The sequence below is a fragment of the Oreochromis niloticus genome, linkage group LG11 (genome assembly GCF_001858045.2).
Source record: "Oreochromis niloticus isolate F11D_XX linkage group LG11, O_niloticus_UMD_NMBU, whole genome shotgun sequence".
Lineage (NCBI taxonomy): Eukaryota > Metazoa > Chordata > Actinopteri > Cichliformes > Cichlidae > Oreochromis > Oreochromis niloticus.
In genome coordinates this window covers 16,948,803-17,020,891 of record NC_031976.2, presented here as the reverse complement: position 1 = coordinate 17,020,891, position 72,089 = coordinate 16,948,803, and the positions used below count along the sequence as shown (strand labels likewise).

At 40.6% G+C, this 72,089-nt stretch overlaps 3 protein-coding genes and 2 long non-coding RNA genes across 7 annotated transcripts; 4 read left to right on the top strand and 1 right to left on the bottom strand.

Moving 5' to 3' along the window:
• The first annotated feature begins 5,293 nt into the window (after positions 1-5,293).
• Positions 5,294-6,907, top strand: LOC109204401 (chemokine-like receptor 1). The gene has a single exon (XM_019365231.2). It carries the CDS (start codon positions 5,294-5,296, stop codon positions 6,398-6,400), a length of 1,107 nt encoding a protein of 368 aa, XP_019220776.1. The 3' UTR covers positions 6,401-6,907.
• A 22,873-nt stretch (positions 6,908-29,780) lies between these two features.
• Positions 29,781-30,830, top strand: LOC100708124 (chemokine-like receptor 1). The gene is given in 2 exon segments (XM_019365232.2): positions 29,781-30,299; positions 30,301-30,830. Coding segments are annotated over 2 exon segments (1,044 nt in total). The 3' UTR covers positions 30,826-30,830.
• A 14,309-nt stretch (positions 30,831-45,139) lies between these two features.
• On the bottom strand, positions 45,140-51,293 carry LOC112848153 (uncharacterized). The gene is made up of 3 exons (XR_003222103.1): positions 51,164-51,293; positions 51,010-51,057; positions 45,140-48,301 (listed from the first exon to the last, which is right to left on the bottom strand). It is a non-coding gene; the product is annotated as an uncharacterized LOC112848153 (long non-coding RNA).
• Positions 49,113-62,049, top strand: LOC100708394 (chemokine-like receptor 1). Of its 3 annotated transcripts, XM_025911303.1 has the most exons (4): positions 49,113-54,300; positions 54,830-55,018; positions 59,512-59,749; positions 61,718-62,049. In XM_025911303.1, exon 1 carries the CDS (start codon positions 51,078-51,080, stop codon positions 52,125-52,127), a length of 1,050 nt encoding a protein of 349 aa, XP_025767088.1. In that variant the 5' UTR covers positions 49,113-51,077; the 3' UTR covers positions 52,128-54,300; positions 54,830-55,018; positions 59,512-59,749; positions 61,718-62,049. The 3 variants fall into 3 exon arrangements, with proteins under 3 accessions (XP_025767088.1, XP_025767087.1, XP_025767086.1); XM_025911302.1 differs by lacking the exon at positions 59,512-59,749; XM_025911301.1 differs by lacking the exons at positions 49,113-54,300; positions 54,830-55,018 and having other exon boundaries at positions 57,818-59,749.
• A 5,368-nt stretch (positions 62,050-67,417) lies between these two features.
• On the top strand, positions 67,418-68,275 carry LOC112848151 (uncharacterized). The gene is made up of 2 exons (XR_003222100.1): positions 67,418-67,582; positions 68,244-68,275. It is a non-coding gene; the product is annotated as an uncharacterized LOC112848151 (long non-coding RNA).
• The last annotated feature ends 3,814 nt before the right edge of the window (positions 68,276-72,089 follow it).

Below are 72,089 nucleotides of genomic sequence, written 5' to 3'. Positions count from 1 at the left end.
TCTCAAGGCTGGAGCTGAACATAACAAATTCTCACCCTGATAACAGACTGTGTTTACACTGTTCCTTCCCATGCTACGCACCCCCCATCCTGGATTCCAAACGCCTTCGAACGCTTACATCGGCTCACCTCTCACCCCCTTACCCACCCCAGTTGCTTGTCATGTGGTTTATGGTGTTGTGATGTGGATATGTTTGTGCTCTCTGTGCAGAGGAGTATTTTTGTTTTCTGTTCTGCCCAGCACGAGTAGAGGTCTCTTTTTTCCCTCCTCCACTTGCCCATTGTATTGTACATTTCACTGTTTTTTCCAAATTACTACCTGTCTCCGACCTGTCTTCCCACGTCATCTCTTTGCTATGTATGTATGGTCAGGGGGGTCCGATTTCACTGCAGGTGTAAACATTGCATGTGACAAATAAAAGGCTTGATTGATAAGGGTGGTACTTTAAGAGCCATATATTTTATGAGGTGGTACTCATTGTGAAAAGTTTGAGAACCACTGCCTTACAGAGTTAAGAAAAAAACTGGAGCAAAATGGCAAAATAAGGTAGTGATACTAAGGCCATACTGAAGACAATGCAACAATGCTGTCTCTCATTTTTTCTGTCTCTTTCATTTGTCTGCCAACTTTTGCAAACTTCCTGTGGATGTGCCTTGTTATGACTGTTGAAATACTGCCCGCAAATTAGTCTCAGTTATAATAACCTGTCAGAGTTTGATGAGGCATTCATCTGCAGAAGATTCTTCAACAACCAACAAGAGAGCTTTACTAAAGGTATGCAGTCTTTGTTTGCTGTTGTACAATTGTAGAAGGTTCTTTGCATAGTTATAACTTCTTTGACCTCTTTAGCCATCAATATGTGTTGACTAATACATCTAAACCAAACTGCAAGCAGACATAAATGTAAGCAGCCAAATGTAGCATGGTGCAAGCACTTAAGTAAATGCAGATGATTGTAATCCTCTGTCAGACCTACAGGTTAAGTAAAGGTTTTTTTCAATGAAGAAAAACAAGCTGTAATTTAATTTTTTTCACTTCCACTGACATAGTGTTGCTTAACCACTGCACAATGAGTATTAAAGTCCACCTTCTCACCCAACCCCAAACAGCCATCATGACCATTATGATTGATGAAATTGCCCAACTTTTAGTATATAAAATGGAAGATTACAGTAAACCTGTAATTGGATTGTCAACAACCCTTTAACAGTTGTTTTATTTAGTAAACTGAGAAATTACTAATCATGGTTCAATCAACAAGAGTGTCACAGCCCAGCGGCACGAGGAAAATGGGATGAACACAAGTGCAGGATCCAAACTGGAAGTGAGACAGTGAGTGAACAAAAGTTTATTTTTCCCCACAAGGTAAACACAAAAGCCAAATTTAAACGATGCCACCACACTAGTTGGCGTGCTGTCAAAACTAAGGCAACTAACTGAAAACTAGACAGCTCTAGAATACACCGGTACAGCTGTGGCTGTGGGGAGGTGGAAGCTGGGCCGGGAAAATAATATGAAGAAACTGGGGCAATGGTTTCAGGTGGAGGGGCCAGGTGGAGCGCAAGGCCCAGGTGAGCTCGGGGTCGAGGCGCGGGGAGGCAGGCAGGTGAGTGGCAAGCTAATGCTTTACCAGTAGCAGGTGACCCAGGTCCAGAAAAGCGGGGGATGACTGAGGCGAGAACCCCACTCCAGGAGCCACCTATGGGATAGTAGATACTCAGGCGATGATTAATTGAGTGTGCAGGTCTTATATGCTGCTGGAACAATTGCCCACAGGTGGTTGGCCAGGGAGGAGCAACTGATCTCCACCCAAAGGAGGAGGGCTGCTGTTGGAGAACTGCAGGGACCCACCCAGACCATGACAAAGAGGCTAACAAAACTGAAAAATATCACCTATAATTAAAATTATCTTTTTTAATTGAGCATATTAAGTTTAATTTTGAAAAGCAAATACACATAGTTTCGTCTAGGTTGTATTAATGTATGACAGTTTGTTCTGATATTCTTCTACTGCACATCGACCCACAGAAGAGCTATACATATTTTCTTCTTCTTTTTAAGCGTCTTATTGGATGACATTGGCGATTTTGGTCCTGCTAGATGCCCTCTCTCTCACATAGTCCAGCAAGTCATTTGGTGTTTTCTTCATTCAGTCTTGTATTCTTCCAGTGATGGTTTCTCGCCTTGTGCCTTGTTTTTGTTCCCTTCAATCTTTTCCAGATTTAATTCCAATTGACCTCTTCTCAGTACTTGTCCAGAGAGTCTTGCTTGTCTCTCTCTGATGTTTTATTTAATGATCTTTTGGTGTTTGTGCTTTTTAAAACCTCTTCATTTGTCAGTCTTTCTTTGCTTCCATACATGAAGATTGGTGTAATGTAGACATCTAGGACTCTCTTTCTTGTCTTGAAGGAAATTTGTCAATCGACTATAATCTTTGCAGAGGTAACTTTCTTTCGTTTTGCAATCCAAATCTTGATTTTATGTAACAATCTTCACTGCTCACAGTAATACCCAAATATTTAGACTTATTGACTTGTTGTAGTGTGGAATTCTTTATTATGATGTTGCGCTACATTGTCTTTCTTTTTGGAAATGATCATTGTCTGAGTTTAGTTGAGATTCAAGAAAATGAATGTGGGAATAAATGTCCGTCCCACTTCTTCACTCTTCTTATATACAATAACTATTTGTTTTCTGTAAATGTTGAATTGATTACAGTGTCGTCTGCATATCTCAGGTTATTAATGAGGTGTCCATCAACCACAATGCCTGGCATTCCTTTAATCCCGCAAGATATAATCACTGTATAGAGGAAACAGATCAGCTGACAACACACACCTTTGCCGTGCACCACTTCTGAGTTTGACAAATTTCGAAACCAGAAGTGAAAATTTCTTTGTCACTTCTGATTGCAGCAGTTTGTTCCAAGTAAATGTCTTTCATAATTCTGAGGTCTTTTCTGCCATTGTTCAGAAATAATAATAACTATTAGATTTTTATGACTGATAGTGCTGAAGGCTTTCATGTTATCAATAAAACATGACTACAGATATTTTTGAAGTTTAATTGCTCTTTCTGACGCTTCTCAATATAGCATTTGTTGTTGCATTCCACAAGTCTGCATCATTTTCCTTCTAATTCAGTTGCAATCAGTTCCAACAACAAAAATTTATACTTTTTTTTAGGATTTCAATTCAATTCAATTCAATTTTATTTATATAACGCCAAATCACAACAAAAGTCGCCTCAAGGCGCTTTATATTGTACAGTAGATCGCACAATAATAAATACAGAGAAAAACCCAACAACCATATGACCCCCTATGAGCAAGCACTTTGGCGACAGTGGGAAGGAAAAACTCCCTTTTAACAGGAAGAAACCTCCGGCAGAACCAGGCTCAGGGAGGGGCGGCCATCTGCTGCGACCGGTTGGGGTGAGAGAAGGAAAACAGGATAAACATGCTGTGGAAGAGAGACAGAGATTAATAACAGATATGATTCGATGCAGAGAGGGCTATTAACACAGTGAGTGAGTGAGAAAGGTGACTGGAAAGGAAAAACTCAATGCATCATGGGAATCCCCGGCAGCCTACGTCTATTGCAGCATAACTGAGGGAGGATTCAGGGTCACCTGGTCCAGCCCTAACTATATGCTTTAGCAAAAAGGAAAGTTTTAAGCCTAATCTTGAAAGTAGAGATAGTGTCTGTCTCCCGAATCCAAACTGGAAGCTGGTTCCACAGAAGAGGGGCCTGAAAACTGAAGGCTCTGCCTCCCATTCTACTTTTAAATACTCTAGGAACAACAAGTAAGCCTGCAGTGCGAGAGCAAAGTGCTCTAATAGGGTGATATGGTACTACAAGGTCATTGAGATAAGATGGGGCCTGATTATTTAAGACGTTGTATGTGAGGAGCAGGATTTTGAATTCAATTCTGGATTTAACAGGAAGCCAATGAAGGGAAGCCAAAACAGGAGAAATATGCTCTCTCTTTCTAGTCCCTGTCAGTACTCTTGCTGCAGCATTTTGGATCAGCTGAAGGCTTTTCAGCGAGTTTTTAGGACATCCTGATAATAAAGAATTACAGTAGTCCAGCCTGGAAGTAATAAATGCATGAACTAGTTTTTCAGCGTCACTCTGAGACAGGATATTTCTAATTTTAGAGATGTTGCGCAAATGGAAGAAAGCAGTCTTACATATTTGTTTAATATGTGCATTGAAGGACATGTCCTGGTCAAAAATGACTCCAAGGTTCCTCACAGCATTACTGGAGGCCAAGGTAATGCCATCCAGAGTAAGAATCTGCTTAGATACCATATTTCTAAGATTTTCAGGGCCGAGTACAATAACCTCAGTTTTATCTGAATTAAGAAGCAGAAAGTTAGCAGCCATCCAGGTCTTTATGTCTTTAAGACATTCCTGCAGTTTAACTAATTGGTCTGTGATACCTGTGTGTGAAGAGGACTCTCCATTTACTTGAACAAATTGGAGTCTATTAGATAGATATGATACAAACCACTGCAGTGCAGTACCTGTAATACCTACAGCATGTTCTAATCGCTCTAATAGGATATTATGGTCAACAGTATCGAACGCAGCACTGAGGTCTAGCAGGACAAGCACAGAGATGAGTCCACTGTCAGAGGCCATAAGAAGATCATTTGTAACCTTCACTAAAGCTGTTTCTGTGCTGTGATGAGCTCTGAAACCTGACTGAAACTCTTCAAATAAGCCATTCCTCTGCAGATGATCTGTTAGCTGTTTGACAACTAACAAATTTTAAGAATAATAAGTTTTCTGAAGTTCTTGGTCATTTTCCTTTTTCATGTTTGCGTTCAATTGTTGGGAAATTACAGTGACATACTCTTTTAGTGTTGTAACTTCATTGCTGATTTGGACACTCTTCAGTTTCCTAATAACTGTGACTAGTACATGAACACATTATGCTCAGCAGCCAGTTAAGAATTTTCATATCACATTGTGAATGTTGCTGGCACAGTAGTGCAATCATGAACTGAAGTAGCCATTAACACTGAATGGATGGATTATAATCTAATTTGAGCTGAAAACAGTGCTCTCAGCTACAAGTGATGACCTTCACTGCTAAATGCATTATATTTGCTGTTCATTTTGAGCATTTATTGTATAAGATTCATAACTAACTATAAATTAAATATTTATTTAAGAGTAATTAATTTATATTTCTGTGCAATATGTGAAGACAGAATTATTATCAATATCAAAAATGACTTTGACATAAATTCATGTTTTTTTTCTATGCAGACCTGAACACAGTGATGGAGATGACCAACAACTCTTTCAATCAAATCAATACAACGGCTGCACCTGATAAAAATGACTCTGTGTATGGTGACAAGTATGATGGGCTGAAACAGTCTCTCAACACAGTGTCTCTAATCCTTTATTCCGTAGCCTTTGTCCTCGGTGTGCTCGGGAATGGAGTGGTTATCTGGGTGACCGGGTTCAAAATGAAGAAAACTGTTAACACAGTTTGGTACCTCAATCTTGCTGTGGCTGACTTCCTCTTCACTGTATTTCTGCCCCTCAGTGTGACTTACCTAGCTTCAGGTTTCCACTGGCCTTTTGGCAAGTTCATGTGCAAGCTGAACAGCACCATCAGCTTTCTGAACATGTTTGCCAGTGTCTACATTCTGGTGGTGATCAGTGTGGACAGATGTGTGTCTGTGGTGTGGCCCATCTGGGCTCAGAACCACCGAAATGTACGCAGAGCATCCTATGTGAGTCTGTGTGTTTGGGTGGTGGCTTTGATTCTCAGTGCTCCATACTTCATCTTCAGGGACACTGCGAAAAGGTCTGAAAACCAAATCCTCTGTTTCAACAACTATGCTCTTTCTGATAACTATACAGCACCATCTGTGATTCAGTTAAACAAATTTCGTCATCTAGCCATGACTATCACTCGTCTCTTCCTGGGATTTGCAGTTCCCTTCACTGTCATTGTCTCCTGTTATGCTGTCATCATCCATCATCTGAGGAGAAACCGCACCATGGCCAGCCAATCAACACGCACGTTTAAAATTGTCACTGCTGTTATTGTCACTTTTTTCCTGTGTTGGGCTCCCTTTTACATAATTGGCGTAATTGAACTAGTGAAATTCACGTCTGCTACTCACAACAAAACATTAGACCTTGTCACACATGTCGGGATGCCTCTGGCCACCAGTCTGGCCTTTCTCAACAGCTGCTTCAATCCACTGCTGTATGTGTTCATGGGCCATGATTTTAAGGACAAAGTCCGCAAATCTATCCGAAATGCTTTGGAGACTGTCTTCCAGGAAGAGGAGACACGCACTCGCACTTACACAGGGTCAGTGGTCACCAGCCAAAGCAAAAATAGCTCAGATTTGAATACTGAGGTATAAGAAACCAAATAATTAAACTGTAAATGGCAGACAATTGTGACATCTTAAAATGATTCTAAATGTTTAAAAAAATATCTCAAAATGCTTTGGGGCTTTTTTACTAGCCATAGCATTAATCTGATACATGACTGGTGTATGTGTTTGAATCAGAGCAGTGCATTCAGCTTGCTTTTTTTTTATAGAACTAAAAGCAGTTATACAATGCCACTTTCTTGAGAAAAGAATCAATCATTGTTTTCAAAATCAGGATTACATTTCTGTCTGATTGAGGCTGTGTTACACAACCAGTAACATGTGGTTTACATTTGGATACATGACAGTTTCCACAGCTTAAGATATGATTTAAGTTAGCAAGTTAAATGTTCCAAGTATAACTAATTTTCATTTTCATTAAATAAATCAGCCTGTAATGTTCATGAAATGTATTTATTTCTTTAACATTCATTTATTTGTTTAACAATGAAGTCTGTGATATTTCTTGTTAATATATATGACAACAGTGATATACTGGAGGTGGCCAAAGTACAGACATTCTGTACTTAAACAGAAGTACATATACTTCTGCTAAATAATAAAAGTTAAAGTTAATAAAAGTTGAAATACTGAATCAACTTCTATAATCAAGTAAAAGAGAAAAGGTACCGGCTTCTTACTAAGTGTAAGAAAATGATAACAAGTGGTTTACATTTGGATACATGACAGTTAAACTTTGAAGGAAAATTTAACCGTGAAAAGGTAACTGAACCTTTTGCTATATTAATATGGCAATAAAGTAATATTAGTACATGAAAATGCAAATTTTTCAAATCTAAATTCTAACTCTAACAAATGTACTCACCTTGAATCTGTTATTTAGGACACAGGCAGTGAAAGGGAACACAATATTTGTATACTTATTTTGTTTTGCAGGACATTTTGCTTTAAATCAAACTTCTCTTCTTCCTCTCTTGTCTTTCTTACATAAGCCATTCCTGTAAATTCCACTGTAAACAAACAGTTTGTGTTTGGTAATGTTTGTTAAGCCGATAAAAGTGTTGCATTTGAAATTGTGCGATAGTTTAAAAACGTTACTTCCTCTATGCGTGCTTCTGTTCTGTAGCTCTTTAGCACTAGTTAAATGCTATAAAGTATGGAGGCCACAACTTAAGGACACTTGTTTTGTTTTTTTTCTTTTTTTTCTTTTTTTTTTGTCTGTCCCATTTGGTTCTTTAGCCGTCAGAATTGTTGTCTGAAGACCAACAAGGATACCAAATGGATTTATTTTGCCAAATGGATCATCATGGCATTGCCGTACTGGTCCATTTGATCAAACTTTGTTGTTATTATTTATTTTATTTTCAGTTGTTACAGATGGGACAGACATGACTGGGGGATAGGAAAGGGAGAAAGAAAGAGAGGAAGGAAAAGAAAAACAGAAGGGAAAAGGGACAGTGAGAAAGGGCACTTACAAAGACAAAGAGAAAGAAAAAAAAAAAAATCTCCTGGATCACCTGTTGAGAGAAAAAGAAGAGAAGACAAGCAAAAAAAACCAAACAAAAACAAAGCAACATACTAAACACAACACCAGCACGTTAATCTAGCTGAGTGTGAACAGCAGTAAATACTAAATATTGAAAGTTGTTGTGCAGCACGCAGGACAGACAGCGCACAATGTGCTTTGAAGTAGCAGCTAAGAAAGGTGTAGTTTATGTCTACGAACAGTGAACACCCGTGTGCACACCTGTGTGGATCAACGCGCTTGTATACAAAAGGTTTTCCCATGTAACGGTCTGCTAGAGGGTGTGGAGGCCCATAGCCCCGTCCCCCAGGGTATGAAGCAGGCATGGAGGAGATCCAGGCTCCAGACATCCAGAGGACCCAGAGTGCGAGAGCCCAAGGAGCACCACCGGAGGGGCATCCGTGCCACCTTCCTGGGAAGGGCTGAGGAGATCCCCAGACGAGGGGGTCACCCAGTAGCCACGGAGCAGAAGCCAGAGGGGGCTGCACCGGTGTGCCCGCCGGCTCTGCCGGCAGCCAGCTGTGCCAGAGTGAACCGAGTTGCAGGCCCCGAGGCCGGAGGCCCGAGGGCCCCCTTTGCCCCGGAAGAGGCCTGACCGAGCGACAGGCACCGGGCCCCGCCAAGTAGCCACCGGGAGTGAGCTGGTGCATACCTGAGCGCCCAGCCCCGGACACCAAGAACCACCAATGCACCAACCCCTGAGGGCATCAGTTACCAGCAGGGAGTGTGGTGAGGGGAGATAGGCCTCCACACTTGGAGGGCCTGGGAGTACCCAGGGAGGTGGAGTCTAAGACCCGACCTGACATATAGACACAGACAAACAGGCACACACAGACATAAACATGCTTTCCCACCCTCATGCACACATATACAAACACTCAGCACTCACCCAACGTAGGGATAGACATACATAGACATGTACACACAATCATACTCCCCAAACATACTCTATGCCCTGAGTCCAGGTACCCTCGCCCCCAGAGGGGGAAACGGCACCCAGACCCAAGAGATGTAACCCTTTCCCCCGGGGTGGAGGCAAGCAGACCGCCCCAGGCTCCGCAGCAGCAGGGAGGCCAATCGGACAGCCAACACCTCCTCCCAGCCCCCGCCCCGATGGCTAGTAGAGAACGGGGGTGTGTGAAGACCCCATACCTCCCTCCTCCCGCTCATGTGTAGTGTTGCTGCGTGTTGTTCTAAAGTGCATTTAAAACAAGGGAGGGCATGGTGCTGCTGCCAGAGAGCAGCAGGTGTTAGCACGGCCCCTCCCGAGAACCCTCAATGTCTACATGGATTTAAAATTGAGAGGTGGGCACCGGCGCCAGAGGTAGGGTTGAATACACAGACTGTCCTCTGGACGCCGTTAACGTGGTCACCCTCAAGGCCCTATATATATATATGTGTGTGTGTGTGTGTTATGAGAGTGTGAATAATGTGGATGTCTAAGTTGTGAAATAAAATTGAGGCGGAGGTGGCCAGAAGGGGACAGAGGGGGGGGGAATGCCTCCCCTGCACCCTGGTGACACACCCGCACCCCAAGGCCCTACCTGTCTGGGTGGGTGTGGTGGAGCGGGAAGAGGGAGGCAGCCGGGGATGGGGAGGAAAAGAAGGGAGGGGGGCAAGATGCAAGATGGACCTGGGGAAGCCCACCCCACCCCACCGCAGAGGAAACTATACCCACCCCAACATTCAATCATCTCCAGACTACACAAGACAACAGACACCCAGGTTAGGTTTATTCTCCACCTCTCCTGTGTCTCTCCCCCACCTGCAGAGTGGACTTCTGCAAGGATGGAACAACCTCCCTGCCAGTTGAAGAGTCCCCCAGTTAGGTCGATGCACCAGAGGCCCCCTGCGCCAGGGCTGAGCCCCCGTGCACCCACCCGCCCACAACCTCGGCGACACACCGACGAGGACCGAAGCCCCCAAGGCCCAGCCAGAGCCCCATCACGGAGACGAAGCACCCCGAACCCCAAGCCCCCCCGCCTGCCCCGGATCCACTCAGGGGCAGCCAGGCTACCAGGCCAGTAACCTACGTCCGCCAGTACAGACCATCCCCCAGCCCCGCTGCACGCAGCCATGAGGAGAACACCCTCTAAGAGCGACCAGAGCCACTCACCAGGTTATGACCACAACCCCCGGGTTGTGCCCTCCAGGGATAACGTCTCTAGGGGTTCTCCTGGCGCCCTAAGCCCATCCCAACCTCCACATCAACCACAATAGCGAAGGCAGGACCAAACCATGACCCCCCACCCCCACTAGGTGATGAAGCCGATCAAAGGAGCCCAAAGGGATTGATCAAATGTGGTGGCAGAGGCTGTATCAAGACTAATGTGATCTATTAGATGGTTTTTATATTGATTAGAATTAAGATTATTTTTATTTTTCCAGTTAAGGAGGACCGTTTTCTTGGCAATGCATAGGGCTGTAAAAACAATGTGGGCTGTGTTTATTTCTGCAGTGACCTCATCCAAGTTGCCCAACAAACACACTAAAGGGGAGGCTGGAATGTTACATTTCAGACACTTTGATAAGTCTTCACATATCTCACGCCAAAACTTCTGCACTGGTGGACAGAACCAAAGGGCGTGGATGTAATTGTCTGGTGTATTGCCTTGACAGTGTGAGCAGTTGTTGGAAGATGTAAAGCCCATCTTGAACATCCGATGACCTGTATAGTGCACTCTATGTAGTATTTTGTATTGTATTAATTGCAGACTGGGATTTTTAATCAATTTAAAGGTTTTTAAGCATACCTGAGACCAGAAGTTTTGGTCTAAGCTTACTGATAAATCTGCTTCCCACTTTGCAATAGGAAGGGATATTGATTCATCTATTTTAGAAAGTGTTCTGTATATTTTAGATAATAATTTGGGGGATTTAAGAGTAAGAAAGTGTACCGCACTTGGTGGTGTTTGTAATTCAGCTTGACTGAGGTTAAATCTCTTTTTTACTATGGATTTAATTTGTTGATATTCTAAAAATCTTTTCTTGTTGATCCCATATTGTGTAACTAGTCTGTCAAATGGAATAAATTCTGTTCCCTCTAATATATGTTCTAAGTATTTAATTCCTTTACAACTCCATTCTGGAAAATTAATCATATTATTGTTTTGTAATATGTCAGGGTTATTCCAGATAGGTGTACGTTTGCATGGGATTAATGAGGACGCTGTCATTTTTAGAAACTCCCACCATGCTGTCAGAGAAGAGCTGATGTTGATGCTTTTAAAGCATTCATGTCTTTTGATGTTTGAGCTGATAAATAGTAGGTCTGAAATTTCTAGATTATTACATAGTGCCTGTTCTACATCTAGCCAGGGCTCATCTAAGAAGCTGTGTTTAAACCATCTAGAGATGAACTGAAGCCTGTTGGCTAAAAAATAGTGATTAAAGTTAGGCAGATCTAATCCTCCTTTATCCTTGGTCCTTTGTAATGTTTTTAAGCTGATACGTGGGGGTTTGTCTTTCCAAAGGAATTTAGAAATACATGAGTCTAGAGATCTGAACCAATCTTGTGATGGCTTATTTGGGATCATTGAAAACAAATAGTTTATTTTTGGCAAGACCATCATTTTTATAGCGGCAACCCTTCCCATGAGTGATATGGGTAAAGATTTCCATCTAGCCAGATCGCTTTCTACTGTCTTTAAAAGCGGGATGTGGTTTAATTTAGTTAATTCTGAAAGCTTAGGAGAGACATTAATACCTAAATATTTTATATTTCCAGATTGCAGTGGTGTAGGAGAAGAATTATGGAAGGAGCAATTAATCGGAAGAACTGTAGATTTTGACCAGTTGATTGAATAATCTGAGACTCTTGAAAAAGAATTTATCAATTCAATCACCCCAGAGATATTGGTTTGTGAGTTTTGGAGAAAAAGTAACACATCATCTGCATAAAGGCTGATTTTATGTTCTACATTCTTGCATTTTATGCCCTTGATTACTGAATTCTGTCTAATTGCTGCTGCTAGTGGCTCAATAAAAATTGCAAATAGTGAAGGGGAGAGTGGGCATCCCTGTCTGGTGCCCCTCAGGAGACAGAAGCTGGAGGATGTTTGATCATTTGTTCTGACACAAGCTGTTGGGGAATTATATAATATTTTTAACCAGTTTATGAAAGAGGTTCCAAAACCAAATTTGTGTAAAGTTGCAAATAGAAATTTCCAGTTAACTCTGTCAAATGCTTTTTCTGCATCAAGAGACAATATTATGGTTTCAATGTTTTTACTGCATGAGTAGTCTGTTAAATTAAGTAATCTACGTGTATTTGTTGATGAGTGCCTACCTTTTATGAAACCAGTTTGGTCAGGATGAATTAAGAGGGGGGTTATTTTCTCTAATCTCTTTGAGAGAGCTTTGCAGATTATTTTAAGGTCTACATTAATAAGGGATATTGGACGATAGCTTGAGGGATATACAGGGTCTTTGCCTGGTTTTAGTAAGAGACTGATATTTGCAGAGTTCATATTTGGTGGTAGTCTGCCATTTTCTTTGATTTCCTGCAACATTCTGTGAAAAACTGGTGCTAGAATCGTCCAGAATTCTTTGTAGAATTCTGCAGGAAAGCCGTCTGGACCTGGAGCCTTATTATTGGGCATGCTTATCAGGGCTTCCTGGAGTTCACCTGGCATCAGTGGTGAATCCAGTGCCATTGCTTGGGTGTCTAATAATTTTGGAAGAGTTATGTTGTCCAGAAACTGATCAATTTCGTTTTTAGATGGGTTTATTTGTGGTGTATATAAAGTTTCATAGAAATCCCTAAAAATTTTGTTTATTTTTTTAAGATCATATATTGTATTCCCAGATAAATCTTTAACAGCACATATAGTTGTTTTTTCTTTATTGATTTTTAACTGGTTAGCAAGAAATTGTCCGGATTTGTTAGCGTGTTCATAATTTTGCAGGCGAAGTCTTTGTACTAAGAATTTAGTCTTTTTATTAATAATTTCATTTAATTCTAGTTTTGTTTTGTGTAAATTGTTTAATATTTCTTGATCTTGGTGTGATACATAGGCTTTTTCTAAGGATTTGATGTTTTTTTCCAGTTCTTGAATATTTTTGTTTTCTTCTTTCTTCTTATGTGATGAGAAAGAGATTATTTTACCTCTCATCACGGCTTTCCCTGCTTCCCAGAGGACAGATGCTGATGTTCCAGGAATGTCATTAAAGTCTAAATATGAAGTCCATTCTTTTTTAAAGTATTTGATAAACTCTTCATCTTTGAGCAGCGATGTATTAAATCTCCAGTTTTTACTTGGTGTGGTATTATTCTTCTGCATTAGTGTTAAAGATACAGGAGCATGATCGCTGACAGCTATAGGATGAATCTCAGTGTCTGAAATGTCACTCAGCAGTGAGCTGCTGATCAAAAAATAATCCAGACGAGAGTAGGAGTGATGAACATGTGAGAAGAAAGAATATTCCTCACCTATTCAGGTTGTAAATTGTGTTTTTAAAAAGTAACTAAGTAACTAAGTAATTAATTACTTTTGAAAATAAGTAATCAGTAAAGTAACGGGATTACTTTTGGGGGGAAGTAATCAGTAATTAGTTACTGATTACTTTTTTCAAGTAACTTGACCAACACTGTTGGGGAGACAGGTCAGGCTAGGTAGCGAGGAAAAAAACATCGAAAAACACAAAAGGATAATACAGGAATGCACAGATATCAACACACCATAGCACAATAAACACAGACAAGCAACATGGGAAAGAGTTCCAGTGTGTACATCTGATCTGGGACCGCTGCAATATTCGACTGCGCCTCCAACTGACCCGATGTCCACATCAGAGGGGAGGTAAGTGTTGGAGGTGGCGTTGGATCCGGGGTAGGGAGGGTGATGCGTCGGTGAGTGCTTATCAGTATCAGTATATGTATGTGTGTGCGTGTCCAGAGTTCAGCTGAGACAGTGTCCTTCGCCCTGCCAGGCTAAGTAAACAGTCTTCCAGCCAACCCAGGTGGCCTTGCATGGAATGGGAAGGAACAGACTAAACACAGTCGTTATCAGGGTCAGGGTCATATTGTCAATTACTTACTTTAAGAGGTACAGGGATATCTAAACAATCCATTTTATAAGTGAGCTCTCAGTGGCAGGGAAATGTTTTGGTTGGTTAAACTCTGATGTGGATTCTTGTCTTGAAAGAAACAATATGAAAAAAACATTAGCAGAGGGTCAATAAGCTGTATGGTGTGTATTTTACTTTAATTACTTTATCATTTTATGTGTCACTGGTTCTTAAAAAACATAGAATTTTCTCAGGCTTGTTTCAAAATTTAACACTGATCAAACACAAGAACAAAATAGCTTACTGTAAGAGTTAACAAGAACAAGATTGCAAAATAGAATTCTGCATACTCATACCATGCAAAAATAATGTGCTAATTTAAGATATCTGTTGCGTCCATAGAAATTCTGAAGTAGTTTTGCTGTAATAAGATGCATGGTACATCGATGACAACAGAACAACTCTTTTCATGGCCTTTCCTTAGAGCAGCTGTTCTACAAATTCTTGCATGCTTTTAGCAGATCTGTGTTGGGAGCGGGAGTTGTACGTTCGATTCCCACCTGGAGGTGATATCCAGTAAGGGTCCTGGCTAGACCCCCCATGGTAAAACCAAGCAAGGCCACGTCTGCAGCCTGCCGCTTGGACACAAGCATGAATATGAAAAGAAATCATTCACCTGTTGTTTCAATATAAATTATGTTTAAACTAATTATAAGTAGTAACGGGACAGCACATTTAAACATGTTATTGGGAAAATGACAATTCATTTCAGTGAATTTTCAGTGAATTTTCATGTGCACAGCTGCTTAATATTGAATTTGTTGTATTTGTGTTGGAATTGGATTCATGTGGCTAGTATAATTGCAAATGACCACTAGATGTCACTGTTAGGGTCTGCTACTTTGAAGCTTCTCTTCAACTGAGTTGGGGAACGGTAAATGGCCTGCAGTGCTTGAGCATCTGAGCAGTCAAAGCATTTTATACAACTTAGATTATTCACCCATTCACACAAGACCTGTTCAACCCAGATGAGGACGCGAGCCAGGGTGGAATGATGACATATCTTTAATGACTTAAAAGAACAAGAACTAGGTGCACAAGATTGAATTTATTTTAGATCTTGTCTAATCTACACGGCGTCAAACTTCTACAGGTTCAAATATCTATATAGACTCAGTTAATGTTTTTTCTTTATTTTCATGACTATTTACATTGTAGATTCTCAATGAAGGCATCAAACCTATGAATGAGCATAGATGGAATTATTTAGCTAAGAAATAAAATGATAAATGAGTCTACATATGTCTTATATTTTAGATTCCTCAAAGTAGCCACCCTTTGCTTTGTTGACATCACTGCAAACCCTTGGCTTTCTCTCAATGACTTTCATGGTGTAGTCACCTGAAATGAGAATGCCAAGAGTGTGCAAAAACAGTCATCAAAGCAAAGGGTGGCTGTTTTAAAGAATCTAAAATATAAAACACCTTTTGAGTTATTTCACACTTGAACTACAATGTAAATAGTCATGAGAATAAAGAAAAAACAATCAAATGAGAACGTGTGTCCAAACTTTTACTGGTAGTGTATATTATATAGAAACGTACCTGTCAACTAGTTTCACATAGCATGTGGAGGCATAACCTCACAAAATTATTTATTAATCAAACAGAAAAAACAAACATTATTTTGTCACCCCAAAACATACATATCTAAAACACAACATAAGTATCCTGATACGAGACATAATTGTGGCATACTAGTAGACAGAATCTGTCACCTCAGCTCTGTAGAATGGGCAATCATATTGAAGCAGTTCATTTCAAGTTGAAGATTCAAGCTGCTCTTCATTTTTTTGGCCACCAGATGACACCAAAAGGGGACTGTGTTGAAAAGCTTTGTTTTGGCCATCACCATCAAAAAAACCAACTTTATTTGTAGAACTCAATTAAATGCAAAGCCAAGCTGGGCTGGAGCCAGAAGTGCAAAAATTAGAAGGAAAAATTCCTAAAGAGAGCAACAGCAGTTATTTCGTCTTGATGCATGCTCAATCGTCCAGGTAAGTAAATCCCCAAAAGTTGATTCTGTTCATCTGGATGTAGAGTTTTCAGCGGGAGAAACGTTTCATTACTCATCCAAGTGACTTCTTCAGTCTCAGCTGACTGCAGGTTTCCCCATTCATATAAACAGTACATTTATATGACTGAAAATAGCACCACTGAAGGAACAATGGGCTGGAAGGTCAGTTCCTTCTCCATTAAATGCAAATTCTCATGACCATTGATCAACAGTCACTGATCAAAGCTCATTGATAAAAGCCCACTGATCAATGGCCATGAGTACCATTCACAGAGAGTTGGGGAATGGCTGCAATCACAGCACTGTAAGATGGCAAAAGATGTACCTTTAGGCCCCCTCCTCGATTCAGAGATGGTCTTTCCCTTTCTCTTAAATGGCCTCCTTGACTCCGCGCTCAAACCAGCGTTCCTCCCTGTCCAGGATGTGTACATCCTCATCACTGAAAGAGTGTCCACTAGGTGTGTAAATACACTTCAAAGTCCTTGCCTGATGAGGTGGTTCTTCTGTTTTGTGTCATCCACTTCGCCAGAGGTTGTTTGGTTTCTCCGATGTATAAATCCTGGCAATCCTCCTGGCACTTAACAGCGTACACTATATTACTCTGTTTGTGTCGGGGGACCCGATCCTTGGGGTGGACCAATTTTTGCGCAGCATGTTTTGGAGTTTAAAAGCCACAGAGACATGATGTTTAGAAAAAATGCATCTCAACTGTTCCGATACGCCTCTGGGGCCCAGGGTATAATAGACCATTTTTGAATACTTTTGATTTGACCTCTATATTTCACCTTTTAACAACTCTTTATCTTGTGTGGTATCATTCTTTTCAGCACAACCTCAAATATCTGAAATTGGAGTTATTTTTTCATTTTGACATACTGTATTAGGGTAATTGATCTAAATTCAGACAAATAGCAAAAAATGCAAATAGAAATGCAAATAGAAATTGTACATTTCTAAAAATTATGCACAAGTTTTGCAAACAACAAAGTTTTATGGTACTACTTACTTAAAAATGCAGCCATGGCCTCAGGCGGTTTTTATATAACCATTTAAATCTATTTACAAAACAAACAGGTGTTCTGCATCAAATAAAATGAGACACAAAGTATTTGTGCCACTCCAAAAAATTGTTTCTGTTGACTATAAGACAGAGGAGAACACCACAGGGATAAACCCTGCAGGTATGACAACATGAGGTGTATCACTCCTGTTTTCCACGTGGAGACACCGTTTACACTGCGATCTGCCTTTGGTGACTTTTTTTTTTTTGGAACATCTGTGACATTCACTTGTAGAATTGACACAGAAAACAAAACAACGACTACACTACACACTAACTATAGCCTCCAAACATGTATCAAAACGCACTCTCTCTCCTTCTCTCTCTCTCTCTTTCTCTCGGTCGCTTGCTCCCCCTCTTCCCAAACAACTAAATGCCACATGTTGCCATAGCAGAAACTGGGGAACCCATGGCACACCCATGTTTCTGCCTGTAGTACTGACCCTTGTATGTGGGAATTAAGACACTGTTCCAAAAGCAAGCACACTTGGTAGATGCCGATGTGTTTCCCCCACTGAAAACGCGACACTACGTCCAGTTGAACAGAATCAACTTTTGGGAACAGCAGTTATTGCTAACTTTGTATATAAGTCATTTGGTAACACTCAGGCTATTAGAAGTGCTTTGGGGATTTTTCTGTCTGTTTGCATCGCTGCAATGCTTCTTTGAGAGCCTGTGGAAGCTGGTAAGACCGAAGCATAGGTCACCCATAAAACGTTGCATATTTTGAATATGATTTGGTTAACCTGAATGACTGAGTGCCTTGTGGATAAGTCACTAACCAAATTTAATGATCTAAAAAAATAGTTTCCTATTACTACTAGTATGACAAGAATTGCATACAGATTTTTTCATGTGTCTCTATTTTACTCATTTAACGCAAAGTCACTGATAATGTGACCTCTGTGCTCAGTGTAGCAATGTAGTTTTTCATCAGTTGTTTGCAAAAATAAACAACCAACTGGGCAAAGATCTAAGGCTTCATAGGGCCAATAATTCAGTGCTTTCTGTGTCTAGATAAAAAAAAATACATATTAATTAGAAATCATTAGAAATGTCCATCATTAAAGTAGAATTACAACTATGCTGCATAATTCTTTTAATCCTGATGCTGCTGAGGGACTCTGTTATAACTACTTTGAAGACCTTAATTGTTGTAGTTTTAATTGAGTTCATTTGATTGTTATTTCAGTTTTATTAAAATGATTATGCTGATGATGATGATGATGAAGCCTTTATTTGACACTTGCAGTTCCCTGCAGCGAAATTGGACCCCTTCCAACCATGCATACATTACACAAACATCACATTAGGGAGACAGGTCAGATGAGGTAGCGTAAAGGATAACAATGTAATGTACATCACAATAGGGTATGAAGGAGAGAAAAGGGGAACTCAACTCAGACTGAGCTCCTGATAGGGGATCAGTATGAGAACAGAAAACAAAAACTCCTCAGCACATAAAGCACATGAATCTTCACACCATGACACCATGAAAACACATGACAAGCAGCAGGGGTTGGGGCAAGCATCAGAGACATTTGGAGGGGGGTGAGTATATATCTGTGTCTGTATATGTGTGTGTGCATGTGTATGTGTATCCTGTGTTCAACTGAGAGAGAATGTCCTTTCACCTGGTTAAGCAAAAGTCAACAGTCCGGCCGACGCAGGTGTCCTTGAAGGATAGGAGCAGAGAGTCTAAACACAGTCCCGTTATCAAGGAGAAGAATTTGTTGTTTTCAGCCATCCTCAGCCTTGGTGGCCTTCCAGCATTAACGTGGGTAGCCAGATGAGAGAATTGATGTTTGTTTGGTTTAGTGCAAAGAAACTGTATCCAATTTTAAAGCTCTTCTAAATGTTCTTCACTGGTCACCAGGTCTGTCAATTTCCCATTGAAGAGCCGTGAGCTTCTCCAAGATCTTTTCCACGTTGTGTTCAATAAGCACAGTCTGAGTACTCACAGCTCTTCCCATCTCTTCGATCATAGCAGCAAACCTTGTGGGGTTTTGAACAGCCGTAACTGCTTTCTTTAATCTTCAATAAGCCAGGGCCATGCTAGCATCGATCAGCAAGAACCCTGTTATCATGGTTCTGAATAGGTATAAATCTTTTATGTCCTCAATCGACAGTCCCGCCAGGCACACAATGCGCCACTTCTGCCACCCATCCATTGGGCATCCGGCAGGAAACGTCCCTCCAGGACAATTGGGCTCTCAATTGTCCTGGAGGCTTCTCATTGAGAAAAGGGTGTCAATTGCGTTGAGGGACCAGTTGATCAAATCCATATTCTTTAGGTTTTAGAGAACAAGACTGAGAGATTCTATTAGGGTTAAAGTTAGACGAGACTAGACAAGGATGTGAGAAGCCAAGCAGGAAAGATGAGGGAGAAAACATGCGACCGCCTCTGTCAAAGCCAAACTGCCAACTGATCAGTGCATTTACAGAATCCTCTTTAAGGCTGTTTTATTTCATTGGTGAAGTATTATTAGGCTGCAAATAATTATTTTCATAAGACAGACTTGTACATTATTTATTTATGTGTTTATTTTTATGATCAGTAACTTTTTAAAAGTTTCAGCAGAGTATGCTTTAACTATACAGTAAATTTGTGCAGTAGTTCTAAAAAAAACTTCAGTAAAGTTTAAGCAAACATTAACTGTTATATATCTTAGATATGCATCTTATCACACTGATAAGTCAAAATATCATTACGCACACATATTAACAGTGTTGTGCAACTGAAACCAGATGATTTTTCGAGCCTTTTAATTATCTTGCTGATCAGATCTTTTTCCTGGATGAAATAATTGTACAGCATATATCTTTAATGACTTAAAAGAACAAGAACTGGGTGCACAAGTATAATGTTATTTGAGATTTTCTCTAATCCACATAGGAACAACATTATACAGGCTCAAACATCTAGATAGACTCACTTACTGTATTTTGCAGACCATTAGGCGCACTGGATTCTAAAACATTCACCAAAATAAACAGATTCAAACAAAGGGGGCTAACAGTTCAATGAATAGTACAATCATTTGTAGAAAGTAGACAAACTTTTGCTTGGTTGTAATAACGCATGTCCTAAAAGCATTCAAAAACAAAATGTTTGAATATTACAGTAGCACTATTCCAAGGATCAGCACAAGGATATGCATTGTGTGATGGTCAGACAGACGTGAATTTTAGTAGTAATTTAAGTAATTCTCATTAGGGGGAGTGGTCTTCTCTCGCTGACCACTCCTCAATTCTGCCTTTGACAGTGAAAGGACCTGACTGCAAAAAATGTATTTGCACAGCAAATAAAAGCTGCGCTCTTTTTAGACATGCTTCTGAGATCCTGTGAAAGCTGGTAAAACTGAAGCATAGTTACAATCACTCTTTATTTTAAAGAGAAGGCAAAACTTTGCATGCTTTGAATATGATTTGGTTAACTTCACGTTTGACTAGCTTTTGGATAAGCCACTGACAAAATTTGAATGCGTTAAAAACCAAGTACAAAACACATAAAACATAAATATTTTACTTTTTTAAAACAAGATCATAATGTGACCTCTGTGCTCTTTTCCGCACATTTCTGTGCTTTCTGGGTTTAGATAATTTAATACATATTAGAACTGCCAACCATTAAAACAGAATAACATGTATGCTGTGTTATTCTTTTAGTCCCTTTTTTGCTGAGGGACTCTGTTAAAACTAGCTTGAACACTTGAATTGTTTAAGTTTTTATTCTGTTCATTTGATTGAAATTTAAAATTTTATTAAAATGCTTAATTAATTTATCATTCAGATATTTGACAGACTGCTCTGTAAGGTTGTTTTATTCCATTGCTGAAAATATTGTTGTTATCTTTTTTCATGAGCATACTTGTAAATTATATATTTTTTCCATGATCAGTGACTGTTTAAAATTTCAACAGAGCGTGCTTTAACCATGCAATCAGTTTGTGAGGTGGTTGTTGAAGAAAGCTTCATTTATTGTACAGTTAAAGCTCAGAGTGAAAAACAAAATGACTGTTTCAGGAGAAATGACAGTTACAACCACACAAATTTGACTTGGATGTCATTGCTGCACGCATTCTCTCATTAGGTACATTATATATCAATGAAAACCAGACACACCAATTTCCTCTGGTATACTGTTCACTTGCATGTTTACCCCACTCTTTTTACAATGGTATTAAAAACACAGCAGTCTATCTTTTCATATTATAAAGCAGGTTAGCTATCAGTACATCAAAATTAAAACACAGTCAAGAATGGCTTGGAAGTTAAAAGTGCTTTCACATTTTTCCTACAGATATGCTGAGAGAAGATTCTCTCTTGCTTTTCATGCTCACCACCTCTGCACAGGTACAAAGTCAATCTGTAAATATCAAAATTCCCGAGGACAGGGACAGAAAACTAAATAACAAGGAGAACTCAAAGTTTGAATGATTATAGATTATATTTTTAGGAGTGTGAAATGTTGACTCCTATTTCAAAAATCCCATCAGCATGTAGGCTGCACTTTTTTTGTCCTTGTGTGATCTGATCCTCAGATATAAAAAAAAGGTAGCATTTATTGTTATACATTGTACACAACAGCAGTTCAGTATTCAGACAGGGCCAAGGACTCTTTCGTGCTTTCCCAGATACAAGTTGCATAGTGAAACCTGTAAGAAGAAAGAAAGCTAAGCCAGGAAAACTTCAAACTAAAACTTTAAATTTAAAATTGAACTTTAAAAGTTCCAAGATTTTAAAATAACGGTGATTGGGTTTTTTTATGGAACTTGAGGAAATGTAAAAAAAAAAAAAAAGAAGTCTAAATATTGTTTGTTTTGCACTTCTAATATCATCTTTAGTTTATTTTATATGGTCGGTAGATATATTAGCTTCATTTCACTTTTATTTTGCAGCTGATATTCTATTAACCTGTGCTTTCTGGTAACTGAACCATGACTTTACATGGTTCTTGCACAAGAACAGCTGGCGCCTTAAGGCAACTGTTGTGATTTGGAGCTATATAATTAGTTGACTTGAACTGAATTGAATAGAAATGTCCTCCAAAAAGCTACTTTTTAATTTCTTACTTTGAGTACATTATAGTGCCTGTACTTTTTCACTTTTATTTGAGTAAAGAGGTTTAATCAGTACCTCAACCTTTAATGGAATATGTTTTAACACTAGTATCTGTACTCCTACTTACTGTCTTATCTCAAGCCCTCAGCATCAGGATCGACTGTGTGCACCTGGACCAGACCAAATCATGAAATAAGGAGGGGAGAGGAGGGCTCAGAGGCCGACTGGATTTTATTCTTTGTTGCCAAATTATTCATGTTTATTGCCCTCTGATGTGAGTATTCTCTTATCATTTTAAATGCTGTGGTGCATCAATACAGCACCAGCCATATAATATGATTCATAACATATAGCAAAGTCTTACAGGGAGGGTAGTTGTTGTTTATCTGACCATAGAACATCCATTTCACCCATTAGAGACTTGAGACTTGACTTGGACTTGCAAAAATTGACTTGTGAACATCTCTGCTTACAACAAATCTCTGCGACTATGTAAACTATGACATTTGAGGCTTCATACGCCAAAATGAAAAACCGAAATTGAAGTGACTAATTTGAATCTTTGGTGCTGTCTCATTCGTTTTAGGGAAATGTAAAATGCTCAGTGTTGTGTGCATCAAGACCTTTTTGTTGTTGTTGTTTTTCAAATTAAGTGGACATTTCTTTTTCTAAACAAACAGAACAGCTCATAACCCTTTTATTAGAAAACAGATTTACCAGTTACAGACACTACACAGTAGCCCGCTACAAAAATATTGTGATTCTTCAGTTGAAGTGTGTTCCTCCCAGTGCAAGGCAATGTGTCTGTGTAGGTTCTCAGTCATCCAGCTCACGGTAGTCTACTATGACCTGAATGACTGAGAACCTACACTGGGATCCCATTCGGGATTATTCATTTCAGTAACATTAATGTTAGCCTGCTGGTATTAGAGAATGGTAAGATTAACAGTGTTATTCCACCTTACTTACTTTATATCAATATTCAAAATATAGAGATTACTTAGCAAAAACTCACTCCAGATGATCACCAACAGTGATCCACAACCACTGTGTTTTCTCTATCTGTAGCTGAGCATTGACTGAGTTTACCCAGCAGCAGAATATCCACCATGTAGCAGCAGATTTTTAACCATATAATAACCTTTATAGTCTACCGTGTAGTGTCTCTAATGGCTGAATCCCTTTTTAAAATGTATTTAGAAAATGAATATACTTGGAAAAAATCACAAGTATACACTACACATTTGTAAAATAGCTTTACTTGTGGTCAAATTGCAAAAATCATACAAATTTGTAAATCTTAGTTTACACTTGTGGATCATGTCATATGCATTTGGCACCGTTTTGAGACATATTTCTCTCCATAGGAAATCGTCAGCCAGAGAAGAAGGCATTTTTGAAGCCGAGCACAACTGAGCAATTTTAGTCTTGAAGAAAATCTTCTAAATAAAATTAAATGTTGCACAGCCACATACATGTCCCACAAGCCCAATCTCTTCATGCACATACACAAGCAAGGGAAAAGCAAGTGATTCAGAATCATTCCCACAAGTACTTAACACAACATTTTTGTGCTTGTGTTGGAATTGGATTTGTGTGTCTGCTATAACTGCAAATGACCACTAGATGTCGCTATTAGGGTCCGCTTACATTCAACTGAATTGGTAAAAAGTAAATGGCCTGGATATACAGTGGTTGAGCACCTGAGCATTCAAAGCACTTTATATGAATTACATTGTTTACCCATTCACAAAAACTGTTTCATCCCAGCACAAAACAAGGACGAGGGCCAGAGTGGAATGATTGTAAAACATATATCTTTAATGACTTAAAAGAAAAAGAATTAAGTGTACAAGTTTGAATTGATTTTTAATGTATGTGAGTTATTCTGATGTGTCACCACTTTGCCAAGATCTGAAAGAAGACTGAAGCTGTCACACTCAAAAGAATACAGACTGAACATCTGTGTGTCACTCATGGAAGGCAGCTAGCTGCTGGGAGATTCTAAGTAACAATAATGAGTATACACACTTTGTACTTTCTCCTTGTTTTCACAATATTTTCATGCATTTATTTATTTTACAGCTTCTTTTTCATTTTTAGCTTTCAAGTATCAGTTCAAAATGTTCTAGAAAACAGAAATCCAAACAGGACATTAAGAAATGTTTTGTTACTAAAATCAAATTATTTTTTAACCTCTACGTATAAAAAGGTGCCTGGCTACCACACAAAACAATAAATAAACACAAATCAACTACAAGCAAATTTATGGATTACCTATAACCAAAAACATTTTTAAAGGGCCAAAATTTAAAATAGGAAGGATTAATAGGGAAGATTATTAATTTTCATGAAACTCTGTATTTTTACTGTGCTCTGAAGAAACAGTTGAAGGTATAGTGAAGGTGAGAAGAAAAACTGGGCTGTGATGTTTTTTTGTTTTTTGTTTTTTCCATCACCTAAGAGAACAAGACCAAAGAGATCGGCGGCGTCACAAAAAGAAGCAGCCCATCAGCTGTTGTCCCAGCAGTTGTACTACTGAGGTGTGATGTTGTTGTGTCACTGTTGCAGAGGTCACCCTGGCAGCAGCTGATTTCTCCATTGATAAATTCTTTCATCTGTGCAGGTTGCATGTTTGAGCAAATAAGCTTGGAGGCACAGCCCTTTGCAGTTATGTTTTGCCCTGCTACATTCACTGAAGAAATGAAAGGAGCGAATCTTTGAATGTTTCTCTGAGCAGAAAAGACCAAACATGCAGACACTGAATGCTGTAGGCCTATTACCTGATGTGGAGATGCAGTACTCCTCATTTCCATTGCAGGTTAGAGTTCTGGTACAATCGATTTCATCACATAGGAAGCACTTTTTTCCATTTGGAGAGGAGATGCTTCCATCTTAGCCAAATGCCAAGAAGCATCATATATTCAAAACACAAAACAAAACATAGATTTATGTTATTAATACTAACTGAATTTAATGTCATTATTTTGAAATACTGAAACACGTTACTGTTTTTACTCTGATAATGAGAAGCTAAATCACAAACTTTTCACAGATTACTACGATTATTTTGCCCTCAGCTCCTCAAGTCAACATGGTGATTGAGAAAAAAGATATTTTGTCTCATGCTGAGCTACTTTGTCCACATAATCAATAAAAACTGATTTATTCATCAACAACAGTAACCACTATTTTAAAATAACAAGCATGATAGAAATTAACAGGGGCATCTTGAGAGTTGCAGAGGTGCAACACAGCCCGCAACACACCCAGTGAGCGTTTTGAAGTGGTTTAATAAACACATTGCAATGTGGAGAGAAAAATCCCAGACAAACACTAAAATCATCTCTGGCCCTCACATCTTTTATACACACACAGACAAAGACATTCCACAACTCTTACATGTTAGCCCATCTCAGGCTGGGGGGGGGTCATGTCTCCCATTAATTTCAAATGGCCCCACTGTGTGTGTAGAACACATGTGATAGAGCATAAGGCCCATTTGTAGTGCACATGCATCAAGTTGTTCATTCATAGGAACCTGTTATTAAGATAAGGAAGTCCTTCGGTGTGTGACATATTTCTTCACTTTATCATTAATCCATCAACCCATGTTTCCCAATATAGTAACTGTTTCTGTAAAAGAACTCTCATCCCCAGTGTTATTAGGGATTAAGGCACACACGCCTCACCAAGCATCACACACACTCCCCTTTGTGCCATTTTACTTTTGCCCCTCCAGATGTTTACCATCAAGGACAGTGAACACAACTGAACCTGTAGGTAAATTAATACCACAGCCATAAGCTAACCTTGATGTTAGTGCATCTCAAAGTCTGGGGTAAAACTCAGAAGCAGCCATGTGCTTCCACACAGCCAACACACGTCAAACACTTCTGAGCTAAATAAAGGGCTGTATGTCGGTCAGGGTCGTCTGCAGTACGGGGGTCCCACAGGGAACGGTTCTGGCTCCGTTCCTCTTCACCATCTACACTGCAGACTTCTCCCACAACTCCACCCAGTGCTTCCTGCAGAAGTTCTCTGATGACTCTGCAATAGTCGGCCTCATCACTGATGGGGACGACAAGGAGTACAGAGGACTGACTCAAGACTTTGTGGACTGGTGCCAGCTGAACTACCTCCAGATCAATGCCAGTAAAACCAAGGAGCTGGTGGTAGACTTCCGCAGGCACAAGCATCCTCCACTGCAACCACTGAACATCCAAGGTATGGACATCGAGGCTGTGGACAGGTACAGGTACCTTGGTGTTCATCTGAACAACAAACTGGACTGGACTCATAACTCAGACGCCCTCTACAGGAAAGGGCAGAGCAGGCTGTACCTGCTGCGGAGACTCAGGTCGTTTGGAGTGGAGGGCCCACTCCTGAAGACCTTCTATGACTCTGTGGTGGCCTCAGCCATCTTCTATGGTGTGGTCTGCTGGGGTGGCAACATCTCTGCTGGGGACAGGAAGAGACTGAACAGGCTGATCCGAAGGGCCAGCTCTGTTCTGGGATGCCCTCTGGACCCAGTGGAGGTGGTGAGTGACAGGAGAATGGCGGCTAAGCTGTCATCCCTGTTGGACAACATCTCCCACCCCATGCAGGAGACTGTGACAGCACTGAGCAGCTCCTTCAGTGGGAGACTGCGGCACCCACGGTGTGGGACGGAGAGATTTCGCAGGTCTTTCCTCCCCACTGCTGTCAGACTCCACAATAAAGACTTTTGCAGCTGATCAAACACACAAACCCACACATGTGCAATAAGACTGCTATATGTGCAATTCTTCTTCTGACGAAGTTGTATTTTTGTATTTTCCTACTCAGTTGTATATAGCATTTGTATTTCTATTTTATTCATTATTCTATTCTATTTTATTCTATTGTATATGGTATTTTATTTTATTTTATTGTATTTTATTGCTTTCCAGTGTTTTCTAATTTCTGCTACATAACTTTACACTTTGCTGTAACAAAACAAATTTCCCACCTGGGACAAATAAAGGTCATCTTATCTTATCCTATCTTAAATGCAGCAGGCATACACACGTTTCAAATAAACGTAGTCTGTAACTTTCTTATTGACTTTAGCCCAAATAATTAAACATATCAGTTACATAGAAAAGGGTGAATTTTCATTTGTTTTGTTTTTGATGTAAATTATGATTGTGTGCACTTTATAGCCTATAAGTGTGTGGGCCAAGAAAGCTACACAACATGACGTACATTTGTTATAAATACAAGTCTAACCTAAGTTTCACATTGTATTTTGTTTTGCTTTGTTTTTTGTAGAAATAATCAAATTGTTACATGCTTAAATTTACACAGAATGTCAGAAATCTGTCCTTTTTTCAACAAAAATGTGAACTTAATTTTTCATGATTTATTGGATTAATAACATTCAACTTCATAGCATTTCCAAAGTCCAACAATCAACCACCTTTGTTGAAATATTAATTGCCTGTGGTATCGATTCAGATTGTGCTCTGGCACAGATATAGGTATTAGTTGCTACTGAAAACAAGAAGTAAAGCAGTCAGACGCTATGGGCTGAACCATTTTTTAAATTGGGCGGGGGGGCATTATGCAATATATTTAGCTTTAGAATTTATATTCAATGTTTATTGTAGCTAGGCTCAAAGTGTTAAGGCTGCCTATTTAAATAAACAACATTATCATATGCAAAAGTAGGGTGGCACCATGGGTGGCAAAAGACTATTTTAGGATGACACATGCCACCACAGTAGATCCTCCCCTGATTAGTCTGAGTTAACCAGTCAGTTTGATCAGTCAGTTTTCTGCATTCATCAACAGCCAACAAGAGCACTTCACCAAAGGTATGTAATCTTGTTATTTTGCACAACTGTATAATCACTTGTTATTTTCTATTCAGTAAAAGACTAATCTTGTAAATTAATTAATAAAATAAGCTAATTTACTAATATTAAGTAATTTAGCTAAACTGTTTTATTTAAGAGAGAGCACTAATCTGAGGACTTAACTGTTTTTTTTTCTGTCATAATTACAACTTGTCTAAAAAGTCTCAGACAGTGCCAGTGCCCTTGTGTACTTGCTGCAAATCTCCAGACATTATCTGTTATGGTGCATTTAAACCAAAACAACAACAAAAAATAATTTAGTTACATACTACATACCTAATGAGGAGAATTTATTAAAAATCGTGGAGGGCGAAATGAATATAGGCGGATGTTTGTGTTAAAATAGGGTAAGTAATCAGTCAGACTTCGTTCTAACACAAGTGTGTTAAACATACTATAAATGGGCCGGATACAATTACATGCAGCCCATGACATAATTTTAACATCAGTTATTAATGGCCGGTCGGTGTGTAGGACTTTAGGCATGCTGAATCCATGCAGGCAGGGACAAGGACTTTATTTTGATCAGCACACCATGCAACCAATCTCATGCTACAGAAACAGGAGTTTTTCTGGTCTGGCCCACTTAAGATCAAAGTGGGCTGTATTTGGCCCAGGATGTAAAATGAGTTGGATACCCCTGTTCTAACATATTTCTATGCATCAGTGCATAATATGATTTTTCCACTTAATGACATACAATTGAGTACTAATAAAGTACTGGATTTCTGTCATTATTATTATAATTATTATTATTATTATGACTTGTCTACAAACTCTGAGACAGTAACAGTGTGAATGGTTTTCTGCCTGTGTCTAATAGTTGTAAAAATGCAGCTTTACTGTTTTAAGGTGTATTCAAACCAAACGTGGTCATTACAGTGCTCCTTACAGATGCATGGGTGGATGCGCACGCAGCGACCGTAAGTTTTTATCGTTGGCATCAATAGGTGTGTGTGTTTTGTGAAAGGATGCCAAATGCTATCATTTTTCTGTAAAGCAAATTTACCTACAGGCAAAAATAACGTAACCTTGAACCTTACACAGACACAAAAATTCTTTGTAATGAGGAGAACTGATGTTGTGTCATGCTGCTTTTTGAAAATCCATCATCTATGGATTTTTTTGTTTTTTGCACCACTGATTTGAATAGATTAAAATACCGTGGTTTGAATAAACTTAAATATTGTATTTCACAATAAGATTACATCATATACATCATTTAAATGTAGGTCTTTTAAAGGTTTTATAAACTCTTTGGTCGACAAATTATGTTCTTTTTTTTCATCCTTGTGTCTAATTGTTACATAAATCAAAGGCCAGACAAAAACACCTCTTCGTTTTCCTGCACCTTTTATGGATAGCTTCAGTAACTTCATGAGTTACTATGTTAACCACAAGCATGTCCCTGTCATACCCATGACTTTGTTGTAAGCCCTGTATCGCAATTATTACTCTGTTTCAGATATAATATTTTATAACAGTTTTGCTGATTATAATTAGTTAGTTCACCTCTTAAACTTGTCATCAGTGCTCTTAAATTTCTTCACTTCCTTCTTGGCTTGTCACTTGTGAAATCTAGACCTTAACGTTTAAATCTGTAAGTGAATTAATTACTGTTCATGTTGTTTTAACTCTAAGGTCTGATATGGACAGTCTTCAGTTGTGTCATAGCGTCAGCTGTACTAGACTCAAGCAGAAATTTAAAAGACTGAAAAATTAAAGATGGCATCTACTTACACTTGTTTTTGTTTTTTTTGTTCTGTTGCTGCAGATCTCAAAACAATGACTGCGATGACCCCAGAAAATTTCAGTCCAAGCAATACAACTGCTGCACCTGATGTAGATGATTCTTTGGATAACTTGCATCAGTCTTTCAACATCATATCTATCGCGGTTTTCTCCCTGGTCTCTGTCCTCGGTGTGCTCGGGAATGGAGTGGTTATCTGGGTGACCGGGTGCAAGATGAAGAAAACTGTTAACACAGTTTGGTACCTCCACCTTGCTGTGGCCGACTTCATCTTTGCAGCATTTCTGCCCCTTAGTGTGACATCCTTGACTTTAGGGCCCGACTGGCATTTTGGCAATTTCATGTGCATGCTGAAAACCACTCTAATCTCACTGAACATGTTTGCCAGTGTCTACATTCTAGTGGTGACCAGTGTGGACAGATGTGTGTCTGTGGTGTGGCCTGTCTGGGCTCAGAACCACCGAAATGTATGCAACGCATTCTATGTTGGTCTGTGTGTTTGGGTGGTGGCTTTGATTCTCAATAGTCATTTTTTTTTTTTTCATGCACATAAAGACAGGAACTGAAAACACAAATTACTGCTTCAGCAAATTTTTTTTTGAAAAAGCAACACCATCTGTCTTTCAGCCGGTTGTCATAACCCCTTTCCTACTAAGATTTGCAGTCCCCTTCACTGTCATTGTCTCTTGTTATGCTGCCATCATCCATCGTCTCAGGAGAAACCACAGCCTGGCCAGCCAATCAAGTCGCCCCTTTAAAGTTATCACTTCCATTATCGTTGCCTTTTTTCTGTGCTGGACTCCTTATCACATCATTCAGCTGATGGTATTTATTCCACCAAATGAAAAATTTAACTATGCCATTCTAATTGGGATCTTTGTTGCCAAAAATTTGGTCGTTCTTCACTGCTGCTTGAATCCACTGCTGTATGTCTTCTTGAGACAAGATTTTAAGGATGAAATCCGAAAATCCATCCTGCATGTGCTGGAGAGTGCCTTCCAGGAAGAGGAGACACGCTCTCCCAGTGACATGAAGTCAGTGAACACCAGGCAGAGCAGAGAGAAGTCAGATTTGATTACTGAGGTATAAGGCTGTATATGAGGTAAATAAACATGTTAAAACCGTTAATAGAAAAAATTTTTTTAGACTTTTTACTAGCTGTAAACATGACTCCAGAGTAAATCTTTATAAATCTTTATAAACCTTTAATAAATGAAATTTTGTTTAATTTTGTTCAAATAAACCCCGCTCATAAAATTATGGAAACAGCTAATGGCCTCTTCGGCTCACAGCTCTGCATCAACTTTGTGCTATTATTTTATTGTAATTATTGCTTTAACTAACTCATGAAGTCTGCCATTCATTTCCATATATTAATAATCAGTGTTATGTTTTATATTAATATCTTATTATGAGCTGACCACCACTGAGTTCTCATGTAAACATTTACATTTTATATTAAATATTTGACATTCCTACAGTTCCATTACTAACATATATGACTATTATATAATTATCATTATGTTACTATCTCAGACAATCTCACTGATAGTTTCTCTCTTTAAAAGTTTTTTTGACCCCAGGGACGTCAATAAATAATGACAATAGTGATCATTCTTGCTCATTTATTCACTGTTCCTGTGTGGTTTTATAAATAAACTTTGATATGTATATCAGTAGTAACACATCAAATATTGGATAATAATATTTTTTAAAATAAATAATAGTGTTATCTGGCTGAACAAAAAGTATTATATTTACTTACATACATTTTATTTTATTTATTTATCAGCCAAGGTGTTTAAAACACTATGGGCCATTATCACAAGAGGTTTTTGTCAGTTTGTTAAAGTTTTCTATTCCCATTCTGGTCAAATTTGGCTTCATCCTTTATTGACAGTACAGTTACAGAGCCAAGTGACAACAAATCAAAAGACTGCTGCCTGTCAGTGGCCAAGAGCAACCTGTATTCAGTTTGAATACTGTTATAAATTGAAACAGAACTTATAACTTTATTAGTGTGTAAATAGTTTTTCACTATTTAACTTTTGGTGACAGTAGAAAGACTGAAGCAGGGGATCGAGTGGGACAGAAAGGGAGAAAGCTGGATGAAGATGTCAAAAAGAGAGAGAGAGAGCGCAACAGAAATAAGTAAGAGCAGACGTGTAGTCAAAGTCAACAAAAAATTTAAAAGCCAACATCGCTTCCATCTAGTTCATATTCATTGATGATGATGTCACATAACTGTATTCTAGGCAGTGTGTTACACTGATATCAAATGCTCAGCTGCAGGGGAAGGGTGGGGCAGTGGGTTCAGGGGCAGTGTCAGAGGAAGCTGGTAGACACAGCATATAACAATTGTCTAATCATGCCCCACCCCCAGCCTTGGCACAAGAGAAATAATGGTGCAGCTGAGTGACAGAGCAAGCTGAGCAGAAAAGTAAACGTGAATATTGCAGTCTGACAGCACACTGTAAATAAAGCAATTGAACTAATCACAAATCTGTGAGTGTGTGTATTGTACTAGGTCCCCTGCTAAGAAGTGTTAAAGTATGCTTTAATACTTCTTAGTGTTTTTTTTAAGGTAAAAATGAAAAAAAAAATTATAATTTTAATACTGAGAAAACTGTGGTGGAATATGACTTGAAAATATACTGAATTAAATGGGGTTTTATACTTTAACATTGTCCCACTGTCGCACTCGATCCCCTGCTTCAGTCTTTCTACTGTCACCAAAAGTTAAATAGAACAGTGAAACAATATTTACAGACTAATAAAGTTATAAGTTCAAACTGAATACAGGTTGCTCTTGGCCACTGACAGGCAGCAGTCTTTTGATTTGTTGTCACTTGGCTCTGTAACTGTACTGTCAATAAAGGATGAAGCCAAGCAAGAAAGAACAAAGTTTTGCTTTTCATCAGATCTCCTGTGGATTATTATAAATTTTCCTAATATTAATATGTGTAGAGATGCATACACATAACAGCATTCAGTTGAAATATGAGGACTTTATATTTAAAGTAGCATGCATACCTTGAAAAACTAAATTTTAGTTTTTAAACTCATCTTGATTTTGTAGAGAAGGTGATCAGGCTTTTTCTTCATCTCCTGAGACCAGCTACGCTGGATCATCACCAGCTTGTATCTTTATCCTTTTTCACTCAGTGAAGTCTTTCTTTTTGTTGACCATTCATGTGCATTCGTAACCAAAGCGTGTGATCACAGGTGAACACACAATTTCATATTTGAAATAACCTGCTCAGCATTATATGAATTAAATTTTCAACATATGTTAAAGCAAAGACACAGTTAGACACACCATCACGCCTCCTGCATGCTTCACAGTGGCAACCAAGCATGTAGAGACCATCCGTTCACCTTTTCTGTGTTGCACAAAGACACGGCGGGTGGAAACAAAGATCTCAAATTTGGACTCATCAGACCAAAGCACAGATTTCTACTGGTGTAATGTCCATTCCTTGTGTTTCTTGGCCCAAACAAATCTCTTCTGCTTCTTGGTTTTCCTTATCAGTTGTTTCTTACCAGCTATTTGACCATAAAGGCCTGACTTTCGTCGTAGCACTTGATGGATTTTGGGACTGCACTTTGAGATACAGTAAACACAATACAGTACATTGAACTGTATTTTTACAGGGGTTCCAAGGTTCATCGAAAGGATCAGGGGAACAGGGTCTCCACTCTTGCACACAAGTATTCGCACTCATTCCACTCGCTCCTCACAGGAGATCTTTCTCCTCGCACACGCCACACTAGTCAGGCAAACTCATGTACAGGCTCAGGGGGATGGGATGAATCTATATACAAAGACAAGATATTAACACTAAGAACACAAGAATACTCTGAATAATACACACCAGGATTTCACTAACGAGGGTTAAACAATAGTCCAGAGATGAGATGCTCACAGCCACTACCTTAAGTAGTGATAAGCAGACGGGGTGATGAACCACAGGTCAGTGATTGCTTGCAGGTGTGAAGGCCATGGGCGGGAGCCCACAATGAACTCTGCCCAGGCAGCGCAGAGCGAGTGAGAAGGAGAGAAGAAGACAAATCAAAAAACACATGTAGCCTCACTGAGCCGACCGGGCAGACACAGAGACCATTGAGTACATACTCAAGTCAAAGGGCAGGCAGTTACATTAGGTCTGTATCCATTTATATAAAAAAAAAAAAAAAAAAAAACAACAACACACTAGGCTATATTAAGTAATGTAATCTAGGCACCATGCAGATACACAGAAAGGCCCCGGTCACACGGTGGATTTAAACAGCATTTTCTTGCTGTGAGGCAACAGTGTTGACCACCATGCTGCCCCATATTTCAAAATGGCTTTGCTGAAACCTTTAGTGTTCTCTTTTCATGTTTGTGTCTAAATCTAAAGTCAGAGTGACACACTGTTAGGATCGACACACAAATGTTTATGTTTACATCTTCTCGTGCCTCTCATACATCGTAAACTTCAATAACTGTATCAACAAATCTTTACTTGCTGGCAAGTGAAGTAAATAGTTATTATGTAAATAGTTATCGCATAAGTTTGTCATCATCACAGCTCTTTTCTTCTTCATCACTTTCTTAACTGGAATCTAGACTTGCAACCTCAATTCCAAATAAAGAAGAAAAATTGAGTTGCCGTGTACAAATAAAACATGTGACCTGTAAATCTCATTAGAACCATATGTTATTCAGAGTGCAAGACAGAAAGCATGTCAAAGGTTTATATTGCGACATTTTACTATTTCATGACAAAAATTTGTTTGTTTTTATTTATTGACAGCAACAGAAAAGTTGGGACAGGGGCAACAAAACGCTGGAAAAGTAAGTCGTTCTAAAAAGAAACAACTTGAGGAAACATTTTACAACTAATTGGGTTAACTGGCAACAAGTCAGTAACAAGACTGAGACAGGATTACCTTAAAGAGGCAAAGGTTTAAAAAATTAAAGGCTACATCTATAAATTGCGGCACAATCTCAGAATATTGTTCTTCACCATAAAATTACGCAGCATCAGAAATTGCAAGTTAGCAGCACCTCAGATTAGAGCCCAGATAAATGCCACACAGAGTTCCAGTAGCAGACAGACCTCTACATCAACTGTTCAGAAGAGACTGCGCAAATCAGGCCTTTATGGTTGAATAGCTGCTAAGAAACCACTACTAAGGAAAAGCAACAAGCAGAAGAGATTTGTTTGGGCTAAGAAACACAAGGAATGGACATTATGCCAGTAGAAATCTGTGCTTTAGTCTGATAAGTCCAAATTTGAGATCTTTGGTTCCACCCGCCGTGTTTTTGTGGGATGCAGAAAACATGGATAGTTCACACTATGAAGCATGCAGGAGGTGTGATGGTGCTTTGCTGGTGACACTGTTGGGGATTTATTCCAAATTGAAGGCACACTGAACCAGCATGGCTACCACAGCATTCTGCAGCAACATGCCATTCCATCTGGTTTGCTTTGACCATCATTTATTTTTCAACAGGACATTGACCCCAAACACACCTCCAGGCTGTGTAAGAGCTATTTGACCAAGAAGAAGAGTGATGGAGTGCTACGCCAGATGGCCTGACCTCCATGGTCACCTGACCTAAAACCAATCCAACAGACCTAAAAAAAAAGTAAAGTAAAACACAAAAGTTATTACACAGAACACTTTTCTTGCAAGGAATGCAGTATGTTACTTAACTGCACCCACAAGCAAGACATTGGTTGTACTACTCGTTACATTACTTTCATGTTACTCAGTAAAATGATCTGAAACACTGTCTCATAATTACCAATTAATAAATCTACAGGCTACAGCCCCACACACGAACACAAATCTCTATCCTAATGAGGACACATGCGATCTTTGTCTTTGTATTTAGGTATGACCACAAAGCCGAGAACACAAAACAAAGATAAAAACCAGAACAAAGAGACTTATTTAAAGCGTTCGTCACAGTGATTCTACTGTAGAAACTTGAGCAGATAGAAACAGAGGCTGCAGCCTGACTGCTCATCAGTTTGTAACCTGCTGAAGTTCAGCAGCGGCTGGCTTCACCCCATATGACAGCTCACTTTATCACGGTGCTGGGCTGGGGTCAGCATTTACTCAGCTTTAAGTCTGTGAAGGTTTTCGGTCATCCATGTCAGCTTCTTCAATTCTAAGAGCAACTGGTGGAGAGTCCCAGATTTTAAACGCTATGGGAGTGTCCCCAACAGGGTCATAGACCCCCTATTGATCCTAATCACGAGCCAAGGTGTGAAAACGGGTGGGGGTCACAATCAGCCAAGGTTTTGGGTGAACCCACTGTGAAATCTAGCCCACCCAATCAAGTTATTTACCGACGTCAAATGGCCCAGGATGTGAGTAGGCGTTAAGGCGTCGTTCACAGTGGACATAGGAGGCTTCTTTCACTCCTCTTTCAAACCATCTGTCTAACCATCTGAAAGAGAACTAAAGTAATAAACCAGAACCAGTGCACATGAATTGTGGTACAATTTCTTACTCTTAAAACCCCCAAATTACTTTCCAAAATATACAGAATGCTTTCTAAAACAGATGAATCAATATCACTTCCTATTGCAAAATGGGAAGCGGATTTATCAGTTAACTTACACCAAAACTTCTGGTCTCAGATATGCTTCAAAACCTTTCATTTAATTAGAAATCCCAGTCTTCAATTAATTCAATACAAAATACTACATAGAGTGCACTATACAGGTCATCGGATGTTCAAGATGGGCTTTATGTCTACCAACAACTGCTCACACTGCCAAACCAATTCGCCGGACAATTATATCCACGCTCTTTGGTTCTGTCCAACAGTTCAGAAGTTTTGGCGTGAGATATGTGAAGACTTATCGAAGTGTCTGAAATGTAACATTCCAACTTCCCCTTTAGTGTGTTTGTTGGGCAGCTTAGATAATGTCACTACAGAAAAGAATATAGCCCATATGGTTTTCACTGCCCTTTGCATAGCCAAGAAAACAGTCCTCATGAACTGGAAAAATAAAAATAATCTTAATTCTAACCAATATAGAAATTATCTATTAGATTACATTAGTCTTGATACAGCCTCTGCCACCACATCAGATCAATTGCTCTGGGCTCCTTTGATCAGCTCCATCACCTAGTGGGGTGGGGGGGGGGGGTGTGTCATAGTTAGGTCCCACCATCGCTGTTATGATTGGTGTGGGGATAGGGACAGGCTTGGGGCGTCGGGGGATTCCCCAGGAGCATCTTCCTTGGAGGGGCCTCCCTGCTGCTGCCGAGTCGGGGCAGTCTGCTTCTCTCCACCCCAGGGAAAAGGGTAACACTACCTGGGTCTGGGTGCAGTTTCCCCCTCCAGGGGCAAGGGTACCTAGACCTGGGGTATAGAGTACGCTTGGGGAGTGTGATTGTGTGTACAGTGTCTATTTATGTCTGTCTCCACGTTGAGGGTGGGAATGGATGTTTGTATGTGTGTGCCTGTATGTCTGTGTCTATATGTCAGGTCGGGTATCAGACGCCACCTCTCTGGGGACATCTCAGGCCCTCCAAGGTATGGAGGCCTATCTCCCCCTCACCACTTCCCCTGCCAGTGGCAGACGCCCTCAGACATCGGTGCGTTGGTGGTTCTTTGTGTCCAGGGATGGGCATCCAGGTACACACCGGCTCACTCCTTGGCGGCTGCTGGTCGGGGCCTGGAGCCTGGGGCTCGCTCGGGCCACTTCGGGGGTGGGGTGTCCTCGGCCTCTCGGCCTGGGGCTCGGACACTCTGGCACAGCTGGCTGCCGGTGGAGCTCACGGGCACGTCACTGCAACCCCCCCTGGCTTCTGCTCCGCGGCTGCTGAGTGACCCCTCATCTGGGGCTCTCCTCAGCTCTTTCTGGGATAGTGGTGTGGCTGCCCCTCTGTTGGTCTTCCTTGGTCTCTTGTGTTCTGAGGGCCTCTGGATGTCTGGAGTCTTGATCTCCTCCATACCTGCTTGATGCCCTGGAGGACGGGGCTGTGGCCCCCCACACCCTCTAGCAGATCGTTACATGAAGGAACCTTTTAAATACAAGCGCGTCCATGCTCACAGGTGTACACACGGGTGCTCTCTCACTCACACACACACACACACACACACACACACTCTACACCCTTTTTGGCTCCTACCTCAAAGCACACTGTTCGCTGTCGATCTTACGTGCTGCACAATAATGTTTAATATTTAGTACTTACTGTTATATTCCCATAGATCATCGTGATGTTTATTATGTTGCTTTTTCTTCTGCTTGTTTTCTCTTTCTTTCTCAACAGGTGATCGATATATGTATTTTTTGGTCTGCTTATTTTGTTGTGTTTTGTTTTTTGCCCTTTATCCCCATCCCTCTTCCCCGCTGTTTTTCTTTCCCTCTCCCCTTTCTTTTCCCCAGTCAAGTCTGTCCCATATTTAGCAAGTGAAAATAAAATAAACAATAAAAGGTGAATCAAATAGACCATTACGGCAAGGCTGGGATGGTCCATTTGGTAAAGTAAATCCGTTGGGCATCTTTCTTCGCCTTTAGACAATAATTCTGATGGCAAAAGAGCCAAACGGGACAGGCCAAAAAAAAAAAAAAACACACACACACACACACGTACTTGAACAGTTCGCAGACAATGCTTTGGAAATATTTTTAACTCTTACAGAATATTTTAAAAAGTGTTATTTTCAATATGCAGTGTAAGAATTACAAATTACTTTATGTTATATCAACTACTAATATTTCAAACCTTGAAGTGGATTGAGAAGAAAAATAGTGAAAAATGGTAGGATACATAAGACCGTAATATGTGTAAGAAAAGTTCTACAACATTGTAGGTGCGGCTGTGGGTGCGGCTAGCTTGACCACGGTCACCTCTGGGTGGAGTCGCCGAACTCTGGCGTGTCTCCACACCTGCGGGCAATTGAGCTGCCAGCATTTAAGATCAGCACTCACCACTACTCTTCGCCAAGTGTTCTGCTAACCACAGTTAGTGCTGGCCGTAACAGCTTTTGCTTAAAGAGAGATGGCCCTTATGCTTGGCAGCTCCGTTCTCCTTAGCTCTGGTCTGCTCAACTCACCTGCCCTCCAGCCACCCTCATTGCATTCAATTCTCTCTGCTCTCGGAACCCAGCCACCTCACCCGGACCTCCTACCTCCCCTGTCGCCAGTTCTCCACCTGCAAATTGTAAGGCAAACCTGCTTTGATAATAACTCCTCTGGATCGTATGGACTCAGCCACTAAATCCACTCTACTCTCTTTGCAGTGTATTGAGAATCCCAGTTGGACTCCCTGAAGCCTGTGGCTTTCCTTCATGCCCCTGAGCTTAAGCCTCTGTAGTGAATTTAAGTTCTCTCATGTTCAATCCAATTATGTTTGCTTCTAATCATACCTTCACGTTAAAGTCACAGACTTAAGAAATCTTTGTTCATAGTTGATGGTCTAGTTGTCCTGGCAAAATAATTGTGTGGTTTCTAGTTATTGCTTTACAGATGTAGTAATTCTCAGTTCATAGTCCAATTGTCCTTGCCGTTTAGTGATTTGTACAATAAAGTTGTGTTAATCATGCTAACCTATGCCTCCATGTGAGTTCTACTGAGTCTGTCTATTCCGCCCTCGGCCTTGACAGTTTTGAAGGTCACAGGCAAGAGGTCAGAAACCAATAGTTATTTACAAGCAATCTCACATGACACGTTGTAATAGAACACATACAACCAGTAGAGGGAGCTATATTACATAACATTAAGAGATCAGGGTAACAATTTTTTTTTTTTTTTTTTTTTTTTTTTTTTAAATTACTCTGTAGGACTGCGTGATCTCTCTCTCTCTCTCACACTCTGTCTTGTGGATCAACAATCAGTTTCATTGCCAGCTCATCATCTCCTGAGTCAATAACAAAATGAAAAGAATTAAGAAAAAGCTTTTTGCTTCACTGCTGTCCCACTTTTACTATAAGTCTAATTCTCATCTTATAATAACATCATGTGCACACAGAACAGCTTATCTTATTGTATTGAACAATTTGTGCGGTATTTGCAGCTGCTGGCCACATGCAGAACTCATTTCATGAAAAACAATTTCTGACTATTAATCGGCAGATGAAACTGGATTTCACATTGGCTTGTGTGTGGTTAGTTTATTCCCCATTTGCCTGTTTCGGGTTTTTTTTTTTTTTTTTTTTAATAATTGTCTTCAGATCATTTTAAGTTTAACTTCAAGAAATTTGGTATTTTTAGGCTCTAGGTGCGTTACTGTCATTAAGCAATGCAAGTATGGCTATGAGTATATCAGCCTTCCTAACATCCCACTTGGGAAACCAAAATTCAGATAATAATAATAATAATAATAATAATAATAATAATAATAATCTTAAAAATAAGGAACTCATGAAGTAGATTGCCATTCAGCATTGCACCACTGAAGACTTTGCGTGTGGAAATGTTTTTCAGTTGAAGAAATGACTAAACATAAGATTCAAACTAACTGACCAAATGTGAAAGTTGATCACCTACTCTTTACCTTAACATAGACAGGCAAATTTTGATTCATAATTATTTTTGACTGTTTTAGTGAAAGCTAAACTGTAAACTGACGTGAGTTCAGTTAGTTTGGAGGTTCAGAGATATCTAAACAATACACCTTATTACGAAACCTCACAGTGCCAGGGAATTTTATCAGTTGGTTAAAATTGGATGTGGATGCTCTTCTTGAAGGAATCACTGTGAGAGAAACATTAACACAAGGAGAATAAGCCACACTGTGTATATCTTATGGTCCTGAGTTTTTGACCCAGGACCATAAGATATATTAGGTCCTTAAATTAGTCCAGTTCTTGTTCTGGACTTTTTTTTTTTTTTAAATTACCAGCAATATGTAAAGCTATGACTTTGAGTTATGTCTCAGTCAGCTGAGTCCTGTATCTCGGTTCACACTCTGCTCGCCACACACGACAGTACCTTTTACTTCAATTACTTTATCAAGTTATGTGTTACTGCCACTAGAAACACCTTGAATTTCCTCAGACTTCTTTCAAAACTTAACACTGACCAAGCACAAGAAGAACATTGATGACTGTAAGAGTTAACAAGAAATTTCAAGCAAGATGGCAAAACAGGATGCGGAAATTTTTCGTTATAACAAGTTGCATGGTACATTAATGACAACACAACGATTGTTTTTCTCTCTGTCTCTTTAGAGCAGCTGAGAATTTCTCAGTTTTTGAAAACTGAGTGCCTATGAGTTGTTGTGGGTAATCACATACTCCCTTTCAGAATTTAAAAAAAAAAAAAAAAAAAAAAAAAAAAAAAAAAAAGCATAAAGATTTTCACAAAGGAATAAAAAAAAAAAAACATAGAAAATACATACATGCCTAAACTAATTTACATAATGATTAAAGATAAAGGATACTCCATTAGTTGTTAGAATTTTGTTGTAGAAAGTTGGTCACAATCAATTTTTGACAAGGGCTAAAACTACCTTTGAAAAAAACCCCACAAAAAACAATGGCAATAAAAAGAACTATAAAGAACAGCAATTAAAAAAGAGCTGTATCCAAACCAGGAATATATGCAAACATTTTCTTGTTGTTATGGCAGCAACTAACTGTAGACATCAGTGACACTCAAGGTTTTATATTATGGTGCACCCAGTTACATCTAATCTGATCTTAGAGTCTTCATTATAGAGTTTTGTTTGTTGATGTGCTCTGTATGAAATAATGGAACAAGTGGATTTGTTTGTTTTTTTTAAACAAAAATAAAACTGACAGAGTCACATTATATTCTTTAAATCAGCTCATGTAACAGTCTGTACCTCTATATCCATTTTAAAGGTATGTTTTTGGTTAAGCAGATTCAGTTTTTGGGAAATGTTCCAAGCAGATAACAAACATACTCTAGATTGTAATAACGTGTTTGAGTTTGTTCTGGGTCTCTTCCACCTGTGTTTCATCCACACCCATCAGGAGAGCCAGCTGTGGATGGATGTACACAAAATTACATTGAAATTATTTATGGTTTTACACATATCTGTGCACATACACTACATGTGAATTAGTATATAATAAGCAAAAAACATTCCTATTTCCTAAAAGTGCGTTGCTTTTTGTTTTTTTACTTGAGAGGTTTATAACTTTTTTTTTTTTTAAGTTTTGGTCATCGAGTTGTTTTCATACTTCCATTTTAATGCTTGTGTCTACATATTGAAATTCCAATAACATACTGTTAAGGAAGAAACTGAAATTGTAAGTGGGAGAGTTCCTCTGGCCTCTAAGGAAAGCCTGGCCTGTTCTTGCATCGTGAGTTTCACACTCTGGCTCAACCAGTATAGTTAAGCATCCCATTCACACTGAAACCACAGTAGTTGTAGTTTACGTGTCGAAGCAGGAGGGGAAACAGTGTGTTTCTTCTGGGTTTGGCTGGCCCAGCCCCGAATAAAACCACGAGTATGGCGACCCAAATGTGCCACAATTGTGATGGATGCAGCATTCCTATTCCTCGGGAAGATGGCCATGATGAATACATATGCCTTGGCTTTCAACATGACATGCTGACCAGGGAAGCTCCAGTCCTGTATTGCCGACATGGACCAGCGAGGCCCATGCTCAGTTTTTTGCCTCCAAGCATGCCAGTCCCTGACTTCCCAACATGCCTAAGGCCAGAGGTTCCTGAAGTGTGGGGCCCGCTATGGGGGGGGGGGGAACACACACACACACACACCCCGCTAGCATAATGGATAGGTTTTTGACGGGGCTCCCACATAAACGGAAAGCAGGAGATGAAGCATTGCCAAATAAGTTTCCATATTTGGGGGGCATGAACATTTTTCATGTAAAGCAAAGGGGGGCCTAGCAAATACAGCTTGAGAACTACTGCCTAAGGCTAAGGTAGGGAAGGTGGATGCCTTATAGGCAATGGCAGAGTGTCCGGGTCCATGGGCCTGGTGTGCAGGCAGTTTGACTCCCCTGCAGCCTTGCACCAGTGGTCCCGTACCTGCAGAAGATTTCCTTGCACGCATAGCCGAGAGCAGATTGCTTGGGGCTTGCTTCCCCCAGTGAATCCGCCCCTGGCCCGTCTGGTCGCCCCCTCATTTCCTAGCCAGGACGCTTGGGTAATGGACACCATGCTAGCTGGGCTACACAGCGCCATGGCAATTCAGGCCTGTCTGACTTACTCTTACACCTGGCAATTCAGATGCAGGTATGATCTGGGGACCCTGGCAACACAGGCGAGTTCTTGGCTGCTTCTGTAACACTTCTGGAGTCGTTATAGTATATTAGGACCAGTTAGGTTCGACTACTAGAGTAGTAATGAGTGTAGCGTGTGAAAGACCACAGACCAGAAAATAAGTTTAAATTGCCGGCTTATTATTGTCAGGGCTCTGTGTGCAGGCGGATGGAGAGGTGGATCCAATCGCAGGACTCAGACACTGAATTGTAACTTAAACCTCAGCTTTATTGCTGGCACGAAAACAAAACATAAACTGAGCAATGGTAGCGAATACTGAACACTAACATGGAAACACACAGGCATAGTCTGATGGTACGACGCGACACCGGGTTGAGGAAAACACAGGGCTTAAATACACAGGGTAGTAATGAGGGAATGGGCAACGGAAGGGAGACACAGCTGGGAGAGATCAGGGCTAACGAGACGGGGGAACCAAGCTGCACACACTAACATAAGACAAAGACTTTCACAATAAAACGGGAAACATGAATTACTGAACAAGCACGCAGACTTAACACTGAGAGACAGAAAATACCACATGGAACTCAAATACATGAAACCACAAATCCTAAAGCACGGAATAAACAGAAACATGAACTCTAATAATAACCATCATCATCACCACCACAAGAGAATGAGAAAACAATCCAAAACACCAAGATAACTGAAACATAAAGAATAATCCATGATGCAAAAGTAAACCAAAACATAATAAACTCAAAATACTGGGTCCGACGGACCCAGAACTGTGACAATTATTGTGTGAAAACAGAATAGACAGTTAACACAAATTACATAAAAACTTTCATCACACATTTAAGGAAAACAAGATATTCTTTCCCTTTTTTAGTTCAGTAATTTCTTTTAATTTATCCTGTTTTATCTCAAAACCTTTTATTTGGCTTTAAAAGGATGTTATTGTCAACCTAGGTTATTGTTTTATTTATTTCAAGTTCATCCTTTAATTTGAATTAACACTGTTATTTTATATCAAGTTTAGTTCTTGTAGGCCCAAGATTTAATTTAATCTTGGTCTAGTTCACCTTTAGATTTCAACCATTTCTTATTTTGTTTTAACCCAACAAAATTATTTACATTTCCACTAACACCATTACAGCATTAAAATGTACGGTTGACCAAAATAAATAAAAACATGTAAAAACTGAAAACAATACAGCAAAAGGCTGAATGACCCCTTAAACAAATGAACAAACAAAAGAAAGTTGTTTCTGTGTCCTTTAACTATTAATCCTGGAATTGCTCTGAATGGTTATCCAATGCTTTGAAAGTCCACTGTTCTCTTGCAGAGGTGTATGGATTAATCCTACCAGTTTCTTTTAGCGAAAGAGCTCAACGTCCAGCAAGGGGCGTTTTTCCCCCTTTCCTGCTCGGTACAGTTCAGTGGGTCCGTGGGTGGCTCGCCATCTTGTTTCTCGCTCAGCGGGTCAAACTCCAATTCTAGCTCGGCATTTCCCGATCCAAACCTTAATGGCCTACCATAACAACAAAGCAATATGCATAAACATTTGAAAATAACACATGGGTAGCCCTTAACAGTAAAAGGGCGTTTTTTTCCAACTTATTTAGCCGTTAATGAGGTGACATCAACATGGCGTGCTGAAACACCGTCAAAGGCCTTTGAACTGCAGCCTGTGTGTCGGTTAAGCACCAATGCACCGTTTTTTAACATAAAACAGCATGAATCTGCTACCTTGACTTTCCCTTTGCATAAAATAAGCAATATAATACAACAAAACATTTCTTGGATGAAATAAAATACCATTTCTGAACTCACCAAGTCCCGTTCGGTTATGTTCACAACGTCACCAACCCAAGGACAGGTCGGAAAAACAAAAATTGTCATGAAACACTGTGTGGCAGGCAGGAGATGAGGACTCAAGGTGCAGGACTCACAGACTCAAGGGATGAATTTAAACCACAGCTTTATTTGCTGGTAACAGAAAACGAGCATACAAAGTAAACTAAACTGGGGAATAACGCGCTAAACTTACAGGGAGACACCGGGAGATCCACACAGCATGAGGGACAACGAGGCACTGACTCAGAGAAACAGGGTTTAAATACACTGGGAAGTAACAAGGGGAATGAGACACAGAAGGAGAGCACAGCTGGGAAAAATCAGGACTGACGAGACAAGGAAGCAAAGCAGGGCACATTCACATAAGACACGGACCTTCAAAGTAAAACAGGAAGTATGACACAGAGACGCGAACTTGGCACAGTGGAGACAGCAACTAAGAAACACAGAGACATAAACCATAAGCAGTAGCGGTTTTTGACCATAAGCAGCCCGCTCTGTTGCGGTCCTCGCAACTTGTGGGACTCGTTCAGGCCAGTCTTGCATCTGGCTGACTGGTGAAGCATTCTGATCAAACCATCGCCGCACAGCTGTTTTATAGGTAAGCCGTGGGGCATGGCCAGGCTGGCAGGATTGTCTTAAAGTATCATCCATGCACCATGACCAAAGGGTGTTATTCCCTGTACATATGGAATATATAATGGAGTGAAGAGATATTTAAGTTTTAAGTTAAATTTACCTTAAAGAAAATTGAAAAAAATTTGGTATTGTTAGGCTGTGTTATTGTCAATAAGCAATGCCACACAGTGTATATCTCATGGTCCCAAACGTCTTTCAAAACTTAACACTGACCAAGCACAAGAAGAACATTGATGACTGTAAGAGTTAACAAGAAATTTCAAGCAAGATGGCAAAACAGGATGCGGTAATTTTTCGCTATAACAAGTTGCATGGTACATTAATGACAACACAACAATCGTTTTTCTGTCTCTGTCTCTTTAGAGCAGCTGAGAATTTCTCAGTTTTTGAAAACTTTGTGTTATGGGTAATCACATACTCCCTTTCAAAATTAAAAAGTGAAAAGATTTTCACAAAGGAATAAAAACATAACATAAAAAATCAAAGGATGACAATATCCATAAACCAATTTACATAAAGACTGATAAAGGATACTTTGTTGGTTATTAGAATTTTGTCGTAGAAAGTTAATGACAATCAGTTTTTGAAAAGGGCTAAAAGTACCTTTGAAAAAAAACACAAAAACAATGGCAATAAAAAGAACTTTACAGAATAGCGATAAAAAGAGCTGTATCCAAACCAGGAATATATGCAAACATTTTCTTATTGTTATGGCAGAAACTAACTGCAGACATCAGTGACACTCATCAAGGTTGTATATTATGGTATATGAGTGCTTATAAAATATTTAAAATGTTTACAAAATAGGCTTTCTAAAGTTTTGGTCATCAACTTGTTTTCATACTTGCATTTTAATGCTTATGTCTACATATTGTGAAATTACACCAACATGCTGTTCAGGAGGACAAACAAAGAGAAAGTGTACATGTTCTTCTTTTCTTACTCCACTCAAAGATGACTTCAGTAATATCATACGTCACTGTTTTAACACTGTCCCCACATGTCGCACACATGTAAATCACTTCGTAGTACACTCCTGTATTGTTATTTTTCATCTCAAGAGCGAAAACTTCTGGTTTTCTGAATTTTGTTATTTTATGTCATTAATTTATGATAATTTCTACTCTTCTTTGCTTCTTTCTTAGCTCCACAGTATGAAGGCCTAGACAACCTTCAGTGCCTAAATCTGTGCTCATATAGAAAATCTCTAGTCTGCAAGCATTACAGTAGAAATATTAAAGATTTACAGACATTTATATTGTTTCTTTATATCATCTTCATTGGTCTCAAGACTATGATGGATATGACAATTAACTCTTTCAGTCAAATCAATATAACTGCTGCACCTGATCCAAATGGCTCTGTGTATGCTGAGTTGTTTCAGTCTCTCACCAACATGCGTATTGTTGTTTTCTCCCTGGTCTCTTGCCTTGGCGTGCTCTGGAATCGAGTGGATATCTGAGACCAGGATCAAGATGAAGAAAACAGTCAGTACATTTCAGTACCTCAACCTTGCTGTAGCTGACTTCATCTTTGCAACATCTCTACCCCTGAGTGTGATACACCATAAATATGGTCTATATGAACACATTTGTCATGGTCTACATTCTAGTGATCAGTGTGGAACTGAACTGGAACTGAATCACAGTTTAGTGCACTTTACAGTGATTTCACCAGAATGTAGAGTGGTTTTAGTTGAGATACACGGAACGCATTATGAGTTTGCATATTGAGAAGCAGCTTCAAATGCACAAAACCGGGTTGTCCATAGACTCTATTTCACATGGTCCAATCAAACTGGGAGAGTGTACTCCCAATTACTGAGTAGAGAACCAAACCTGGCCTTTGGTGTAAGTTGGTGCAGGGGTTCTGTTGCGATCGGCATACCCACTGCAATCAAGGAGACAACTAGGAGAAATTAGCACATGGATGCAGTTTCCCGTTACTGAGAGAGGACTGCTCTCATATCAGAGTCTGAGGCATCCACTTCGATGATAAATTAGCAGTTAATATCAGGCTGGGACAGGACTGGAGTGGTGGCGAAACATTTCTTCAGGAGATCAAACACTGACTATGCTGAAGGATTCCACTGGAAAGAGACTTCTTGGAGAGGTTAGATGTGTTAAGAGTAAGGCAATTTTGCTGAAATCTCAGATGAAACAGTGATACAAGTTAACAAAACTCTGGAAACATTGGAGATGCATGTGGTTAGATGGACTGGCAAGTCTACTACTACCTGCACTTTTGCAGGCTCTGGTTTGAGGTTGCCTTTCTCTACTCTGTAGCACAAGAAGGAAGCTGTGTCAATAGGAAATTCATATTTTTTTCCATTGACAAAAAGTTTATTCCCCAACAAACATTGTAGCACTTGCCTGACGTGGGTTTCATGTTCTTGGGCTGATTTCAAAAACATAAGCATGTCGACGAAGACAAAGTGATTAATGAAGTCATGGAGGACGTTATTCACGAGGGACTGAAACACAGAGGGGACATTCGAAAGACCAAAAGGTATCACCAGATACTCAAAATGGCAGAGGTGAGGCCGGCTGAGTTCGTCTTCCTGGTGGAGGTATTTATCCACTCATCCGCTTCCTTTACTCTTACCAAATGGTAAGCACTCTGCATGTCCAGTTTACTGAAGATGGTTGCTCCCTGTAATTACTCAAAAGGAGATGTGAACAAATGCAATATATTCTATGCAGGGTCTGATGGTCTTGCCTTTCTTCTCAATGATAATAAACTCTGCCAGTGGAGGACAGTGTTTGTGCACAACAGTAGCATTTTAGCACCAAGCGTCAATGATGTAAACACACACTTCCCCGCCATGACTCTTACCTTTTTTCATAAAGACTCAGTCGGTGCGGTAGCTTGTTAACCCAGCTAGCTGAAAGACAGAGTCCAAGACTTATTGAAAACACAGCAGTCCCTCACCTTTGTGGTTCATAAAAGTATGTGGTATATTTTGTGATCTAGTGAGCAATCATTGGCAATAATGAGTAATTGAATTACAGGCCTGTTTGGGCTAGAGACGAGCATAATAGGCTTGCCCCACTTCTCTCACATCGCTTCCGGTGCCTCCTCTACTGGGTACTGCTAATCTTTGATGTAATGCACACACCTCTAGGCAAGGTAACAGCACCCTGACTGCCATTAGATATTGTAATGAAATTGTCCACTGCCCATTGTCCACTTAGTCCTGCATTTCTCCTGGTGAGTGACAGTCCCTACATTTTAAATAAATATCTGTACTTTCTAGTTTTCCCTTTTCAAAGTATGGTTATTATTTTTGCTTTAACACATTTGAAGAGAGTTATTGTTTCCCCACCTGCTGAACCCACTTTGACCCCCAATTGTACATATTTTCCTGTTTAGAGGCAAAGTCACCTCCTACAATATTTTTTAAAAAATTCCCCTCTCGCCTCTGCGGGCAGTCTGTCCTTCAAGCTCGGGTCCTGTACCAGAGGCCTGGGAGCTTGAGGGTCCTGCACAGTAGTTTTTGTTTCCGTCTGCTGATATTATTTTATTATTTTATTAATATACCAAAAGGTTTGATTAGCTTTGCACAAAAGTAGAAACATCCTCCAAAGAGCAACTTTTTACTTTCTTACTTTGAGTACATTTCAGAGTTTGTACTTTTTTACTTTTGCTTGAATAAAGAAGTTGAATCAGTACTTCAACTTTTACTGGAGTATTTTTAACAGTAGTTTTTGTACTTCTACTTAAGTACAGAATATCTGTACTTTTGAAACTCTGACAAGGACTACCACATTCACCTGACCTCTATCCAGTAGAAGATCTGGGATATTATGTTTCAGTCTATCTGACGCTGTCAGGCTGCACCTCAGACCATCCAGGAGCTCAGTGATGCCTGGGTCCAGATCTGGGAAAATCTGGTCGCCCAGGACATCATCTGTCCTCTCGTGTTTTCAGGCATGCATACAAGCACAAGGGAGCCAGACAAACTACTGAGTACCATTTTAAGTTGATGCAATGAAATTTTTGCCTTACTTTGATTTTCAAAGTGCCTTTGAATTAAAATTTGTGTAGGTTGATAATTTTCAGTTCCATCAAATAGTGTGGCGTCCTGTCATTCATATCACATTACTCAATCCATCTGAATATAGATATCCAGCATGATTGTTTTTCCATTAAGGTCTGATGTGTTTTCAAAGTGTCCCTTTAATTTTTTGAACACTGTAAAAGTTAAGACAGAAATAAACTAAGAATCAAGAGAAAAAATTAATGAGATAAATTTAAGGGCAAAAATGGCAACTTTCAGAGTAAATACAAAAGCTGACCTAGCTTGCAAAACAGGATGCTGATAACAGAGCTATACTGTTGGCACACTATATTTTAGATTTTAGACATCTTTTGCTCTCTCTCTCTCCCTCTCTCTCTCTCTCTCAATTTCTTTCTTTGCGGGCAGTGACGTTTTACCTCACATATATTAACCTGGCATTTTTCTGCATTGTATTCATCAACAACCAACAAGAGAGCTTCCCTAAAGGTAAATGATCTTTGATATTTTCCTTTTGTAAGTTTGTAAAATCATCACATATTTGCTATGTAGGAATAGACTGACCCTGGTATTTACATAATACAATAAGATAATTTATTAAAATTAAGCAAACAAGCTAAGCTGTTGTATTTAAGAGAGAGCACTGCTTTGGTGAGTACTGTAATTGCTTTCTGTCATATTATAACTTGTCTCCCAGACAGTGATCCTGTGTATGTTTTTCTATCTGTTTCTAATTGTTGTAAAAAAAACCCCCGCTTTGCTGCATTAAGGTGTATTCAAACCAAACACGAAGGTCATTACAGTTCTCCTCATTACATAAACATAAAAAGTCTGTGTAATTACACCTGACGTGAAATTGCACTGGGCAACATGAACAGAGGGGAATCTGCCTTTGTGGTAAAATATTTCAACTTCTGAAAAAGGCTGGTGGTTCATGAAAATCATCATCTATGGATTTATTTTTACATATATGCTTATGCACCACTGATTGAATAGATTAAAATAGCATAGTTTGAATGAGCTTAAATATTTTGGTTCACAATAAGTGCTGCTTTTTAAGATTACTTCATTTAAAATCATTTAAAAGGTTTTATCAAACCTTTTGTCACCAAATTTTGTTCTTTTTTTCATCCTTGTGTCTAGTTGTTACATAAATCAAAGGCCAGACAAAAACACTTCCTTATTTCCCTGCACCTTTTATTGATAACTTCAGTAACTTCATGAGTTACTCTGTTAACAACAAGCATGTCCCTGTTATACCCGTTACTTTGTTGTAAAACTTATTCATCTTGAGATACAATATCTTATTTTAAAAATTGCTTAAATTGATTAGTTCACCTCTTAAATTCACTTTGAAATTTCTTCACTTCCTTCTTGGCTTATCACGTGTGAAATCTAGACCTTAATCTGCCTTAATGTCTAAATCTGTAAGTGAATTCATTACTGATCATGTTGTTTCAACTCTAGGGTCTAATATGGACAGTCTGCAGTTGTGTCATAACTTCAGCTCTACTCATGCAGAAATCTAAATTATTAGGAAAATTAAAGATTACTTTACAGACATTCATACTTACCCTGATGTCTCTATTCTTTTCTTTTTGTTTTCTTGATATTACAGGTTTCTTGATAAACAATAATAGAGATGGCCAGAATCAATTTCAGTCTAATCAATACAACTGCTGCACCTGATCTAAATGGTTATTGGGATAACTTTTTTCGGTCTCTTACCACCGTGGATGCTGTTGTTTTCTCCCTGGTCTCTGTCCTCGGTATGCTCGGGAATGGAGTGGTTATCTGGGTGACCGGGTTCAGGATGAAGAAAACCGTTAACACAGTTTGGTACCTCCACATTGCTGTGGCCGACTTCATCTTTGCAGTGTTTCTAGCCCTTAGAGCAACATCCCTGGCTTTGCAGTTTCACTGGCCCTTTGGCAATTTCATGTGCAAGCTGTGCGGCACTCTAATCTTTCTAAACTTGTTTGCCAGTGTCTACATTCTGGTGGTGATCAGTGTGGACAGATGTGTGTCTGTGGTGTGGCCCGTCTGGGCTCAGAACCACCGAAATGTACGCAATGCTACCTATGTTAGTCTGTGTGTTTGGGTGGTGGCTTTGATTGTCAACATTCAACATTATTTTTACATGGACACAAAGAAAGAAAATGAAAACACAAGTTACTGCTCCAACAGCTATTTTTTTAAAAAAGCAACACGAACTATCACTCAGACCGTTGTTATCACCCACGTCCTACTCGGATTTGCAGTCCCCTTCACTGTCATTGTCTCTTGTTATGCTGTCATCATCCATCGTCTGAGGAGAAACCACAGCCTGGCCAGCCAATCAAGTCGCCCCTTTAAAGTTATCACTTCCATTATCGTTGCCTTTTTTCTGTGCTTGGCTCCCTATTACATCATTGATCTTCAGCTGGTGATATTTAAGGCACCAAATACAACACTTCGCTATGCCATTCAAATTGTGTCTGACGTTGCCTCGAATTTGATGGTTCTTCACTGCTGCCTGAATCCACTGCTGTATGTCTTCTTGAGACAAGATTTTAAGGCTGAATTCCGAAAATCCATCCTGCATGTGCTGGAGAGTGCCTTGAAGGAAGAGGAGACACGCTCTCCCAGTGACATGAAGTCAGTGAACACCAGGCAGAGCAGAGAGAATTCAGATTTGATTACTGAGGTATAAGGCTGTATATGACATAAATAAACATGTTAAAACATTTCATTGAAAAATTTGGGGGACTTTTTACCAGCTGTAAATATAACTGCAGGGTAAATTTTTATAAGCTTTTATAAAAATTATGTGCTTATAAAATAAATCTAATGGAAACAGCTAATTGTTTAAATTGTGCTGTGATGGTTTATTTCTTCACTGTATTGTTTTTTCTCCCTCTTTGACTCAAAGCTCTACATTAACCTTGTGCCATCATCATCATCATTATTATTATTATTATTATTATTATTATTATTATCATTGTTGTTGTTGTTAAGTGATTATAACAATGTTACTTCCCAGAAGAAGAACCAGTCAGCAAAATCAAAATCAGTATTACTTTTGTTTCCAGTTCACTTTGTGAAACACAAACAATATCAGGTAAATTTAGTTGAAGGACATGACAGTTCCCACAGATGCCATCTTAGCTAAGCATGGATTGGGCAATTAGAAAATACTGTAAGGATAATTCATTCACTCAGTCTGCCATTTATTTCCATGTATTAATAAACAGTGTGTAATGTTGATGTCTTATTGTAAGATGACTTCTTCTTACCAATATCATGCAAAAATTAATATTTTATATTAGATATTTGACATTCCTACAGTTCAGTGTGTTCATTATTATTATATAAGATCATTATATAATTATCATGATATTATGATGCCAAACACTCACAGATTCTTATCCTTCTTCTTTTGCTCTTTAAAAGCTTTTTAACCCCAGGCACGTCAATAAATGATGACAACTGTGATCATTCTTGCTCATGTAATCACTGTTCCTGTGTTGTTTTACAAATAAACTCTGATATGTATATCAGTAGTATTAACTGAATACATCAAACATTGGATAATAATAATAATCATTTTTAAAAATAGATAGTATAGTATTATCTAGGTGAATAAATAGGTCATTAACACTCTGGTGTTAATGACCTACATCTTGACAGAGGCCTTTTTTACACCTTAGCTTAGGGTTAGGGTGATGAGCCCTATAATAATGGGCCAACAGCCTTCTTAAAGGACAAACCCCTAGTGTTTAAATACCTGGGACTCTCCAATATTTGGTTAGAGTTTTAGTTTTTTTTGAGGCGGTTGGAGGGGGGGGGCTTCTCTAACCCAGATATTTGCAGCCTTGTTTCCTCTAACAGAGTCATGCTTACAACTGTATACCTTTTAATGCCTCCACTGGTGAAACATTCTACATTTAAAACTACTTTACAATACTTAACCATGTGAAATAAAGTATTAACAAGTGTGTGATGCTAAATATTAAATAGTTGTGAGATACATAACAATGGGGTATATTTGTATTAAAGATTATTAAATTCCAACACTTGGCCTCAGGGCTGGACTGGGACAAAAAATGAGCCCGGGCATTTTGACTAGAGACCAGCCCACCAGGTATTATAGGAAAAGCTATATTTACCACTCTACACGCTGCGTGGGTGGAGCTCATTGTGAGCTCCTGCCTCTGGCCTTCACCATCTGCAAGCAATCACCTGTGGCTCCTCACCTCGTTTGCTCTCACTACTTAAGGCAGTGACTGAGAGCACCTCGCCGCTGGACTATTGAGTAACGCTCGTCAGTGCTACGTTAGCCTAAGCCAATTTTGAGTTCTCTTCATGAAAATTCTCCATGTTAATTCCTGATCTCTGTGTACAGATTCTTCGTGCTCCGTTTGGAAGTTTGGACACCGAAGTACAGCAGTGAGAGTGGCGTGTGTGAGAAAAGGACCTTTCCAAGTGAATTGTGCTGTTCGTGTGGAGTTGAGCAAGAGAGGACGCTTTCCTGATTCTTCCCTGTACCCCTGGGAACCTTGGACCCTTTCCCCTTCACCTGTATATAGTGCACCGGGAGTGTGTAAATAAAATTCAGTTTTCTGTGATTTCAGTCTGCGCCTGAGTCCTCCCTGTTCCATTGTGACAGAATAGTCCAGCCAGCCATGGACTCAGCAGACTCGGCGTCCTCAGCCCCAGCCTCGGTTACCTTAGAACAGCTATTGCACCGGCACGAGCAGATGTTAGTTCGGCTCATTGGAGAGGTGGCAGCCTTATCTCAGGCCGTCGCCCAGTGAACCCCACTAGTGGAAAGCTCCCCCGAGGCGAGCCCACCGGAGCGCCCAGCCTCTGCCTCATCTCCTCAGGTAACATTAGGCCCTGCTGCAAGCGCTGCTGCACCACCTCTCTCCCCTGTGTCTTTAGATAAACTGTTGCCTACACCAGAGGCATTCTAAGGGGAGCTGGGGAAGTGTGCGGGGTTTTTGATGCAGTGCTCCATGCAGTTTTGCCAATTACCACATATATTTTCTAGTGATGGAGTCAAGATTGCCTATTTTGTTCAGTTGTTACATGACCGTGCTTTAACCTGGGCTCAGGCAACTTCAAGCAAATCCTGAAATCACTTATGCAGATTTCCTTTCCAAGTTTAAGACTGTGTTTAATAAAGGCTCTAGCACAGAAGCTGCGGGTCACCGCCTACTTAACCTTAAACAAGGTAAGCTCAGTATGGCTGATTTTTCTGTTGATTTTTGGACCCTGGCAGCATAAACAAAGTGGGGGCAGGAGGCATTAAGGACCACATTACTAAATAACATCAATGAGGACCTAAAGGATGAATTAATGATGTGTGAACTCCCTCCTTCTCTAGAGGCTGTAATGTCGTTGTGTATTCAGGTGGATGATCGGCTGCGTGTGCACCGGAGCATGTGGAGGCACACTCTGCGGGAGCCACTGGCATCAAGGGATCCTCCCCCGAATCACGAGGAGCCCGTGAGTACAGCGAGGGCGAGGAAGGGGAGCAGCCGATGCAGATAGGACGCTCTCGCCTTTCACCCGTGGAACGTCAGCGCTGGTTTTCCGCTGGTGAGTGCCTGTATTGCGGCCGTAATGGCCACTTTATCTCCACCTGCCCGGCTCTGGCAAAAGGGCGCGCCCACCAGTAGTTGAGAGGGTACTGGTGGGCAACCTGTCTGGTAAACATTCTCTTCCATGTCTTATGTTGCCCATTAAGCTTACAATACAGACTATGATTCATCCTCTTTCTGCGCTAATAGACTCTGGTGCTGAGCAAAACTTCATTGATTCCTCACTAGCCAATAAGCTAAACATTACTACCACAGTTTTACCTAACCCGCTCCGTGTGTCTGCCTTATCCGGCCAACGTTTGCCAGACATTACTCATGTTACTGAACCCTTGTCACTCACTGTCAATGAAAAATTGTACTTAGTAGTCAGTATAAGCTTTTAATGATATAAGTTTGCATATGATAGAATACTGTATGTTGACCTTTTGATGACTTAGACTGTTGTCCACTACAAGACTGTTTTATAAATTCTTTCTCACAGCGATAATAGCTGAACAAGCAGGAAGAGGAGAGCTGGACACTTTTATCTGCGCTCTCTAACAAGAAGAGGGGCCGCATCCTTCTGAATCTCACAACACACACACATACACCTGAACCACTCTTATCTTCACTCCCTACGCACTAACATTCCTCTGCCTATGAATAGACGTATTCACTGTTGTATTGCTTTGTATATAAATAAAGACCAGAGAGGTAACGGAGCGTGCATTCACAGGGCCCCCACGCTGATGTGAGCGTTCTGTGATCGCCCTTGTATACAAGTAAATGCTGCAGCGTCTGTGTGTTTCTACCCTTAGACTCTTAGCTGAAGAAGTGTCTTTAGAATAAATCTCTTGACACTCACACTCTCCGGTAACCATACTGAAAGAATTAGCTTCTTCGTGTTCAAGGCTCCATTCACTCCGCTTGTGGACCCTGGTTGGTGCAACATAACCCCCAGATAGACTGGAAGAAAGAGCGGGTGGAGTGTTGAATGTCACATGAACTGTCTTAAAACTGCCCCCTGGTCACTCCGCTAACCCCAGTTGAGCCCCCAGAGGTTTCTGATTTGTCCGCTATTCCCTCAGTCTATCACGACCTGGCAGCAGTGTTCAGTAAGGACAAAGCGAGATCGCTTCTCCCCCATAGGCCCTATGATTGTGCCATAGACCTCCTCCCGGGGGCGCCGCTTCCCTCTGGCCGTTTATATAGTCTCACCCAACCTGAGAGAGAGGCAATGGAGAAATGCATCGCTGACTCGCTGGCTGCAGGCATCATTTGGCCTTCTTCTTCTCCTGTGGGCGGGGGATTCTTTTTTTGTTGACAAGAAAGATAAAACCCTCCGGCCGTGTATAGACTATCGTGGGCTCAATAAGATTATCATCAAAAACAAATTCCCGCTGCCACTTCTCTCCTCTGCCTTTGAATTACTTCAAGGAGCTACAGTGTTCAGCAAACTCGATCTGCGAAACGTTTACCACCTAGTGAGGATTCGAAAGGGAGACGAGTGGAAGACGGCATTTAATACACATCTTGGTCATTTTGAGTATTTGGTAATGCCCTTCGGTCTGACAAACGCCCCTGCTGTTTTTCAAGCTCTAGTCAATGATGTCCTCAGGGATTTTATTGACCGCTGTGCTTTTGTCTACCTTGATGATATTCTTATTTTTTCAAAGACTGTGGCGGAGCATGAAGTTCATGTGAGGCAAATTCTCCAGCGCCTGTTGGAAAACATACCTTTTGTGAAGGGGGAGAAATGTGAGTTTCACATCGACTCAGTGGCATTCTTGGGGTATATCATCACTCAAGGTAATCTAAAACCTGACCCAGCAAAGGTCCAAACAGTCCTGGACTGGCCCAAGCCCCCCAATCGTCTGCAGCTCCAGCGTTTTTTGGGCTTTGCCAATTTCTACCGACGCTTCATTAAAGATTTTAGTAAGATCGCATTACCTCTCACAAAACTCACCTCCCCTAAAGTTTCATTTTAGTGGGACCAGCCAGCCCAGGAGGCATTTACCTGCTTAAAGGAAAGGTTTGCCACTGCTCCTATCCTTTGACAGCCTTTTTTTTTTTTTTTTTTACCTGTCCCGTTTGGTTCTTTTGCCATCAGAATTATTGTCTAAAGGCGAAGAAAGATGCCCAACGGATTTACTTTACCAAATGGACCATCCCAGCCTTGCCGTAATGGTCCATCTGATTCACTTTTTATTGTTTATTTTATTTTCACTTGCTGAATACGGGACAGACTTGACTGGTGGAAAGAAAGGGGAGAAAGAATGAGGGAAAGAAAAAAAAAGAAAAAAAAAACCTGAGAAGAGGGACGGGGGAAAAAGGGCAAAAAACAAAGACCAACAGAATAAGCAGACAAAAAAAAAAAAATACATATCGATCACCTGTTGAGAAAGAAAAAAGAAAGCAAGCAGAAGAAGACAAGAGTAATAAAGAAGATCACAATGATATATGGGAATATGACAGTAAATACTAAATATTAAACATTATGGTGCAACACGTGAGATCGACAGCGCACAGTGTGCTTTGAGGTAGGAGCTCAAAAGGGTGTAGTTTGTGTGTGTGATCACCCGTGTGTACACCTGTGAGCATGAACGCGCATGTTTTCAAAAGGTTCCTTCATGTAATGACCTGCTAGAGGGTGTGGGGGGCCACAGCCCCGACCTCCAGGGCATGAAGCAGGTATGGAGGAGATCAAAACTCCAGACATCCAGAGGCCCCCAGAACACAAGAGACCAAGGAAGACCAACAGAGGGCAGCCGCGCCACTATCCCAGAAAGAGCTGAGGAGAGTCCCAGATGAGGGGTCACTCAGCAGCCGCGGAGCAGAAGCCAGGGGGGTTGCAGTGACGTGCCCATGAGCTCCGCCGGCAGCCAGCTGTGCCTGAGTGACTGAGCCCCGGGCCGAGAGGCCCTTTGACAGCCTCCTTTGACAGCCTGACCTCAATCAGCAGTTCATGGTGGAGGTAGATGCTTCGGAAGTCGGGGGTTGGGGCAGTCCTGTCCCAGCGCTTCGAAGGTAAACTCCACCCATGTGCCTTCATTTCTCGCCGCCTCTCGTCTGCAGAGCGGAATTACAACATCGGGGACCGTGAACTGCTGGCTGTAAAACTTGCACTAGAAGAATGGAGGCACTGGGTGGAAGGCGCTGAGCATCCCTTTATTGTGTGGACAGACCATAAAAACCTGGAATACATCCGGTCAGCAAAGCGTCTCAACTCCCGGCAGGCGAGGTGGGCTCTGTTTTTCTCATGATTTGACTTTTCTATCACCTACAGGCCCGGATCACGAAACATTAAACCTGATGCCCTTTTCCGGCAATTCACCGTTATGGAGGAAGACTCTGACCCAGAGCCCATCCTCCCTGCCTCCTGCGTGTTCGGAGCAGTTACCTGGGAGATTGAATCCCAGATCCGTGAGGCACAAGACACTGAACCCAACCCAGGCACTGGCCCACCAGGGCGGCTTTACGTCCCCACATCCGTCAGGTCACATGTTCTCCAGTGGGGTCACACCGCCCGCTTTTCCTGCCACCCTGGAATTCGTCGCACAATCTCTTTCTTACAACGTTACTTCTGGTGGCCCACTCTGATAAAAGATACTAGAGAATATGTAACCGCCTGTTCCACATGCGCCCAGAACAAGCACCCTAATCAACCGCCGTCCGGGTTGCTCCAGCCACTCCCTACTCCTGGCTGGCCCTGGTCCCACATCTCCCTGGACTTCGTCACGGGGCTGCCGCCCTCTTCAGGTAACACAGTAATACTAACCATTGTTGACCGTTTTTCCAAGGCTGCGCATTTTGTTGCCCTCCCAAAGCTCCCGACCGCACTGGAGCACTCAACTGCTTACTGCAAGTGTTTAGACTGCACGGCATCCCTGACGATATCGTCTCTGACAGAGGACCTCAGTTTACCTCGCGTGTTTGGAAAGAATTCTGCACAACCCTGGGCGCAAAGGTTAGTCTTTCATCTGGTTTTCACCCTCAGACCAACGGACAGACGGAGCGTGCCAACCAGGAGCTGGAAGCCGCCCTCCGCTGCATTGTCTCTCACAATCAAGCTACCTGGAGCGACCAGTTACCATGGATTGAATATGCTCATAACAGCCTTACCTTGTCCGCCACGGGACTATCTCCGTTCGAAGCTTCTCTGGGATACCAACTGCCACTGTTTCCTGCAATTGAAGGTGAGCACGCGGTCCCCTCTCTTCAACACCACCTCCGCAGGTGCCGTCGAGCCTGGCGTGCTACTCGAGCAGCCCTGCTTTGGACAAAGGAGCGAAATAAGGTCCTCGCTGATCACCGTCGGACCCCCACCCTTAAATATGCAGCGGGTCAAAAGGTATGGCTGTCTACTCGCTTCGTGCCTATTCGAGCAGAGTCTAAGAAACTCACACCCACCTTCATTGGACCTTTTGAAACTGACTCTATTGTCAACCCAGTATCTGTTCGCCTGAAACTGCCGCGCAACATGCGTATCACAACGTCTTCCATGTCTCTCAGGTCAAGCCCGTGCGCTCCAGCCCGTTGTGCCCTCCTTCCAGGTCCCCTCCACCCGCCCGGCTTGTGGATGGTCAGGTGGTGTATGATATCACTCGTATTATGGACTCTCGGCGCCGGGGGAGGGGTTTTCAGTACCTGGTGGATTGGGAGGGCTACGGGCCAGAGGAACATTCCTGGGTGCCCCGGTCAGCTATCCTGGCTAAGGATTTGATCCGGGAGTTCCATCGTCGGCATCCGGGTAAGCCTGGTGGGTTGCCGGGAGGCTCCCGTTGAGGGGGGGGGGGGTACTGTCATGGTCCCCGTGCCTGCCTGGCTGGCCCTGTGTGGCTACATGTGTTTTGCTTTTGTCTCTCTCTCTCCTCTCACTCACTCACTCACTCACTCACTGAGCGGAGCTCATTGTGGGCTCCCGCCCCTGGCCTTCACCACCTGCAAGCAATCACCTGTGGCTCCACACCTCGTTTGCTCTCACTACTTAACCCTTTAAGACCTACCATAGAAGTATGTCTGTGAAGGTTCTCAGTCATCCAAGTCATCGTAGTCAAAGGAATTTGCAAAGAAAAGCGTCTGGACTTCTTTAAGTTGCTTGAAGACGTTTCACCTCTCATCCGAGCGCATGGCACAACATAGAAGAGCCACCTCCACAGGACAAGACTCAGCAGTCCATCTGCATCTTAAGGATAAAGGTCACTCTTTTGAGGATGCCAATGTTCACATTTTGGACAGAGAGGACAGATGGTTTGAAAGAGGAGTGAAAGAGGCCATCTATGTCCACTGTGAGCGACCATCTTTGAACAGAGGCGGTGGTTTACGACACCAACTGTCTGCCATCTATAATCCAGTTTTGAGTTCCCTCCCCAGACGCCTTAACGCCCACTCACATCCTGGGCCATCTGACCTCAGGAATTCACATGACAAGGTGGGGCCAGGTTTCACAATGAGCTCACCCGAAACCCTGGCTGATTAGGTCCCACACCCACTTTCACACCTTGGCTCATGTGATTAGAGGATCACCAGGGGGTCCTTTGTCCCTCTTTGGGGGGATACTCCCACTGGGTTTAAATCTGGGACTCTCGGCCATTTGACCTTAGAACTGAAGACGCTTCTCGGATGAGAGGTGAAACGTTTTCAAGCAACTTAAAGAAGTCCAGACGCTTTTCTTTGCAAACTCCTTTGACTACCTTAGAACCAAGTCCGCCAGAGCTTATATTATATTTTTACATGCTGTAGTGCCATTTTTGGGAGCATTTCAAGTTGCTATACATCAATACAACCATTATAGCCCAAATTTTAATAATATGTATGCATTAAGTGCATAGTAATTACATAAATTGTCAATAAACTAAAGTGCAATAAACTACAAAAAAATTGAAAATAGTTTTTGTTTTTTTAACATATATTTCTAGTTAGAGAAATGTAAGAGGCTTATCCCTCAAAACTGTAAATACAAAAAAGTTTCCCACCACAGGAAACTTATTTTGAGTGTCTTCATAGTTTTATTTTTGAAATACACCAATTTTTATATACTGCAAGAAAAACGAAAATAAATATTATAGTGCAAATTTGCAAAAAAGCAGCATATGCATCAAAATAAACTATTGCCAGCAGTGCAATTTGAGTCCTAAGCATCCCAGAAACGACACAGAAAGTCATAAAGTCAAAGATAACTTTTAAAAACACCAGTACAGGCTCATGAGGCCCTGATGGTAAAAAACTACATTTCTGCGAAAATGACGTCACTTCCGGTTTTGGGCAGGTAATGGCGGACATGCGAGAGTTTGGGCTGACGTCTATTCCAACCTAGGAAGTGTTATGAACAGCTGATCGGATCGGCAAAGCGTGTTTCTGGAATATTGTGTTTTTGTTGCTGCAAGCGCTTTTTATGCAGTCTTTGCAAAGCTATATGTGGAAGGAAACTGACCTAGGACAAGTTGATGGCATGAGATGTAAGTACAACTCCTCCGGTTTCATATGCAAAAAAAATTATTGCGCTAGCTCACGTGGTTGCAGTGCTACCGGGATTTAAAAATAGTTACGCAAAACAGAGCGTGCCCGCTCTGACTGGTTTTAAAGGGTTAAGGCAGTGACTGAGAGCACCTCGCCGCTGGACTATTGAGTAACGCTCGTCAGTGCTACGTTAGCCTAAGCCAATTTTGAGTTCTCTTCATGAAAATTCTCCATGTTAATTCCTGATCTCTGTGTACAGATTCTTCGTGCTCCGTTTGGAAGTTTGGACACCGAAGTACAGCAGTGAGAGTGGCGTGTGTGAGAAAAGGACCTTTCCAAGTGAATTGTGCTGTTCGTGTGGAGTTGAGCAAGAGAGGACGCTTTCCTGATTCTTCCCTGTACCCCTGGGAACCTTGGACCCTTTCCCCTTCACCTGTATATAGTGCACCGGGAGTGTGTAAATAAAATTCAGTTTTCTGTGATTTCAGTCTGCGCCTGAGTCCTCCCTGTTCCATTGTGACATGTACACTGTCTTGTTGGTATATGTATGATTTCTATACATTTTACATCAGATGAAAACTTTGGTTGTAAGATTCAGACAATTATTTATTAAAAGCTAGATATTTTAAATGAGAATAAGAAAGAAAAGCATTTCTTTGTGCCCCCTTTCCCTGTTAATTCCCTACCTGGCCCCCTGGCAAAACTTTGCTAGACCTGCCCCTGCACAGTAACCAGCGGCCAGCTACTTAAATAACACCAGGATCCTTTTCTGTCTTTCAGAAACAGTTCATAACTTCAACTCATTCATGTGACCTAAAAGATAAACCTGTTTCTCCATCACCTGTGCAGCACTGATGATTCAGTAAGGACATCTCCTGGTTTCATCTTCATGTTGCCCTCTAACCAGATAACCAAACCGATATCATGACCAGCAGCTTTACAGCTGTGGCTCCAGCAAACATCAGCTGATACTAGAAATTAATATTAAATAAATTCTAACAACAGCTGATCAAGCTTAAACATGCTGCTGTTGTTTAACGTGACATCCGCTGGTTTCCTCTTTCTGGTGCAAAGTGAGCGATAAACAAGAGAGACGGGACTTGCGTCAGAAAAGCCGATCAGGTGATCATTGATCAGTTTCATGATTGAAGTAGCAACAGGAGAGGGAGAGAATGAGAGAAGAAAAGTCAGCTGACAGCGTAAAGATGCAGAATAACTCCAGCTTTGTGTCTTTTTCCATTCTAGCTGAAGTACGGGACAAACTGCGTTCCTTTTCAGCTCAATACGAAATTTTCTCTGAATACGGGACGATTCAGTTTTTCACGGGATGGTTGGCAACTTTACTAACTAAACTTATGAATAAAATAAAGTTAACTATCAGTAACATCATAGCACCCACCCAGCAGTATAGAAACTCTGTCATGCTAGCTAGCTCGCAGTACGAGTTATTGTAACTGACTGTAAAAAGTCAGCAGAACGAAAATAAACTACACTTAAACTTGGTTTATATCTGACCCAGATAGACTGCAGGTCATAACTTCTTCCCTGAAGTTCAGTTCACTTGACACTCGCACCGGCGGCCGCTTTGGGTCTCTCCTCCTCCTGCCTCCCCTTTCCCTCATCCACCTGCTGGAAGCTCCGCCATAGTGACCACCAAGCAACTGAGTTATTTTTACACATCAGCCAGCATCTGGCCAATACACCACCTTTCATTGTTTATACCGTTACAAAAACAACAACAACAACAAAAAAAAAACATCGGCCCGTAAAAACGAAAAATCACAATTGGCCCACCGGGCAAATGCCTGATGGCCAGTCCAGCTATGCTTGGCCTTATGTGTGAGTATAACATGGTGAATGTTGAAATCCTCCCAAGGTGGGGAATTCCAGACTGGGAGACCAGGTGCTGATCAGAGATCTTCCGAGAATCAGCTTGAAGCAGGGACAACCACAGTAATAACCCAAAGGGTGAAAAGATTTCCACGTTGATGCTGAAGAAGACAACAAGGGTGTACGAAGTGCTCTGCCCTTTCAACCTGCAGCTCCACTGGAACAAAAGAGTGAGAGGTGAAAGAGTACCCTCCTCTAACAAGATTGTGCCTAGCTCCAAATCAATGGAGCACTTGTATCAGAGTTAAACAAATAAAAAAACTATGGTTTACACAGGTTCAGTCGCAGGCACTATCCCCTCATAGCAGGGTAAAACCATCCAAGGACATCTCTGAGGCTAACTCTAACATGTTTGTATTCCACGTCATAGGTGTTCCTCGACAAGACACCGATAAGTTCAAAGGACACAATCAAATTGCAGCAGGATTCACATTCCATTCTTTGAATATGTGATAGAAACTGACAAAAACACAGATTGAATAAATGACATTTATTTTGTCCAGTAACCATTTGCTGATTCCACTACAAATGAAGCTGTATGAGACCAAATGAATGTGACATGTCTCATGACATGGGAAAATAGAATGACACAAAAGGCTGGGTGTGGGTGATGATTGGTGATGCATGTTGTACCTTCATCCCTAACAATACTGGTGCTAATGGTTCTTTTACAGAAACAGTCACTAAATTAGAAACATTGGCTGATGGATCTAAAGATGTCTCTTATAGTTTGATAAAGATGTCTCACACCAAATGGGTTCATTAACTTAACAGCACTCTCTCATAAATGAACAACTTCATTTAAATAAAGTTTTAAAGCTCTCTTTTTGAAATATTTCATATTTCCAGGTTATGATATTTCACTTAAACTTCATGTGTAATATGATATTTTGGGGTGTTTTTTCTTTGTACTATTACTGCCTTGTTTTGCATACAAATTTTACATTACAATTAAAATTAATCAAAAGGGTGGAGACTCAGCTGAAGAATAGCGGGTTGATGACAAGTAGGGGTAGGTTGAAAAAATTGATTTACCGATTCAAATCGATTTGAAGTTTGAATAATGCGATATCGATTCATTAAATCCTAAAGCGATTTTTAAATATGAATGTATTTTGCCAGAAACGCCAGAATCTCAGCTCAAAGCTCACAAAATTATTTCAACAAATGCCAAACAGTTAAAACACTAAATCAGGTAAACTGACTCTGCTAAAAGATGCAAATACAAAGTGTACACGCCAAGTGCTGAAAGCTGATATCTCACGAATTCTGAGACTGCAGGTTTCGTCACCTTCCGACCAAAATTCACTGAACCAGCAGCAAAAGCTTGCTTGGTTATTACGCACCACTCTACTGTTGCTTACAGCATTGTCACCCGCTGTTTTTTGTTTTGTTTTGTTTTTTCAAAAATGATCTCAGACAAGACAAGTCTCATTTCTGCTGTACAATACTAAAATAATTTTCCATTTTACAAATGATGCCAAATTGAAAGACGTTTAGCCCTGTCTCTTATAAAACCTCTGTAACTTTGCTCTGTTCCCTGTGCAGTTAGTTGAGGTTATACCATGCTGTTATTGAATAAGTTACACTATCAATTTAGCAGTAATAAAAAGCCTTTAGCAGCTGAGCATACACTGTATTTTTCCCGAGTGTTAGTAATAAATAGCGCCTTTTGTGTGCTTTTTTAACCATTGTAGTTGTGTTTGCTCTCCATTTGAGGTCCTCTGTAATATTGATCTTTACAAATTTAAAACACGAGACCCTCTCTACTTCTTCACCCTTGATGGTTAAAGGGGATGGGTCTTTTCCTTGTGTCTATTATGATTATCATGTTTTTCTTAACATTCAGGGTCAAGTTGTTCTCTGTATACCAAGCTACCAATTGCCAGGGGGCTGGGTCTGTGACCCAGCATCTTGAGTTACTGTCAGGGCTGTGTGTGCAGGCAGGCAGGGGTGAGGATCCAAATGCAGGACTCGGAGACTGAATGCAACTCAAAAACCACAGCTTTATTGCTGGCAGAAAACAAAACAGAAACCAAACCGGGAAAAACACAAACTAGAACACACAGGCAAAATCTGATGGTGCGACACGACGCTGAACACTGGAGGACACACACTGTGTCGAGGCTTGCTTCGTTTGGCAAAACTCACGTGACCAGTGACGTCCGAAGCTTCATTACGCACGTAACTGATTCGGTACCTGATTCTACGGTGGCCCCTAGAGACAAAGCACGTACAAACTCCAAAGCACATGCAAACTCCAAAACACATGCAAACTCCAAAACACTTGCAAACTCCAAAACACTTGCAAAATCCAAAACACTTGCAAACTCCAAAACACTTGCAAATTCCAAAACACAACGGAAGTGCTCCAGGGGCCTGTTCTTCGTACCTCGCTAAGTAAGTTAGCCGGATTTGAATGTTGACGATTTCGCGTGATCTTGGATCGTTCGGTTCTCCGAAGCTCATCTGGGGCTTGCTGTCATAGCAACAGAGCCGTAAAAGTAAGCCTGCTCGGGAGCAGGTTTACTTTATGTAAACAGGATTAGATCGCGGCCTCTCAGGTATGTCCGCTGCAGTTATATGAAAGCAAGAGCGATATTTCGCCACTGTTTTACCATAAATAAATATTATCAATGTAACTAAAGATAATGTATTTGATTCTTTTATTGATTTCATACAGATACATACAGGTCATTTCCGAAAAAAAGGGAAATGTACTATTAATCATTCTATTACATGTAGTAGATCATGTCAGATGTAATTCATATTTTAGAGTAGTAATAGTAAATTACTACGTGCAATCAAGATGAGAGACCACGGCTAAAAAAGCGAAGGTGGATTTGGGAAGTCTGTCGCAGCCATGTCCTGTCCGTTTGTACGCGAGCAAGGAAGGTGCAAGATTGATAAGGAGAGTTTACAGAATTTAGCGTATATTGCGGGATAGACGGGATCCTTTAGCTCGGCGCGACGGTGTGCTCATAGAGAGATATCGATTCTCCCGTGAGGTTATTATTTACTTTCTCTCTCTCTCTCTCTCTCTCCAAATATATATATATATATATATATACTTACTGTACTGTATATACTTACTCCCGACTTACTGTGCATGCTTCAGTCACCCCTTGCATGGGAACAGGTAAAAGTGATGGAGTGTTATTCAAACTACACACATAAAAACCCACAATGTCAATAAATGTCACAGTACAAAAAGGGGTGTGACGAGGGGGTGCAGGACCACCACCTGTCTTTATTTGCTCTGCCCTTTTCTTGGTTGCTGTTATAAACAAACAGATTATTCCAGGGTCTCTTGTCATAGACTAAAAGCAATATAAGTGATAAATATTACCATTCTGTAGAATATTCTTATATTTCACTTTTACTTTTTCCCATGTTCTAGTGGGTCCTGTTGTGGCTCTAATGTGAAAGAGGATATGATGTAATATAATATAATGTGGAATGAAATAATATCACATGATATAATGTAATATCATGGATCACTTACGAGTTTAATTTGTCAGCAACTTTCTGCCAGCCCTCTCTCCTTGCTTTTGCAGCCTTTGCAGTGTTCCCCTGCGTTTTAATTAAACTCTGAAACTCCTGCTATCCCTCAATCAAGAGTTCTTGGTCTGCTGCCGTGAGATACTGCGCGCGCTCCTTCGACATCTTCGCCGACCAATCACAGGGTTGCCGATCAATGTTTCTACTATCGATGCGTAGCCCCTTTTAAGCCACCCAGTGATCTCAGATTACTTCAGCCAGCTATACTAATCGTCAACAACAGGTGCGTTCGGACAACCGGATTAGCGAGCTCACGGTTAGCGCGATGATTTGATCTTGGATGTGTCATTTGATCTTGGATGTAGTAAGCGAGGTACGAAGAACAGGCCCCAGGACGCTAGGGGCAGTGTTGAGCTTTTGTTACCTAGTAACTACACAAGCCAGGAAGTACCAATGACCGGATTTGGGCTCTATCCCAATTCAGGGTCTGCAGCCTTAAAGGCCACATTTTAAGGCCGATTATGTCACAGCGACACGACGAAGGCTGTCCCAATTCAAAGGCTGCTCGAAATGCGGCCCTCAAATGCGTCCTTAATTTCCCTGAATTTTAAGGATGGGTCGGTGTAGCCTTCATGGCCCAACATATCCCAGATTTCATAGCGCGGCGGTGGTGTGGATAATTTTGCCGAAAAAAACGGCGGAAGCGGAGCCGCCAAAGAGTAAACTTTCAGAAGTAAGTACTGAATATTATGTCACTTATTTATGCGCAAATGTTTTTATAATGAAGAACATTAAAACATTACTGTTGGCCACATGTCAGCAAAGTTAAGTGACATTAGCGATGTTTGTACTAACTTGGTTTTAAAGCCTTTACTTCAAAATATACGCCGTTCAATAGTTGACTTTAATCTTACAGAGAATGTGATGATTTTATGGATAATTAAAGTCAGTCATATATCCACAAACACAACAAGCTGAAAGTCAGTGATGCTGCTCGGTTTACAGTCCTGAATATGACGGCACAAGCAGGATTCACTGCACTGTTAATGTTAGCTATGTTATATTGCTGCCTCTGTTCGGTGGTGTCGAGCCAAACGGACTTTAACGTGTGTTTGAACGAGCTGACGGTTCACTCGTTAAGCTGAAAGAAAGATGCTTTAATCACAGGAGTCACACATGTGTCCACTGGACCATCTGGAACTCTTCTTGTTTAGCACTCGTAATAACACAAACACTAAATCCTCCTTCTCTTGTGCTGTTTTGTAGCAGTGTATACACCTGAGACTGTCACCTGTCTGTCTGTCCTGCACTCTCTCTCTGTTTCTTTCTCTCTGATTGTGGAATAAAAGTATGAACATGTATTTATAAGTTACACTTGTGTTTGAATCCTGCAGCTTATCACACATTTGATTTCCATGTGTGACAACTGCAAGTGTCCAGAGTGAGGACAGACTGAGGGACCCACTGCTGCACATCATCTGTGAGGCTTTGCACCCCTGATGATCCACCAGGACAAACTCAGCAGTGTGTGAGGAAGAGGAGGAGGAAGAGCCAGCAGCAGCTGACAGATGGAGAGAATAGACAGACTGTTCCCTGTTTGTGAAGGACTGCTAGAAAAGTTTACAATAACTAATTGTCTGTCCTGAATCAGTCTTATTAGGTAATGTTCAAATAATGTTATCATCCCAGTGTTTTCAGTGTGGGAGAAAGTACTCAGGGCCTTCAGGTTACACACTATGAAAGGCAGCAACAAGTTTAATATTCAGAAACCTAAAGTATGTATCAGCAGCAGAATGGAGCTAAAAATAAATGTTTGTTTCAGTTCTATGAAGCTTTGAGTATTTTGGATTAGTAGTACTGCTGTGTTTGTTGCATCATATTGCTGTAATTGTTTATATGCTTTATATATTCTGAGGTAAGTTGATCTATAGTGTTACATCATATTCTATATGGATGTTATGTGTTTGTATACTTTCTGCCCAGTTTGACCCATTTAGCAGAAGTCAGCCTGTTTAAGGCTCTGATATCTATTCTGTATGACTTAAAGCAGTTATGACATGGTCTGATTTTCTCACCCAATAAAGGAATATTTAATATATCAGTCTACTCTTCATTTTATCAGAAACAGTTATCACAGTTTGTACATTTTCTTTTTATAAATATATGTAAGCAATGAGCCAAATTTAGTAATGCCAACATACTGAAGGAACAACATTTGTCTCTTATATATGATACACCTATATATGCACTGTCAAAGATACTTCTCTTTGAGTGAAGATTTAAGGTGATAAGACATATAGATAACTGCAACTTGAATCTGTACTGAGGCTCAGTATTTGACACAGAGTTCATGTTCACTGCTGTAATAGCTAATAATGATTAATATAATAACTATAATATTGGCCATATTATATTTACATTACCAAAGTGATATGACTTTAGTCTCATGAACAACATTGGCTTATTGTTATTTACTAACTAATCTTAAATGACTGTTCAGTACAGAAATGAAGCCCAAAAATCATGTTTTACAGTCCTGTGGTCTCAGCCTCAGATACTTATCAAATCACACAAAGCTCTTGTAGAAACAAACAAACAAATGAACAAAATATGTTCTCCTTCATTTCTGTCAAACAAAGTTGTATGACACGTTTCCAGCGGTTAGTATCATGGTTGCTAGGCAACCTGGGAAGCGCGACGGAGACTAGACCGTCCCATACAGACAAACTTGCCGTTTATTTTGCAAATCGAGCTCAACACTGCCCCTAGCGTCCTGGAGCACTTCCGTTGTGATTTGGAGTTTGCATGTGTTTTGGATTTTGCAAGTGTTTTGGAATTTGCAAGTGTTTTGGATTTTGCAAGTGTTTTGGAGTTTGCAAGTGTTTTGGAATTTGCAAGTGTTTTGGATTTTGCAAGTGTTTTGGAGTTTGCAAGTGTTTTGGATTTTGCAAGTGTTTTGGAGTTTGCAAGTGTTTTGGAATTTGCAAGTGTTTTGGATTTTGCAAGTGTTTTGGAGTTTGCAAGTGTTTTGGATTTTGCAAGTGTTTTGGAGTTTGCAAGTGTTTTGGAGTTTGTACGTGCTTTGTCTCTAGGGGCCACCGTATGATTCAAATGGAAGGAAGTGAATCATTCACGGGATTTGTGGAGTGTTTTGATGGTGACAGATAGCGAACCACTGATCATTCCACTGAGAGATTTGGTTCTGTTGTGTAGGAGTATTTTGAGTTGATTTTGGTCGGTGGGTTTTCTATGGAGTTAAATCAGGGCCATAATGTTTGTGTAGTTAAAAGAAAAATTTGAAATCGAAAATATGTAAACTGAAAGCAAAAGTCACATTTTTAGAGTGAACTTTGAAAAAGAAAGAGTTGGATTTAAAATAAAATCAAACATTACATTTTTTCAGATTCAGATCTTTTAAATTAATGTACAAAAAAAAATTCTTCAGGTTCGGATTTTTCTCTCAGCTTCAATTTTTTTTTTTCACTTTCAGATCTCTATTTTTCAGTTACAGACTTGGCCCTGTTTTGGCGTGGTGGGCGTGGCTACACAGAGAGGGGCGGGGAATCATGAGTGACAGCAGACCGCTGCAGGCTCAAGATGGTCCATTTTTCATGTTGCCTTCAGGAAACCTGGGAATGAACATAATTTATCAAACACCTCCTGCACTGTATTATTTGATAATGTTTAGAAAACATGTCATGCATAACTGCTAAAACTCAGTTACTAAAGCTCTTTCAAGCAGTAATGTGTACAAATTACGCCGTAACTGATCAATTATGAGACGTTTTCCCAGCCACTACGTGAGAAGTGGTCATTTCCCATGCTCTCAAAGTAGCGCGCATTGTATCGGGTGGGGGCTGCTGTTAACTTGTCCCTCAGTGAACGATGGCTGTGTCCCAATTCAGGGTCTGCACGCTTGAAGTACGCATTTCAAGTGCGATTACGTCACCGCCACGTGACGACGGCTGTCCCAATTCAAAGTGTACTTCAAATGCATACTCCAAATGCGCCGTCGATTTCCCCAAATATCAAGCGTGGTCCGGTGCACGCTTCGTGGCCCCATATATCCCACAATCCATAGCGCGGCGGTGGGTGTGGATAATTTTGCTGCGAAACACGGCAGAAGGGAGCGGCTGAAGAGTGAACTGTCAAAAGTAAGTACTGAATATGATGTCACTTATTTATGTGCAAATGTTTAAGAACATTAAAACATTACTGTTGGCCACATGTCGGCAAAGTTATGTGACATTAGCGATGTTTGTACTTTCAGTGGTAACTTGGTTTTAAAGCCTCTACTTCTAAATATATATATAGTCGACCTTAATCTTACAGAGAATGTGATGATATTATGGATAATTAAAGTCAGTCATATATCCACAAACACAACAAGCTGAAAGTCAGTGATGCTGCTCGGTTTGCAGTCCTGAATATGACGGCACAAGCAGGATTCACTGCACTGTTAATGTTAGCTATGTTATATTGCTGCCTCTGTTCGGTGGTGTCGAGCCAAACGGACTTTAACGTGTGTTTGAACGAGCTGACGGTGCACTCGTTAAGCTGAAAGAAAGATGCTTTAATCACAGGAGTCACGCATGTGTCCACTGGACCATCTGGGAACTCTTCTTGTTTAGCACTCGTAATAACACAAACACTAAATCCTCCTTCTCTTGTGCTGTTTTGTAGCAGTGTATACACCTGAGACTGTCACCTGTCTGTCTGTCCTGCACTCTCTCTGTTTCTTTCTCTCTGATTGTGGAATAAAAGTATGAACATGTATTTATAAGTTACACTTGTGTTTGAATCCTGCAGCTTATCACACATTTGATTTCCATGTGTGACGACTGCAAGTGTCCAGAGTGAGGACAGACTGAGGGACTCACTGCTGCACATCATCTGTGAGGCTTTGCACCCCTGATGATCCACCAGGACAAACTCAGCAGTGTGTGAGGAAGAGGAGGAGGAAGAGCCAGCAGCAGCTGACAGATGGAGAGAATAGACAGACTGTTCCCTGTTTGTGAAGGACTGCTAGGAAAGTTTAACATAACTAATTGTCTGTCCTGAATCAGTCTTATTAGGTAATGTTCAAATAATTTGATCATCCCAGTGTTTTCAGTGTGGGAGAAAGTACTCAGGGCCTTCAAGTTACACACTATGAAAGGCAGCAACAAGTTTAATATTCAGAAACCTAAAGTATGTATCAGCAGCAGAATGGAGCTAAAAATAAATGTTTGTTTCAGTTC

Coding starts and splice junctions, on each gene's coding strand:
- LOC100708394 (XM_025911301.1), top strand. CDS start 58,338: ATGGAGGAAGACTCTGACCCAGAGCCCATCCTCCCTGCCTCCTGCGTG.
- LOC109204401 (XM_019365231.2), top strand. CDS start 5,294: ATGGAGATGACCAACAACTCTTTCAATCAAATCAATACAACGGCTGCA.